The 70,834-nt window shown below is 34.1% G+C and overlaps 4 protein-coding genes and 2 pseudogenes across 6 annotated transcripts; 2 read left to right on the top strand and 4 right to left on the bottom strand.

Moving 5' to 3' along the window:
• Positions 1 to 34,741: 34,741 nt before the first annotated feature.
• On the top strand, positions 34,742 to 44,603 carry LOC114934297 (juvenile hormone acid O-methyltransferase-like; annotated as a pseudogene). Its single transcript, XR_014926008.1, has 6 exons — positions 34,742 to 35,374; positions 35,674 to 35,887; positions 36,009 to 36,180; positions 43,486 to 43,621; positions 44,050 to 44,194; positions 44,336 to 44,603. The product of XR_014926008.1 is annotated as a juvenile hormone acid O-methyltransferase-like (transcript).
• On the bottom strand, positions 41,697 to 43,340 carry LOC146720588 (dynein light chain roadblock-type 2-like). 2 transcript variants are annotated; one of them, XM_085488229.1, is made up of 4 exons: positions 42,896 to 43,340; positions 42,519 to 42,674; positions 42,057 to 42,391; positions 41,697 to 41,983 (listed from the first exon to the last, which is right to left on the bottom strand). In XM_085488229.1, the coding sequence occupies exons 3-4, from the start codon at positions 42,112 to 42,114 to the stop codon at positions 41,772 to 41,774; spliced, it is 270 nt and encodes an 89-aa protein (XP_085344355.1). In that variant the 5' UTR covers positions 42,115 to 42,391; positions 42,519 to 42,674; positions 42,896 to 43,340; the 3' UTR covers positions 41,697 to 41,771. The 2 variants fall into 2 exon arrangements, with proteins under 2 accessions (XP_085344355.1, XP_085344356.1); XM_085488230.1 differs by having other exon boundaries at positions 43,154 to 43,340.
• A 3,433-nt stretch (positions 44,604 to 48,036) lies between the features above and the next one.
• LOC114934286 (uncharacterized) lies at positions 48,037 to 52,425 on the bottom strand. The gene is made up of 3 exons (XM_085488242.1): positions 52,359 to 52,425; positions 51,704 to 52,138; positions 48,037 to 51,476 (listed from the first exon to the last, which is right to left on the bottom strand). Exons 1-3 carry the CDS (start codon positions 52,423 to 52,425, stop codon positions 48,037 to 48,039), a joined length of 3,942 nt encoding a protein of 1,313 aa, XP_085344368.1.
• A 3,318-nt stretch (positions 52,426 to 55,743) lies between these two features.
• On the bottom strand, positions 55,744 to 56,745 carry LOC114934269 (uncharacterized). Its single transcript, XM_029306940.1, has one exon. It carries the CDS (start codon positions 56,743 to 56,745, stop codon positions 55,744 to 55,746), a length of 1,002 nt encoding a protein of 333 aa, XP_029162773.1.
• Positions 56,746 to 62,942: 6,197 nt separating this feature from the next.
• Positions 62,943 to 64,487, bottom strand: LOC114934306 (juvenile hormone acid O-methyltransferase-like). Its single transcript, XM_029306987.2, has 4 exons — positions 64,321 to 64,487; positions 64,012 to 64,144; positions 63,514 to 63,658; positions 62,943 to 63,374 (listed from the first exon to the last, which is right to left on the bottom strand). The coding sequence occupies exons 1-4, from the start codon at positions 64,449 to 64,451 to the stop codon at positions 63,172 to 63,174; spliced, it is 612 nt and encodes a 203-aa protein (XP_029162820.2). The 5' UTR covers positions 64,452 to 64,487; the 3' UTR covers positions 62,943 to 63,171.
• Positions 64,488 to 65,497: 1,010 nt separating this feature from the next.
• LOC146720587 (uncharacterized) lies at positions 65,498 to 67,173 on the top strand (annotated as a pseudogene).
• The last annotated feature ends 3,661 nt before the right edge of the window (positions 67,174 to 70,834 follow it).

The following is a 70,834-nucleotide window of genomic DNA, read 5'->3' as shown; positions in this document are numbered from 1 at the left end:
GTGTATCCAGGTTGAGTTAGTGACGGGCGGGCTGTCGCCAGTATGTGCCAGCTGTTTCACTACTAGCCGTCCTCTCTCTTTCTCTCTCTCTCTCTCCGCGTCGTCTTCTATTCCCGGTCGCCGCCTCCGCCTTCGACTGGTCTGAGCTTTAACAATCTTGTATGACGTTGGGAGAGCGGGAACCTTTACTCGTGCGTCGCAGCTGTGACGCCGTTCGGCATATCATCGAAATATTATCTCGACGAATTTTAAGTTTCCACCAAAGCCACCTCTCTTCTTCTTCCTCCCACGTCACCTTTTTGACATTTCACTTTTTAAACCATCGTCTATTCTTCACCTTTTAACCCCGCACGTGTCCATATAGGAATATCATTATAGGATTTATTTTTGATTATTCGAACTCTAAAGACGAAAGTGCTATTACGGAACGTTAATTCGCAAGACATGCGAGGTTTTCATATGATAAAATTTTGATTGTTTAAAAGTGTATATTTTTTTAAATTTTATTTGAATTAGATTTCAGTAGTTATAGTCTACTTTTAGTAGCTACGTTTCATTCAGTTGTATATTATTCAGTATATTATAAATTTGACATAACAAAAGTAGAATTGCATTATTGCTTTTATATATATATACTATAATTGACTCAAGTGACGAATGTTAACAGTCAAAGTATTTAAGACAAAAATAAACAAAATGATCTATTTTGCACACATTATAAATTGATTTTATATTTAAATAAAGCTTTAAATAGATATCGATTTGGTTTGTGAATGCTCCGGATTTCTTATATAAAATTGCAAACAATTATTATTCAATATGAAACAAACTGTTACTATATTTGATGCAAGTAAATAAAATAGCATTTGATGGCTTATTTTAAATAAACTTTTTTAAAAGTAGAATTTTATTAAAAAAAAAAAAATAATTTTTGATTTATATGTGGCCATTATGTTGAAAAATGACCAAAATTACGAAGAGAGATGATATTTATATAAACTTTTTTAAATTTAATTTTGACTTAATATAAGGTCTGACACTACTCGGTATATGGAATTTTCATATGAATTTTTGTAAAGTACATTACGCTTCTTTCCTATATAAACACGAAGGGGACACCAAGGAACACCAGGTGTTCTCTGATGAAAAACTTTACTCTCTTTATCGCTTTGTATTATAAAACTTTGGAAATATGTCCTCTCGGTCTTTGCTCAAAACAATGGCGCACGAATAATACCTGTACAAGTCGCACAAATTAATATTTTATTATTTCGATATTTCGAAATAAGAAAAAAAATATTGATTGTCTTGATAGAGTTCGTCAAAGTTTCCTGAAACGATGCTCGTGCAGTATAGTTCTCCCTTCATACTTTCCTCGTTAAACAGAGTATAGATGTAACAAGATTCAGGAAATAATACTTAATAGTCGTAATTAATTGTTAAACGGCTCCTTTGAAAGGGGCAACGCGTAATTATAACAGCCGATATTACACAACCGGGACGATATAAAAACTTCATCTTACCGGTACAACTTTTTCCTTGAAACTTTACCTTTATTACACGGTGGATGCGACCGATTGTGCAATCAAGTTTCCTTTTTTCTGCTCTCATAATTTACTTGCAATATAACATTTTTTCTCACGGATAAACGGCGAAATTTTGGAAATTTTATTCACAGGCGAATGTTTTTCTCGCTTACTATATTTCGTAGACGGAGATATAAAATTATGCATTCAACAAACTGTGCGTAATTACTTTTTAATTGAATCTTCTCTTGTCTTTCAGAACTTTCAAAGAAATGCAAAAATAAAATTTTTTATGCAACTCTTCTAAATACCAGAACAAAAAAGCAAATTATAATATGAATGAGTTTTTCAAAAATATTTCTAATGTATTTTTCTTCCATGTAATTTTTCATCTATCGCACGTTTCGGGATAGCAACCCGTTAGACAAATTATAATAAATTTCTTTTTTTAAGTATATATATATATATATATATATATATATATATATAATATTGTAGCTTTCAGATCTCTTGCGCGTTTCACGTCTGCTCACTCTCGTCTATTATTACTGCCGTGTACAATTCGCCGGGGAAACCGGAACTGGCTCTTTGTCGTCTAGCGCGTAATTTCGAGGATTCGTTTTATTACGGACGCAGCATGTTGTGTGCGGACGCGCGAGATTCGAGTCGTCGTTCTCCGGGATGTAGCGACATCGTCATTTCGGGGTTTACGACAATTTTCGGTGCATCCTCTTAAATGGGGAGGCAAATGGCCATAACAAGTTGCCGTCTACTCCCGCGAAGCAGCTTGGACTCTGCGGTTTGCATAAGAGCCTCCGGCTGCGTCAGGGTAAGTTAAGAGACATCCCCGGAGCTCTGAGGATTTGAGCCGATATGTAAGAAGGATTGTTTCGCTTAATTAACAAACTACCAAGTACATGCGACCAGTCGAGTTAGGCTCTAATTGATGCGCAATGCGACTTGCTGAGAACTATTTGAATCTTGTATGAATTGCGTATTACCTGCTTTAACCACTGTTATGAACCGATACAAGATATGCGAGATGGTTGAAGACAAATTGATTGTAAAACTCGCGAAATTCCATCTGTTGTCATATTCGTATTGCGAGAGAAGACGAAATTAGAATATTTTTCTGCAAAAGACATTTCTTTTAATATAGACAAGAAACGAAGAGTCGATATTATATTAACGCGATTAAAGAGTATAACGTTTATTTTTCACAATTTGAACATTTTGACAATTACAGTGCCTTCTTGAATGCACATACTTAATTATTAAGTGAGATTTATGTATACATTCGAACATAAGCACCGCTTAAGAAGGTTTATTCGCGGATTAACGGCAGACGAAAATATCGGATTACGACGAATGTTTACATGCAGCACGCTCCACCAGCGAGTATGTAAATCCCGTGTTACTGACTATACAGCACGGCGCAACCGCCGGCAATATTACGATCTCAATCTCGACGAGATCTTCCGGTTTTATAGCGCGTTACTCCCGTATCCACACGCGGACGGAATATCGATTGTAATGGTGCATATAGCAAGGGAACATGAGAAATTTCGAGCGCAATTACACTATATATTTATCGTTTTGTCGTGATTATATTGCTCAATAATTGAATCCGGGTTTATCACTCTTTTAACGATTATACGAAACTAGAGAAATCGAGAGAAATAAAAATTCTGGAAATTTACATTTTCGTTAACAAAAATATTCTGTTTTGCGCATGCATCTATACGCTAATTAAATACGATCTGCTGCCAGAGATGTGAGGCGGAAAATAAATTGGAGTATTCCCGACAGAGAAAGAATGGCAAACCCTGCAAAGGATCAAAGATGCTCCCTGAACAATTGCCGCTTTTTAGAAAATCTCTAATGAGAGGTCAGATTTGAAAAGCACCGTCGCGCCGAAACAAATCTAAATCGTCCATTCATACATATTTCACGAAGTCCATTACCAGCGTTTCACGCTTTATTTGCCAGCCACGTCCGGTGCTTTTAATTGAAGTATCGCGTGTCAATCAATTAATAATGTCGTAATTTTCCGTTTTCACCGTCGATTTATTCGACGCGAATTTCTATACGGCTACGATTTTTTTTTCATCTATCGCCTACAAAAATATCTTCGCATTTTTAACGCCATTTTATGAATTTAAATATGCATACTTCTTTGTCGCTAAACAAATTTAAAAATAACTAATTATTGCTATATAAACATTTTATTATATATATAATTAAACTTTATCATTAATTTTAAAAGTTCTCTCTCCTCTCTTGCCGAAATATCGAAAAATTTGGCATTTACATTTTTTTAAGGATTCTTTTAAATACATATAATAATATTTAATAATATTTATTATTTTTGCAAAAGATTGTTATATTAATGTTTATAGTATATTACTGTATGTTCCTAAGTGAACATTATCCTTATATCAGAAAAAATAGATATCAAAAATGCAATAAGATTACTGATGAATGTTCTGTTTATAAGATTCTCTTTGCATATTATTTCAACAGCAGTTTCTTGTCATCGATATGTCACATCACTGTCATGCAAGAAACTGCATTTGAAAGCATTGTTCATGATGTGTATTTTTAGCAAAGTTTTATTCTACTTTTAATAATATTTATACGTCAGCGCGAGAAATAAATTATAGAGAAGCAAATATAAATTAAATTAAATTACTATATCGTATACTCCAAAAACTTCTTTTATAATTAATTTAGAATGTACTTAAAATACTTATAATTAAAATTTAACTCAAAAAAAGTTTTTGTCTCTTATCACTCTATATTTATTCTAGTCATAAAATTGCAGAGTAGAATAAAAAATTCTTAATTTATTGTGAAAGGGGTGTAATTTTTAATTTTACTTTTCTTTCAAAATATTTTTAATTTTCTCACATGCGTACTTTATAAAATTGTATGTAAAAATGTTATAAAAATAATATATTTGGAAAGTTGAAATAATCTAATTTAAAAATTAAAATAATATGAGAAGAGACAAATAGAGATATCCCGAATCATGTTTGTGTGTGTGTGGGAGAGGTATTTACCGTCGGAAAATATACGCAGAGACTTGTGATCTCGTCTGATAGAAGCGGGATGACTGGGTCCACACTTTTTATTCGTCCCGCGTCACAAACCATGTCGAGAGGGTCCTCGTCGCGTATTGCGGTCATCGCGATCACCGCAAAAAAATCTAAACAATAGCCTCGACGTTCTCTAGGACGAAGAGAGGGCGGAAACAATGGTTACGGTCATGGAATACCTCGGTATTACACCCTGCGGCGATAAGCTGCCATAATCGTCCGTGTACGTTTCGCGCTATACATGTATATATAATGTATGCATATGTATATACGCGTTTTTACCTGTGTACATTGAGTGCATATATGTATATGTATATATATATATATGTGTGTGTGTGTGTGTGTGTATGTATTACATTTTATATAAATTATAAATATGATGTTTTTTAAATCGGCCAACAGAGCCAAAGCAGAAAAATTAATTATTCGGAACTGTATCTCTTGGTTTGAGATCACTAAGTTCCATATATAAATTAATCTCGAAACTTACATATTTTTCGCGCCTATGTCTCCATACGTAAGTTTCGAGATTAATTTATATATGGAACTTAGTGATCTCAAACCAAGAGCTACAGTTCCGAATAATTAATTTTTCGTGCTTTGTCGGCCGATTTAAAAAAAAACATCATATTTATATTCTTAATATTGAGAGCCGATAAAAATCTTTTCTTTCTGATTTTATATAAAATATAAATGCCACGCGTGACCGGCCACTCGCGCCCGTCGAAATAATACTTCGCGAGACACTGTAAATGTTCCCGGTTGAAATACGACCGACTGTTGCAGCACCCAGACACGGCACACTTTTCAAGCTGTGCGCCTTTTTTTTGAGAATGAGAGAAAGCGAGAGAGCGCGTTCTCGTTTAGTTTTACGTCCGAATCGTTTTAATGCCTTGAAAAAGTTAGGAACTGTAGAGAGAGAATCCCTCAGGAGAAGAGAAGTTCCCGGAAACGCGAGGGTTGGTAGTGCATTCTTTCTTCTCTCCGGGAATATGAGGAAGAAATGTTGGAAGGACTATCAATGAGGGAATCGACGCGAAATAATACACAATGCCGTCAAGTGGTGAAAAGCTCGCGTCTCTTAAGAGACGCATCATTACGGTCAAGTGGTCGCCAAATATTTTAAGTTCTATCCTTAGTCTTTGGAAAAATAAGCGCTTAACGCAATGACGTTCAATTATCCCTTACGTAGGCAGAAATCTTTGCGTTCTTCCGCGTTTTCATGCCGACTTCTTTCTCAGGACAGAATTTTCGTTGGGTTAGGTCGAGTATAGCGGGTTCCATTAGAGCGGATATACTTTTAATACCGCCATTGAGAGATCTGTTTGCCAATGACAATGCGGACCGGCGGTCTGGGGGCGACTGTGAAGAGGCGCTGGGATGTGTCGGTGAGGGATGGAACGGGGTCGTGGGAAGAGAAAGAGGGGGAGAAAAGAGCGAGAAGGTGAATGAGGGTGGAGGAAGCTTGGCTGGCGAGAGACGCGCCACGGCACAATGGGGAAAATTAATCGCTGAAATCTGGGTACAATGTAAAAGAGTCGCGAGGTTGGGGTTGACTGGGGGTTTATGAAAAAAGGTATGACTCTCTGGCGCAGCCATAAGTCAGCGATTTCCTCTGGTACATTGAGCCGGCGCCCGCGGCCGAGCGAGCGAGCGAACGCGGCCAACTATCTTGCGAGTTCTTATAACGTGGAAGGCGGCTGCCGGCGCAAGCCGCAGGACGTGTCGCGTATGTCATATTTCGACCGATCCTGGCTGGCCTTATCTCCGGGGACCGTTCTTCCGCTTGCGTTCAAAAAATTAGGGGAAACATTACCGGTTATCGGAGCCGGGTTCGACTCCGCTCGTGAGGAAGAACTGATTCCGGCTCTCGCCGTGATTTCTCACCCTAGACCCACTCCGCATGCGATATCCCTCTTACGGATAAATGTCTCGAGGCTCTTCGAACCCCCGTTACGTATAACTAAATCTATAAACACGTAATCCATGAATCGTTTATGTACGTATGTCGGATAATAATTATTATTAACCCTTAGTCCCGATTCGGTTCTTTTCGGCACCTTTAATCCCGACTTATGGGTCGTTTGCGTCTTTGCGTTATTTGGATCGGTAAAAACGCTTTAAAAAATCTGAAGAAATTCATGGAGCTTCTTGCAACCTTCAACTTGAAGTCCCAATCATAATATTTCGATACAAATTATTTTTTTTATATAGTTTGTTATTAAGAAATGGAGATACCTAAGGAAAAATCACTTGTTCACTTAAAATATCATAACTTTAAGCCAAATGAAGATATTGACAAAAATAAAAGAAGAAATTAATGGTGAGGAACACCTTTCGTTTGGGTCGCAAACGACCCATGAGTCGGGACTAAGGGTTAATATTGCGGCGCGTTTATTGTCTTTCTAGTTGTCAAAATATATATTAATAAAAGATAGGGGTAGAGTGAGATTCTAATGAAAAATTCAAACAGAAATTTCTATTAATTTTGTTCGTATAATTTTATATAAGTGATAATGTGTTGTATGTATGTATATTTAATTTTTCTCTGCGACATTTTTGTGTGTGTATGCATGATCCATCAAGAGAAGAATACATCTTGCGGAATTATTAAAGGAAAACGCATTTTATGGATATAACGTAATTCGGTGTATTAAAAAATGCATCAGGTAAATGTAACGGCAGCAAATCGGAATCCTTTCGTTGCAGCTTGCGCGCCGTGCACTTTGAGAAGCTTTTTCCCCGGGAAGTTGTTAAATATTCACTTGACTGTGATAAACCTTAAGCTACCTTAAGAAGTCCTCCGGGGCCCATTACTTCTGCTTTACCGCGCCTCACAGAAACGAAAGTTCGTTGTTATTGGAAGCATGTAAGCTATCCGATACACTCGACCCCGCGGCTTCGTTGTAAGTAACTTCATTACAGTAATAGTTAAAAATTTTCAAGACCTGCCTCGTTACGGAACTTTTCGTTGGGAGAATTTAAGTAATCGCCACTATCCGCTTCTCCTTCTCTTTCTCTTGTAGCGCTTTAAATATATTCTAATTTACACGGAAGCTGCGCGATAATACGATAATAAACAGATCAGTTATTCCCTGAAGAATGCAAATGTGATGTAGTCTAAAATTTATAAAAGGGATATTTTACTTTCCTAATACCTTCCCGAAGTACATCCCTCTGTTCTTTCGCTGATTAATCACAGCACAAGAAATAATTATTGGAGATCCGCTGATCCTCGTCCAGCGAGACAAAATCGTCTTTTTTGGATTACAATATAAATCTCGGCTGCTTGCTCCGTCTTGATGCGAAACAAATCCTATCGAAACACGGAGAGTATTGTGTCAGACGTTAACCCGATTCCTCCCGATGTCGTAAAATTGTGAACGACACGCTCCATTTCCAAAAGGGAAACTACTTTCGTTTTAGGATACGAGAACTATAATATTTTTGTAACATCAAAACTGATTGCTAGCTCTAAATAAAAAAACCTGGGATCTCTGAACAAAGGTCAGTAAAATTCGAAATTTCGTCGTTTTAGTTATTTAGTTGTTCAATTTTATAGAAATAATTTTATTGAACAAATCAAATAACATATTAATTTAATGTTTTATTATGCATAGTATTCCGTTATAATATCAGAAGAATTTTTATTATAAAGAAATGTGTGTGAATAGATGTGCAAAACTTTTTTATTAACTTATATAACTTGGTAAGATCTTTATTGCTTTAAACTGAGAATATCCGAAAATTTAAGATTTAATTAATTGAAGAGTAAATTTAAATTTCTAAAATATTATAAATTTATAAGGAATATTTCTTTGTGTAACCTTTATGCAATTCGATATATCTTACATAGATATACATATCTCGATATATATACGTAAATTCAATAATTAAGAAACTGCCATCTTCGGTACGGCAGTATAATCCGGCTTATTCCTTTCTTCCATCGTCTCAGGTCGACCCTGTTATCCGTGATTAACTCTCTGCATTGCCTCGGCGCCATAGCTTCGCTATGTTTAATTAATAACTTCGCGATATTAATTAAACGAAGAATCTTGTGAACCATAATTATTCGAAATTGAAATAAATATCGTTCGATTACATTTATACATTAAAACAAATCAACGGAGAAATTGTAATATGCACCCAGCATAATTTCAGAGCAAATTCAGGACGCATATGTTTATATTCTTGTCTCTCTCTCTCTCTCTCTCTGTAAGAGAGAAATAATTGTTCGCAAAAAGAAAGAACTGGAAAATAATACGTTGATTAACATTATATTTGATCTATATAATATTTGAACTGTAATTATTGACGCAATAATTTTTATTCTCTCCAAAAAAATTTGAATCCGTGAATAGTCGAATTATACAATTTTTGATTACGGTATTTTATAGTTTGAATAAAATATATAAATTAAAAAAAAGAAATACAGCAGTAATTTCTATCTTCTATTATATGAAAATTTTTTTTGTATTAAGTTTTTTTTTTTAAATAGACGACAATTAACTTCTATACTAATGACGTTACTTGTTTCCGATAGTAGCGCGATAATTCTTTTATAATTGTTAATTGATCGATTTTTCTGATTAGTTCTTTTTCGAAGATATCTTTGGCATTTATCTGATAACTGAGTAATCGGAAATAATGGCATTCTGTTCTCCATGTATCATATATGTGACAATTAAAATAGAGTCAGCGTCACTTAACGAGATCGTCATTTATCGCCGTTTAACAGAATTATAATGATTCTTGCTCATAGGATCGACATGTTGCATTCGTCATTATCAAAATGGGATTATCGCGAATGTTACGGATGCATAGAAATTATCGAAAGGTCATAACTCCATGACTTTAGGATGTATATGTCATTAAAACGGAGAGATAAAAATACCCGGAGAAAATTAATTTTCTTCGAAAAAAGTCAAAATATAAAAATTAATTAAAAATCTACAAAATCGTAAAAAAAAGATCATTTCGTTCCAAGGGTTATTGTTCGCTACATTAACTTCCGGTGTGTTGTCTTTGATCGAGCATTCAAGAAATGTAATACACCGTGTTGCATCGTGATATGCGCATACATTTAGACACCCGTGTGCATTAATGCGTCGATGCATGCGTGCTTGTAATAAGCGGCGCGTCGGTTTTTGCTGCTGACGTCGCTTCATAAATCAACTTGCGGCAAAAACTGGAGAAGGCTGGTCAAGAAAGGCCGCAAAACAGTATTCACGTTGCGACGTAACTCGCATCGATTCGACGTAATACGGGGTAAATAATGCATTGTCATCGACCAAGAAGTGCGGCCGATATCTATGACAGTAACGCAAATACGCGTCATCCGTCTTTTAATTGCTCCTGACGTAACGTTATATGGAATTCTATTTCCTATTTCCTCCTCTCCTTTGTACGCTTTTGATTATTCACCGGCGCATTATGTCACTGTCGAATAAGCTTCTCTCTTGATATCGCACATGAACATATCATCAAACGCAACGTCAAAATTCGGCCGTCAATATGTCATGCTTTTCAAATTTATTAAAGATATGTAGAAACGATACATATAAGCTGTATATGTATTATAAAGAATAATTATACAATGACAAAAGTAATAGATATGGTATATAAGTCGTTTAAAAATCTCGCATTCTTTTACATAGTCTATAAATCTTAACATTTTTTCTTTATAATATATCTTCTAACTTATTATGTCATTATCAGTTAATGTGCATTATTCTCAATGATCGGAATATTTATTCTGACGCACACTGATATTTACACATTCTACTTAAGTGGAAAAATATTTGAAACGTTCTCTCTCAATATTTTCAGCAAAGTAACTCAATTGCCTTTAAAGACTTCAAAAAAGTATTTGAAAATGCAATCAATATCCATACTCTTAATTTAGTCGATATACACTTCAAATATAATATTGATACCTATACGTGTGTCAACGATTGTTTCCTTTTTTCAACAAATTATATATGTATTTTTAATGCTATTCGTTGTCTTCATGACTTCTTTCGAAGATAAAATTAAAGAAGATATCAACGATAATTATATTATTTATTTATTTCGAGTTGTTGCAGATATTATCCGTGTCAAGATTCATTTTCACACATAATTGAGCAAATCTTAATATAAACTGATGTTATTTAAATATTAATGTTTGAAGATTGACGCATTCATTCATTTTGTAATTGTTACTGTCATAAAGTTTTTGCTTGAGTGGATATTCGAGTCACATTATTTAGCAACAGCGATGATAGGGCAATGTTTATCGATGACAAGCAAAATCGGGGATTCGCTGAAGAAGGACCACTATCGCGTTGTCACTTGTCGCGGATAAACTTTTTCTCCCAAGGCGAGAATCGTAAAAGTAAAGTCACGGGAAAGGAGATTTTCCCCTTGACTGGGTTATAATGAGAAAAGTAATTCCAATTTAAATAATATTCCGAACTGCCGGGGAAAATAATATCCGCGATTACGTTGAAACTCGCGGAAGAAGAAACTAATTCCGAAAGATAGCTCAGCTTAGTGATCTTCTCGGGAAATGTCAAAGAACAATCGATTGAACGTACCTGGTAGCTCTCTTTAGTATGACTATTGCGAAAAACACCTGTCACTAGCTCTTCAAAACTTTATTATTTGGTTGCGTTTGAAGAGTTTTTTCCGATAGCTATGATCTGTCTTTCAAAATTTAATTCATTTAATTAATTCATATATCTCTCTCTTTCTCTCTCTCTCTCTCTCTCTGACTTTACTCTCTCGCTACTTTCAGTCATTTTTCTTACAATTAATGTGTAATCTTAACATTTATTGCGACGTCGGATTGGTGTCAATTAAATTTGTCATTTAATCTAATTGAAAGTTGGAAAAACTTTCTGACCGAGCTTTTCGCACTTTGTTTGCAGCTACGAATAGCTCTCTTCGCAAATCCGTAGTCCGTAAGTAAAGTTGTAGCTATCTTATTTCAACGGGACGCTTTTCAGAGCGTCGTGACGCACGTCGGCCCGCCGTTATAACAAACCAATGGCGTATTATCAAGTCACAAATTCTGAGAGTAAACACGCCCGTACTCGCATCCAGCGGCACTTTCATACCTACTGGAAAATTTACCCTTGGAATTCCGCACTCTCCGACTCCGTGATTAACTTATCACAATAGTGACTCGCGGACGTCGTATTACATTCCGCGCGCTCGATATCATTCCCTTTTTCTCAAATAATTAAGTAAATCGAAATTTACCACGTGCTTCTTTGCGAATACTCTGTATCAACCTACTGCCTGTGTCTCGAAACATTTAATTACATTCGTCGATAAAACATTGTATAGTGTAATAGATGTGCATTTCGAGGTATCAATTATTATAGTCCGATATCTTCAGTTATTTTCTAGCACATATTTAGTTTTTGTTTTTATAAAAAAATTATATACTTTATTTTTTATAAGATTATAAAGTTTTATAAGATTATATAAGTTTTTTTAGATTAGTTTTACAAGAAGTTTTATAAAAGATTATTAAGTTTAATATTTCTTATTTCAGGTGTAACCTTTTTTATTTAAAGTTTTTTTCTTATTTTTCGGTGATAGAGTGTTTAATATAAAAATATATGTATTTATTTTTTCTCGATTATTACAACATCACATTTCTGTGAACCTAATATTGATGAGCTTATATTATGACTGGAAATTTGAGATCTCTCATTTGATTTCTTTACTTTAGACTTTAGACTATTTAATTTCGACGGCACTCTTGCGAAGCAACTTCTCGGTTCCAGTTATAAAAAATTGTATACTTCTATTTTATTTAAATATTGAAAAAGTATAAAACTTCTTTTCCATATTTCTAATATTACATAATTAAAGAAAAGATAGAAAATGATATTGATGGCACTCTATTAAATATTACTGATCGTGTTCAAATAAAGTAAAGAACATTTTTGCACATACACATGTAAAATAAGCAATATTATAAAAAATTATCCGAACTGAAAAAAGTTGTGTCGAGTTCGATAAGAACTTAATAAAAGGAAATGAAAAAAATATTTATGTTTATCAAATAAATCACGTTAAACGTGAAAGTCCCAGATTTTTATTCAAGTAAAGAATGGATATTCAAAGGAAAGAGAGAGAGAGAGAGAGAGAGAAGACTGCTCGTCCCGATCCTCTTGCAAAAATTGAATGTTCCGGCAGAGCCAATAGCGCCTGATCTGCATCTTTGCAGAATGAATATCGGAAACTACTATATGTGTGCATGTTGAGGAGCGCGCATATGCTCGCGGAATATCAACCAACCGATTAAATCGATTTTATCATACGTTTTCATAAGCAAATATCGAGAAACCAGTCAGTCTTTATTAACTACAGCAAACTCAATCATCTCTACAGAAAACAAACATTGAATAATTGCCTAAGACAAAATCTATTTTTTCTTCTGAAAAACGGGGAGCATTTCTTTCCAGAAAAAAATATATTATTGCTAAAATTGTATATCATACTCGGTTCTGATATTATTGAGCATATTTTAGGAAGTCGTGCACGTGCGGTTATTTTTTCGGTAAGATACCAAATCCATGTCGTCCAATTTTCTCACGAAATCACGGTGATAGAACGGAAGTGAAAATATCCGTCGCGACCCTTTTTGGGGGTAAAAGGAAAGCCACCGAGACAGGGATACGACACGTCTCTGGTTGGAGAAAAGGAAATTAAATAGATAACATTTGCCGTAGAACGAGAAAGTGACCTAATCGGCTCATGACCGTGCAAGACAATTTCATCCGCTGCTAACGGTCGACGATACGTTTGAAGTTTACTCGTTGACTCCCATCCGAGGGTGGGAAAAGCACGACGTATATCCTGCTTGATATCTTGTTCCTCTCGCATGTTTGTACAAGCTCTCAGGGACGCGAGTTTAACGCGGTCGTCGCCGACGCGAAAGATAAACGCGATCTTCTGCGTTTCGTAACGATGGTCCGGCGTAAAAACAGAGAAACAAGGAGAGAGAGCGAGAGAGAAAAGCGGAAAGAGCGAGAAATTTATTGTGCTGCAGGAAAAATATTCCTAAGTACAAAAAGCAAGTTGCAATGTTGTAAATGAACGAAGGATTTAAACTAACAATTTAACGAAATGTAAATAAAATAGACAAGATGTCTCGTATTTTTCTCGCTTTTTCTTTTTTTACACGAAATTTTTATATAATTAAATCAACCTTTTTTTAACAAAAACAAATAATTTTCCTTCAATTTTTACTATAATATTTTATTTAATAACAATTTAACAAAATGTAAATAAAATAGACAAGATGTCTCGTATTTTTCTCGCTTTTTCTTTTTTTACACGGAATTTTTATATAATTAAATCAACCATTTTTTTAACAAAAACAAATAATTTTCCTTCAATTTTTATTATGATATTTTATTCAATAATAATACATTTTTAAACAGGTTTGATATATTCGAGAATTTCTATTTCTATTCAAAAGTATTTTTTGTTTGGAAAAAGTAAACTCGTCGCATTGCTGAGACGAGGAATTTTCCGTAAAAAATAGGAGAAATTTAAATGCAGGTGCCTGTACATATGTATATGCAAACAGAAAATAAAAATCGTCAATGTGCGATTCACGCTGAAATAATATGTCATCGTTAACGCTCGCACTAATTTTTTACGTAACAATATAATATAAATTTTATAGCAATATAACGTGCGAATGAGAAACACCTCTTCTCGACACGAGAAGATACTGTTTTTATCATAGTGATACATTTTTCAATACATAATTTCAATCTCGATACAATCAATTAATGTTAACAACAAGTTTCTTTTTTATTATAACGTGACATAATTATATGTGAAAAATTACCAACAAATTTTAATTAATTTTCTAGATATATATATATTTAGTAAGAATTCTATTAGTATCAATAACTTTTGTAATCTGTTAAGACTAAAAATTTACCCTAAATTTATTATCACTTATTTTACTAATATTAATTTAATTATTTAATAAAGTTCATGACTTTAAGAATTTGAAGTGTAACATTATGCAAAATGTACGCCGATTTTCATCCGCAGAAATAGTACCACAGTAATACGGCAATTCTATTCTCAACTAAAACTCGTGTCGACGAAAAGAGAAAAACGTATATTTCCAGAGAACGGATAGTAATAGTTATACGAAGACCATAAAACCGCGTACGGTTATATTCTGCACCGCCTCGAAAACTTGTGAAAAGGTTGATTGTAATATTACAATCCGGCTATTTTTGTGTGATACTTCGATCACGACAATGCGCCAGGAGGTAAAAATGAACTTTTTAAAGACACCTTTTTATGGTGATACTACAAAAATGTAAGAAAAAAAGGACTGAAATTAAAAAGAGAAAAATTCAAACTTTAAAATTTTTATTCAAATATGTCGCGACATACTAACTAACCAAATATGCATTCAATTAAAAAACTTGATCAATTAAGTAAGGAATGATTATTTATTTAAATATTAACTAAAATGCAGCATTTTTTTTTAAATATAAATAAGAAAATAATATATCATTGCTTATATATAAAAAACAATATCAACAATATCATAAAACAATATTATAAAACAATATCGTAAAACAATATTGTGAAACTATTTTTATGTCTCGTCTCTACCGCGATGGTTCTGATTTTCGATATTGACATTTTATTATTTATTTTTATGCTGACAATATATTATTATTGTTACATATTGATAAGTAAAAGCAATTTATATTTTTATACTCATAATCTTTTAGAGAGAGATTTTATTTTTATTAAATATTATTTCTTCTATTTTTATTCAAATTATTCAATGAAAGGGAATAACATAAATGCACTGCAACTTTGTTTCTTGCAGAAAGTATCGGATATTTCACGCGCATCCGCGTTAAACTGTTTAGGTCGGAATTACAAGGATGTATCTCGAGAAAGTAATCGATAAGGAAGTTTAAAGTGTCTTCGCTTTAATTTTACAAATTCCAAATATTTTAAGTATCTTCGATATTTCAAAAATGTCTTGATTTGTCGTCGTAAAACTTTAAGACATAGACTAGGCTCGTAAACTAGCGCACAGCAAATATTTTAAGAAGTTTGACAAATAAAATTATTCATGAAATGTATTGCACGGCGTCAGTTTGGATACTCAAAGCTCTGACGAAATGCAATCTTGACGCATTACCGTGTCAAGATTCATTCTCACACATAATTGAGCAAATCTTAATATAAACTGATATGTTATTTAAATATTAATTTTTCATTGAATGAATAAAGAAAAACAATCTTCATCTATAAAAGGCTTTTAAATTATTTCCTCTCTATTTTTACTTATATATGAGGTTTCCAAAATTCACGATTAATTATCATCAACTTTCAATGAGAAATAATTAAACGATAATCGAAAGAAAAATGATACTGAAGACAGTTTAAAATTTAATGCTAAATGGATTTGGGATTTAGAGCAGTTAAAGATAATATCACAATTTTTTACCACATTTTACGAAACGTGAAACCACCTTAAAGCCGGAGATTGCGAAGGAAGTGCGATGACACCAAAGAAGAAAGAAGGTAAGTGAGTGTCGCGGGAGGAGTCAATAAGCAGATTTATTTATCACACGCGCGCGTTGAGACAACCCTGGAGATCCCTCGAGAAGGATATACGTTGTCGACGTTGTGGCATATCAAGCCGTCTATTTTTGTCTTTGCGCAAGAGTTTAGGGAGAACCTTCTAAAGGAATTGTTGTAATAATTCGAAGAAAATGAGAGATGGGGGAAGTACAATGTATACTTGAATCATTGCATACGTATATATATGTATACGGGAGGTCAAATATTCTTGAGCTACCTAAATATCATCAAACAAATATCAAGCAGGATTCTACTCTATTAGTCCGCCGAAATAAGAATTGTATTCCGAAGCGCTTTGGCGCGTCGAATCAAACCACGTGGGATTTAAAATATTAAATAAAGAAAGATCCGTGCGTCGGACGATTTTGCACGGATTCTAGAGAAAATAAAAATAATTCAAACCCGCATACTTGAAGACAAACAGTATGTATTCTACATGAATGTAGTTTTGTTTATTGTTTCTTTCTCGAAATGGAAATTCACTCCTCTTGTATATAAGTAAATACGAGAATTTGATATGCAATATATACATAGTATATATAGAATATATTGTATATATAAATTCCGATACGGAAAAAAAATATGTAAGGATTGATTCATATAAGGATTCTGGTGACTCATACGATACGATATGAAACGTGCACATATTTGTTCGTTCGTCTTTCGTGCTGGAAATCGTTCGTCCAAATTGCCACATCTAGTGTGGCTTGGTCAGAAAGTCTTGAATAAATAAATATCCGAGCACGAGACGCGCGCAACGATATAGAACTACATATATATTAAGAAACGACTCGTGTGCACTCATGTTACTCTAACATGGACTGCATTTATTGATCGTATTTAATTTTCACAATAAACAGTTGGTCGACAGCTATGTTTGGAAAAAATATGAATATTATTTTCACACGGAGAAATTTAATGTCAATAATATATATCACTTTTTGATATATGACATAGCATGTTTTTTATTCGCATAGATATGTCGTAAGTTTTTTTATACTTTGTTTTGTACCATCAAAATTTGTTTTAAATAAGACATGTTTAATTTGGCATTAGACATTTGTTTTAAGATATATTTAACTTGACAAAAAATTTCTAAAAGCATTTGCATTTTTTTTATAGAAAAATGCATATGCTTTTCTGGTAAACCAATTTCCTGCGAATGTCGGAAATGTTGATAAATAGGCGACGCACATAATTCGTCGATCGAAAGCGGAGACGCGAAATTTTATTTAACCGATTTCACCAAAAATAGGAGAACGCTGAAGGGTTCTTTACTCTTTACACTACATACACGAATATATTGTGCCGACATCGTACGACATATCCATGTCCCTGAGCGCTCCGAGATGGTACGTATTGTATTGTATTTGTATCTCGGATCGCTACAGTCATCGACCTGGAGCATACTGTATAAGATGCATTTCGAACCACGCGGGAGTGCTATAGTCATTGCCTTAGAACCTACAGTTTATGGTAGATTCCGAATCGCACGGGAATTATGATATACATATCATTATGAAAACTCGAAAGATATCGGCTTCGAACCCGGCTCGAAATTACTTTCTCTATCAGACTATATAGCCACCAGAAAATAACACTTGTTTTTTCTCATTGTGTGATACTTTATATAATTTTAATATTTTATATAAATTTTTGCGTCTAAAAGACACGTATATACGTACGTAGTTTATCGGATTTTTATTACACGCGAATCTTGCACAATGCGAAGAATACTTTACATTTAAATAATTCGATCCAAAGAAATCATGTTTTTCAATGTTCGCTCACGAAAGGAGGCGCGAATGATAGAATTTACGAATCCCAAAACACATGTTTCCCTATTCACTCTCGTAAAGTACGAATTGCACGCGCGAGTTGACTGTTATTTCGAAGCACCCTGTATATCCCGTGAATTAGGATACACACCTTACACCTTCAGGGAAAATCCCAACGGAACGTCGCGCGTCAGAAGGGTGGACTCGAGGTCTTTCGTGTTTCTGCGTGCACGTATCGTCCTTATGTGTATATATGCGTTTTTGTGTGCGCACGTGTTGCGTGCGTCTGTGTAAGTTTTCCCATCGTGTTCGACGTAGGTACTAGGGCGGTGGCTTATCTTTACGAGCTCTCCTAGAGGAGAGACCAAAGTGGAGTGAGCCATATTCTCCATCCACCTACGTCCTTACGACGCGACGTTGACGTTTTCCCGTTGTCTCTCTATCCACCCGTGGTTACCCGCGACGAATTATCGCGGTCTAGTGCGGTTTCGCCGAATCATTCGACGGCGCTCGATAGCGGATTCTTGCTCTATGATTGAATGATTTCGCGAATTAGACGGATGAGAGGGAGAGAGATACGTTCTTTTTTTCTTATTTCAGCAGGGTGCGTCCGACTTTCGTCGTATCGGAAGGTGGGCTTAATTTCGATTTACGACGCGATGCGTGAAGGAGGGTAAAATGATATTCTCGTTGCGAGATATAGGTGATATGTCAACTAGGTGTAGTTTTTCTTCACCATCTGTATTCGATTTTTTCAGAATGATATATATCATATTTTTTTTAATAATTAATTCGAAATATATTTTTATCTGGGATGGATGAATTATTCAGTGTGCCATAAATCACACCAAGTTGTTTCAAAAATTATAGAAAAATATTCTTAATAATGCAATTTTTAATTAAGAGTGTAGTATAAATTTATGTGATTTAGCACACGAGAGAACACATTGGATCAATCATCTAATTATTTGCGTTACTTTTAAGAAATTGCCTACGATTTTAATCAAAAATTACATTATTAAGAATATTTTTATACAATTTTTTAAACAACGTGGCGTGGTGATTTATGTCACACTGAATAATTCACATCTATCCTAGATCAAACTATATTTTATTATTAAAAAAATATAATATATAAGCAAAATTAAACAATCATATATAGTAGGCCAACTAAACGAGCAAATAAATAAGATGTAAAAATTTTTTTTATTAATAGTTAAATCATTAAATTAACATTCCGTTACAGAATCGATATAAATTGTAAACGTTTCGACTGCACTACAGTCTTTATCAATACATAAAAATTAAATATTAAAATATAAAGTTAGATGTTAAAAATACAAAGTTAGTTAAATATTAAAATATAAAATTGAAACGATTCTTCGCTGTTGACCAATAGATATGCAAGGCGATTGGTCTGAGATGCCAAGTTATGCGACATTTGAGCATGCTACGGATATAATACGCGAATTAAATCAATGTCAGAAAATATTAAAAAATCTTTCAACTTACATTATCGTTTTAACAAGTCCTTTTCCCCGATATTTCAAGTGTGTGTTGCGAAGTCTGAATACCAAATGTCAAAATAGAGAGCGTGATGTATTTATTTATTACCAATGTTTTTTCTAAATTATGATTCAGCAAATTTTTTAAGTATGTCAAAATAACTACTGTCTAACAATTCGGTGTCTGTATTTAAATTAATTCCATTTTTCTGTTCTTTAATGTGGATCATTTCAGATATTAGTCTTTTTTGGTAATTCTTTTCATGATCCATAATTTTAATATTGTCCCAGTCAAATGTATGTTGTTCGTTTAAAATGTGTTCCGTGATAACCGAATGTCTAGCAGAGTCTAATTTAATATTATTTTTATGTTCTTTAAGTCTCGTTCCTAACTGTCTTTTTGTCTGTCCGACATATGTGGCGTCACAATCGTTGCAATTCAATTTGTAAATAACGTTAGAATTCGTGGGGCAATTATTTTTGTCCTTTTGAACTCTTATGAAGTCATTTAATTGTTTAATGCAACGATATCCTACCACTACGTCAGGTCTTCTTATTGCTGAAGCAACTTTCTCAGATATTGGTTCTATATATGGTATGACAAAATATTTAATGTTAGTATTAGTATTATTAGTATCTGTTATATTGTTATTATTAGGCTTGTTAAATTTCTTAGTTGAGAGATTTTTTAATCTGCGTTTTATTTCTGTGAAAATTAGATCAAGAGGATAACCGTTAGATAGCAAAATGTTAATAGCTTTCTCTATATTTTTTTTGTGAAATTGCGGATGTGATAGTAATAAAGCTCTATCTACCAAGTTATAAATTACAGTCGCACTAGAAAAAGAATTTTATATAAAAAAAGTTGAGAGTCTCCTAGAAGACGATTCTACGTATACCATAGTTAAAAACAATCCAACAACAAAAATAGAAAAAGACCTCAATATTTGTTTAAAAAAATGGTTGAAAAAAGACTTCATCAACAAAAAAGAATATTATTATTTATTTTCAAGCGACTCTCTTCTTCCTAAAGCTTATGGGCTCCCCAAGATCCACAAGGAAAATATTCCTTTTAGATTAATAGTTTCCTCAATAAATACTTCTCTATATAATATTGCTTCTTTCTTTCAAAAAATTTTAAAAGATAGCCTTCCTAGAGCGGACAGTTTTGTAAATAACAGTTTTGATATATGCAACATTCTATCAGGGAAAACAATACAAGATACCGACATAATAGCTTCATTGGACGTTGTTTCATTATTTACTAATGTTTCCGTAGATCTTGCATTAAACGGCATCAATAATAGATGGCATTTTATAGAGTCACACACAAAGATTCCCAAAAATGAATTCATAGGTATGATAAAATTTATATTAACTTCTACATTTTTCACTTTTAATAACATAACTTACAAACAAATTTATGGGACTCCTATGGGTTCCCCACTTTCTCCGATCATTGCCGATATAGTCATGCAGGACTTGGAAACATTGGTAATTAGTAATTTAAATTGCGAAATGACTTTCTATTTCCGTTATGTAGACGACATTATTTTATGCACTTCCGCTGACAATATTACATATGTTTTGAACGAATTCAACAATTATAACGATAGACTACAATTTACATTGGAAAAGGAGGATAATCGTTGTATAAGCTTTTTAGACATAATGATCAAAGTAATAGATAACAAAATTTATTTAGATTGGTATCACAAAAAGACATTCTCAGGTAGATTACTTTCATTTTTTTCAAATCATCCGACTTGTCATAAAATAGGAACAATTTATAACTTGGTAGATAGAGCTTTATTACTATCACATCCGCAATTTCACAAAAAAAATATAGAGAAAGCTATTAACATTTTGCTATCTAACGGTTATCCTCTTGATCTAATTTTCACAGAAATAAAACGCAGATTAAAAAATCTCTCAACTAAGAAATTTAACAAGCCTAATAATAACAATATAACAGATACTAATAATACTAATACTAACATTAAATATTTTGTCATACCATATATAGAACCAATATCTGAGAAAGTTGCTTCAGCAATAAGAAGACCTGACGTAGTGGTAGGATATCGTTGCATTAAACAATTAAATGACTTCATAAGAGTTCAAAAGGACAAAAATAATTGCCCCACGAATTCTAACGTTATTTACAAATTGAATTGCAACGATTGTGACGCCACATATGTCGGACAGACAAAAAGACAGTTAGGAACGAGACTTAAAGAACATAAAAATAATATTAAATTAGACTCTGCTAGACATTCGGTTATCACGGAACACATTTTAAACGAACAACATACATTTGACTGGGACAATATTAAAATTATGGATCATGAAAAGAATTACCAAAAAAGACTAATATCTGAAATGATCCACATTAAAGAACAGAAAAATGGAATTAATTTAAATACAGACACCGAATTGTTAGACAGTAGTTATTTTGACATACTTAAAAAATTTGCTGAATCATAATTTAGAAAAAACATTGGTAATAAATAAATACATCACGCTCTCTATTTTGACATTTGGTATTCAGACTTCGCAACACACACTTGAAATATCGGGGAAAAGGACTTGTTAAAACGATAATGTAAGTTGAAAGATTTTTTAATATTTTCTGACATTGATTTAATTCGCGTATTATATCCGTAGCATGCTCAAATGTCGCATAACTTGGCATCTCAGACCAATCGCCTTGCATATCTATTGGTCAACAGCGAAGAATCGTTTCAATTTTATATTTTAATATTTAACTAACTTTGTATTTTTAACATCTAACTTTATATTTTAATATTTAATTTTTATGTATTGATAAAGACTGTAGTGCAGTCGAAACGTTTACAATTTATATCGATTCTGTAACGGAATGTTAATTTAATGATTTAACTATTAATAAAAAAAATTTTTACATCTTATTTATTTGCTCGTTTAGTTGGCCTACTATATATGATTGTTTAATTTTGTTTAATTCATACGAGCCTTTCATTAATTAATTATAATATATAAGATTATTTATCTTCACCCACGTGCGCTTCAACATACTAAACTACTTTTATCCAAAACTTTTCTTGCAATATTATTATAAAATAATTTTTTTTTAATTAGTTTTAAAAATTATTGCATATATATATTGCAAATAAAAATTATTTGTATGTAATTCTGTTTTAAATAAAGTTTTCTTTAATAGACAAATAAAAAAGAAAACAGCGCATGATAATAAATTAATATTCGGTCGTGAATTATATACCTACGTTATAAACTGAGACTAAATTAATTTAATTACTTTTGTCCGAAAGCTAATTCATAGTTTTCCCGTGGATTTTCTTTTGTGTGAGTCTCTTCCCATTCTCTGTTTATTATCTTGGTACATTGAACTCTCGTACCGACCATAGCGTATATCACAGAGCTATTCTTAACGGGCGATATCTTCGTTCAGGATCCTTACTTCTGGAAACGCTAAAACGATAAACGGATCACTTTCATACCGCGTTTCTTCCGGCATCGAAAATTCATTGTCGCGCGCGGTTTCCGTTAAAAATTTCATGCAACAGCGATATGTCGACTACATAAAGTCGACTCGAATCGTTTCCCGAATCCTCTCTTCGATGCTCGAATATACATGCGCTTGTGTATATCGGCACGATTCTCGCTTAAACCGGCCACTCACGCGCTCAGCATTTCGGCAAAATTCGCCTGCTTTTCAAAACTTTTTGGCGGATTCTCGACACCGGATTTCGAATTTCGCTCAATATCAAAATAAATAGTTAATATGTAGCTACGAGATATTAACAATAAAACAGCGTCAAACGTTTTTAAGAGATAAAATATATGTGTTGTTTATTAGTGTAAAATAAATTGATATTGTAAAAGAATTAATGGAGATTTTAATATAAAAGGATTGATAAAACAATAGTGTTATAAATTCGAGAAACTCATATATTACAAAAATTTATATCACCTATTCAATTTTTTCCAGAACGACCACGAAACAATTATTTAATTTTTTGAATTATACGTTTTATTCTTCTACACATTCTTTTAAAACTTATCAAATTATCATCTCATTATATTGTTGCAAGTCTAAAAGCACATCTTTGCGAAAATAAAAGTGCAATAAAATTGCATAACGCAAAGAAGTGAAACTAATTTTAGATTATAATTTAAATAAAATAAAATAAATATAGCAAATAATAAAAATCCTGCGGAATAAAAGAGACGTCCGTCTTAAGATAATCGACCTAGCAGTCGCGGGAAATAAGACGGAACAATATATTTCGAACAAGATGGAACTGGTGCATTGGGATGCACGGCGAAACGCTGCCTCCAAAACAGCATAAAAATGGCGCAAATAAAACTAGGTTTCAAAAAAGGTGCTCGGTTCAGCGTTTCCACCTGGAATTATCCGCGGGACATCGCGCTTCGAAATACGTTCCATTACCCAATGGAGCAGAATAAAACGCGAAGGAGGTGAAAATATTGTCGCGACGCGAGATAGCACGGGGACATAAATACCATTTCGACTTGTCTGCCTGCGAGATGATGGCCTGCGCAAGTCCACCCGTGGTGCAAGCTTTGAATATTAAGCCGCGATATTAAAGCGAAGCAATCGCGACGTGATGGGCAGCGTGTATTCAGTAATAAAACAATAGCGAGCATATGTGACTCTATCGTCGCGACGAAGACGAAAGTTTAGCAAATTCGCGACGGTCTAATCTTCGTCTCTTTTCGTTCCGCTTTTAGATCCTCAATTTCGCAAAATTTCGGCAAAGTCTGTATCACGATCATGCCCTTAAAATATTCATGAGACGAAGCTTCAAAGAATATTTTCAACAAGAAATACATAATATAAAATAAATATATAGACTTTTATTCAAAAAGAACTACAGAAATCTGATGTTCGAGATTAGGCTCTTTAACGACTAATTCGAACGATCAGCCGTAATTCAAGCTAACAAGTATGATGTGTTATACTGCGTTTTTTCATATTATAAGCCTATATAATTTACACGTATAATAAGTTCTGTCTTTCCAAATTATTTAATTTTTTGATATGTTAGCAAAGCGATAATGGTATTGAAAAAAACTGTCGTACAGTCGAAACGTTTATCATTTGTAATATTATTTTCATGACGTATAATAAAAAATTTATTTAACACCTAATTAATTAGCTCGTTAAGTTGGCCTTTTAATTTATTACTTATTTTAATTTTACACGAGCCGAAATTTATTTTTCATTATATATATAAAATAGATCATTTTAAGCTTATTATGATTCACTTGATATTTGATGAAAACTCCAATTTAGGATGTTCTTTTTTTAGAAAAATTAAATTTGTGTTTACATGTGAAATATTTAAAATTTTTTTTGCTCGAAGATTCGATTGCATCTATATTTTTATAGTGAAAATTTTACTAATAGAGATGGTCAATTTAGATGCTCGTTTAAAATACACTTACTATAAACGTGTTGCAATTTATGAGAAACGCCTAATTTACGCGAGTATACAAATGTAAGTACGTATATAGGTCACCTATCAACAGGTTCTGTGTGATCGAATTGTGCTTTTAATAATTCTGGTTCTTCTCGCGCAATGTGATACTATAAACACTTAACATAACGATGTGAAAATATACTATTTGTTGATTCATATCATCCTTTATCTAATTGATTTATATATACGAGTATAATCTAATTTATAAACTTCTAGTGCGGATTTCACCGATTTTTTTCCAAATATTTATAAAATTGTTCGAGATAAATATCTCGAACAATTTTATAAAAATTTGGAAAAAAATCGGTGAAATCCGCACTAGAAGTTTATAAATTAGATTATACTCGTATTCAGTAATAAAACACAACATATATAAAACACAACATATATAAAAGCGCGATTTTGAATGCCTTGCAAAAATTCATAATTTTGAAAGATATTAATATTGGAAATATATTTTAGAAGATTTGGAAGCATATATGAAAATAATAACTATCAAAATTACATTTAGAATTACATGTATGACTTTGCGCAATAATTTCTCGTATTGTCTTACTCAAATATTTCTTTTTAATCATATGACAAAATACTTGAATACTATTTTGTTGAGTAATGTCCAATATATCTCTACGAAGAAGAAAGAATAAAATACACAAATAAAATAGAAAACTGTTAAAACAGAATAATCACAAAATTCTCGAATAACTTTAATATCTCTAATTAAAAAAAAAAAAAAAACGAATTAATCAACGCATTCAACATTTCATTAAAAATTATTGTTCACGTCATATAGTTTTGCCAAGTTGTATAAATTAAAACTTCGGAAGTAATTTAATTATCGAGCCCAAGTGCGATCGTAATCATCAGATTCCAAACACCTAGAAATGCGTCGAATGCGCGAGGCGCTAAGTCGTTCCTCATCTCCAACGAAATATATCAACCGCTTATCGTTTCGCGTCCGACGACGTAACTGTAATAATTTCTTTTTTCCAAGATAAATAGTCCGACAGGCGTGGCCTGACCTCTCGAAACGGGATATCAGTTATATCGGGCGTTATCAGCTTCGTGGTGATTGATAGGAACCATCAGGCTTTTATAATAATTACTTGATCACCGGACGTATATTAGACCCGTAATTGTTTACTGTAATTTGGCGGCTAGATATAAAGTGTGCGTCGCGATGCTCAAGTTTCGCGGCCGGGAGAGACGTCGATTAATATGATTGCAGCTCACCAGGGGACCTGTCCCGGATTAATTAGGAGCATACGTGTATTAGTGACGCGGCAGCGCCTAATGCGGGAGCTTTAAGCTTGCGGAGGCCCGTTGGCAGGAAGCTCCAGTACTAGCAATAAACTGTCTCTTTAAGATCAAGTGTTCTAAAACTTTTTACATCTTCTCTCGACTTTGATAGCGTTCGCGTCTTTGTCGAGTTTGATACTTTGAACGCGGTTAAAACGTATTAAACACTGGTCATTTTAAATTGATGCGCTGTAAACTTTATACGGCTTACACAGTATCTTCTTAATAACTACCGAGTGTGTCGTCGGGAATATCATTTGCTTTCGCTGAGATCGTTATGTGGTAATTGTACGTCGTCGAAGTATTAAATAAAGTGTTACGTTAACGCAATTTGACGTGTATCGCGTAACGAAGGTGGAGATGGGGGATAAAATTATTCGTCAAATTTATGTGCCATTTTATCTTAATACGGTTACATTTTACAGTAATAAAGCTACCATACGCATTTCAATTTCTCACTTAATCTTCTTTGTTGGGAATTAAACCAGGAGATTCGTAATATGAAACATTCCTTATATAAAGACGTTCTATTTCGGTCAAAATTACTCAGAGATAAATTCAATTCAGTTCAATTCAATTAACTAAAGAGGTTGCGAGTGCGTATATGTTCGCGCAGTGAATTATAACTGTAAGCTTCAAAATCATCGCCATTATATATATCTATATATATTTAATTATATAAATAAAGATTCCAAAATGAAAGCAGTCTAAAAAACTTATACTATGTTTTCCTTGTATTAATAAATTGAACTTAATTTGTAAAGAGCTTTTTATTCACGGTTACACAAGCCTTTGAGACTACTTTGAGATTAAATAAAAATTGACTTTGAATTACTTGCAAAGGGTAAGGATTATTCTCGTGAAAAAAAAGAAAAAAGAAGTTATTTCCGCCGATTAACTCCCCGGTTATCGCGATCCTTTGCTGTCTATCACACCATATCAGAGATCACACAGCGTATCCGTGGTGTAACCATGTCGAGCAATCGATATCGTATAATATAATCCTATTTACCTCGTTAGGCATAGGCGAAACGTTAATTCCTCCCTCCCATTCTCCCTCAATGCCATTCTCCTATTTCCCGTTTCAAATCCTTCGCTCACCTGTCCGACACGTGACTGCCACGTACACCGGCGCGCTATAATGAATTCACCACGATTGCCGCACGGTAAATTAGACTCGGAATGAACGCGCGACTTTCTTGCGTAACGCTGCGCGGCCCAGGGGCTCGTGTACGTGCCTCGGCGTGCCCCACGAGAAAACGATGGACGTTCGAACGGAGAATTTCCGGGCATCTCGCGCTTTAATGAGGTGAGACGCGCCGGAGGAGGTATTATTCGGGCAGGAGATTTAAAGTTTAGCCGACTAGCTCTGTTCTCGGACTCTCGCCCCCTGTGTGACTGAGGGATGTCGCGCGTAAATAATATGCTAATCCGTACTGTCCTTCTCCGTTCCCGGGTTCTTTTTCTCCCGCTCTGCGCTCGTGTCTGTTTTTCTTTCCGTCCTTTTATTTCTTTTTTTTTTATTTTTTTTATTTTCTCCCTTTCCGCTTCTCTCATCCTCTCTAGATTCTCTCTCTTGAACTTTTCTCTAATCTCGCAAAAGGCTAATGCATGTTATTCAGGTTGGGAGAGACAGAAGGAACTCGATATCGACTTTGAATTTGTCCCCTTTTATAGCCTCGTCTTCTTTTCGTTTCTATGCTTCGAATCGTTATAACAATATGATCGTTTGATTTTTAAGGCTCAGCTTTATGATGTGATGTGATGAGTGATATTGAGAAATTAAACCTTCTGGAGACTGAAGAAAATATTTTGTGAGATATATAAACTTCTCTCATATACATATACATATATTGCAAAATATTTTTATTGGTATATAATATAGAAAAATGTACATGTTTTTTAAATTGCATCGACAGAGAGATGAAATCATCAAATATTTAATTTGTTGTGTACATTATAATAATGAATTTTATGATATGGTATCTTATATACATATACATATTTAAATATTTATTGGCATTGGACATCGGAATTTAGTTTGCTCGTGTTTATTTAACGGTACGTCAATATTGATGGTGACTAAGTTCGCAAATGCATAGGGTTTGGCTATATTAGGACATGTCTGGCTACTATCGTAACTTAGAATACCTACAGTATTGATAATAACATATATGTATATATGAACAAATTGGTAATATTCAAATTCACTGACTAGCAATATTTACGAAACGTAATTATCTATAAAATTATATGCCTCACGGATGTTGATTTAAAGAGCTTATTTATTTATTTAATATACCAATATGTATAACAAATCGTGTAAATTAGATATTAAACATTAGATATTTAGATATTATACAGGTGTTGTAAAATAGTAAATATTACAAATAATGTGTATATAGGAGTAATATTCTCCTATCAAGTATTTTACATCATTATGTATTCTTACAATGTAGGTCATTAATTGAAAATTTATTATAGACTGATTGATTTTATTTATAACAATTAATGCATTGTTTTAATTACATTTTGCCCGTACAATAGATTTACAAGTTTATAATGAAAAGCAAACATAACGAAAGAAAATCGATAACGGTCCTTTCGCATTAGTCGGTTCATATAAATGATAACGTGATAATTTATCAGTGAGAGTAAAATAAGAGCGGGAAAGTGTCTGCTGTATATAATGCGTCCGTGAATATTTTAACGCAGCAATCTTTTCGCACGAAAAAGTGCAGGAGCATGTATTTTCGCGGCGGTCTTTTTGCGTTTATCCGGTGACGACTCGCCAACTTTTCCCGCGGAAAAATTCTTAAAGGTTTCTGAATGCATACGTTTAGGTGTATGCGCATGTCCGTATGTGCATATATACAGAGTGACCCAGATTCACTGCATTTCCTTTCGTCTACAAATTCTTCGATCAATTCGCTATCAATTTTTTTTTCGAGACAGCGGTGAGTTTTTGGCGATACAGAATTTAAAGGGCTTTTTACGAATTTTTTATAAATATATTTTTCAATTTATTTTGATACATAAATTTAATTGTAAATTCTGAATACACACAGTTTTATTGTTGTGCATATTAATCAAGTTGCCAAGAGAGAAATTCCATTCAGTGAGATTATTTATTAAAGAATTTTTTTTATGAGTTAATCAACAAAGCTGAATTGTGAAAGGAAGTGCAGTGTACTTCAGACACCCTATATATCAGAGAAAAATTACGAGTTCACCAGAAGATTTATTGAACATTGCCGCGGGTCGTAAGAAAAGTTTCGATATGAACGACCGTTAACACGAAACTTTGCGGAAGTATAATTTTGCCGTAGAATCAAAGAAAGTATATACGTCTGAATATCGAGCAACTGGATATCTTGTAGACTTGTAGACTTTGTACTAGTATCGGATGTCTCGTAAATGCAAGATCGGAAAAATTGAAAAATAGAGATAACGTGTACAAAAATTACGCGTCAAGTAGAAAAGTGTCTAATATGGTCAGACAAATCGTGGGAACGAAATTGCGATAGAAATTCAATAAATCTTCATTAATTTATTACTGTTATCGCATTTTTATAGTATTTTTGATTATATATTGATTTAAATATATCATCTTAAATATATACAATTCGTTCCATTTACACTTTATTTGTTATATCGCGCGAATTATGATATACATATCAGTTATATAATTTATTAATAAAAATAAAGATAATGTGTACAAAAATTGCGCGTCAAGTAGAAAAGTGTCTAATATGGTCAGACAAATCGTGGGAACGAAATTGCAATAGAAATTCAATAAATCTTCATTAATTTATTACTGTTATCGCATTTCTATAGTATTTTTGATTATATATTGATTTAAATATATCATCTTAAATATATACAATTCGTTCCATTAACATTTTATTTGTTATATCGCGCGAATTATGATATACATATTATAATCTACGCGACAGATGAGAGAGTTGAGTAATGTATGAGGGAGTTAAATCACTGACATACACGTTTCTCCCGAGAGAGGGTGTCATCTGCATTTACTTCTATTTGCAAGAAGACAAGACTGCGAAGGGACGTAAGAGCGGGATTGAGCAGTCAAGGGAAGGAAGTCTCGTCGCGGATTGAAAGCAACTCGGGCTGCAGTATATTCTTATGTAGGCCTATACCCCCGTGTAGAGTTTCGGCGGTTCTCCGAGAAAATTTACGAGCACCGGGGCTGATGGGGTTTCCGTGCTCGCCCGAACCCGCCACCTAACATCTTTACAAGGACTTAGCCGTTTCTCCCCTATCGTACGGAATGTCTCTGTCGAGCACATCGCAAGCATGTCCGCGTAATGGAGCGATCTCCCTCGTCATTTCGCTCTATCATTACCCTGTATGTTCGCAACACGCGGATAATATGGTTGTCGTTCTCAAGTCGTGGGATGCAAAATCGTCGTGAGAACACGCGCAGTGTGTAATTTTCAACAAAAAGACGTTTGATTTTTATACTATCTGGAATAAAACCTGGCTACTTTGACGATAAACCGAAAACTTTGAACGATTAATGTTGTATTAAATAAAAAAATATATCAGAAAGAAATATTTTTATCGGCTCTCAATATTAAGAATATAAATATGATGTTTTTTAAATCGGCCAACAGAGCCAAAAGCACGAAAAATTAATTATTCGGAACTGTATCTCTTGGTTTGAGATCACTAAGTTCCATATATAAATTAATCTCGAAACTTACATATATTTTTATGAAAAATATATATCTTTATTAAAATTTAATTCTCAAGTTTAAGTATGTACGAGAAAAAGAGATGCTATATGTGCACTTTAAATTATTATGTATAACAATATTTTTTTAATTATTTTAATATTAAGAAAATTGTAATGTATGTATTTATACACTCTCTATATGCTATATATATATATATATTTTTTTTATAGACTTCTTTTAATTAAAATTCGGATACAGTGATATGATTATTACATTATCATTAATTTATAATTAAATGAATTTTTCTCTTTCTCTTTATTACTGCTAAAATGAACATTGCGGTCAGTTAACTATAGATAAACGGTGTAATCTAAGGTGTATTCATTAATCCTTTCAGTTCTATACATCGTATCGCAACACGGTCTTCCATTCCATTACACATTTAATTATCGTACGTGAAAGTACATATTTGTATTAGTAACAGATGAATCTATAATTGTGATAAAATTAATTCGCAGATTGTGCAAAATGCAGCGAACATATTCGTTGGGCGATTAAAAACACCATTAGCGTGGAAAAAGTTGAGAATAAAAAGAAAAGTTGTTGGCTTTCTCTTATATATATCTTCATCTTCCCTCGTCGCTTAACATTGTCGCTTCTTTGTGTCTCAAAAATAAACAATTCTTCTTCCGCGCGCTTTCCTCTCCACCTCCACTTTCACGAACTTTGCTTCAGCTTTATCATTTTCCTCTCGATCTCTGCTCGTGTAATTTTCCTGATTTCCCTTCTACTTTCCGCCACTGTGTCGCTTTTACAGTATCCCGTAGCATGTCGCTCCCTTTCTCTCATTATATATCCACGACTCTTTTGTTATCCTTTGTAGAGACACCTGCACACACATATGTATGCGCCGATTTATTTGCGCTACTCATTTTTCTCGCTTTATCCCCTTATCGTTCTTCCCACTGTCCTCTCTCTTGTGAATATGATATTTCTTAATTCCTATCTGCTTTTTCGCCGCGCGCCTTCGCTTTGTTATATCGTTATTTTCCTCTCTTATTTCGTCAAATCTCATTCCGGTCTCACATCTAGCACCGTTGTCACCTGTCTCTCTCTCTCTCTCTCCTCTCTGCTACATTTGTGCCTCTCTCAATCTAATTCTCATTATTTTTTATTCTTATTTTTTGTTCCTCTTCTCTTTGAAACTCTTCTCTTCCTCATTTAGTTTTACTGCTTTATTGCCTCGTCTTCGTGCTTTATTCTCCGTTATCATTTTTTTGACAGCTTTTTTCACTCTTTGTTTTCTCTCTCTCTCTCTCTCTCTCTCTCTCTCACGTGGTGTTCATTACATACACCTCCTCAACTCCTTCAATCTCCTCAATACACACTGCAACTCGCGTACCGAGATAGATTTTCATTCCCTACGTGTCGTACGATGGGCTTATGACTTAAATTTAAGTGAAGTACGTATATTCTGTTTCTCGAAAGATTGATTAAAAAATAAAAAAAAATCACGTGTACCAAAAAATGTATAAAAAGATGAAAAATTATTAAGCATATGCGTACTTTATTCGAATTTAACAAACCAATTAGGTAGTTAAAATAAAACGAGCATATATAATTTTATATTTAAATTTTTCATACATTATGTATACGTGCAAATTTAATTCTGTAAAGAGAAAAATTAGTGCTCAAATCCTTCAATGATTAAGTCCAATCATCCGCAATAATGATACGTGTGGTTTATTAGTAGTAGATAACCATCGCATGACTACTTTTTACTCTTTTTCGTCCTAATTCCTCGCGGATGTCGTGGAAACGGCCATTGTCCGAAGGAAAAAAGCTTTGCCGCGCGCATTTAATTCATTTTGCCGATTTCGTATTGTTCCGCGGCTCATTTTTCATCCGGCGCGCGAATCCATTCGCGGTTTCCTTTTCGTTTTTAGTAACCGAACTGCTGCAAACTCGTCCCGAATTACAAAAAGTCGTCCGCGCACTTCACCCACGAAAATGTTTCTCTCCTTGATGACCATATTTTCGGAATAAGTAATTACTACAGTCTTGGAATAATCATAATATCATAATCATATAATTTTGAAAGAAAACCAAAATGTCAAATTGTCCAGAGATGAAAGTAGGTATAAATAAAAATTGATTGCAGATAATGTTGTCAGAGGAAAATATTTTAAAATGAAGATATATATATATATATATATATATATATATATATATACACACAAAAAGACATTACAGATGTAAAAAAAAAGCGCTAAGTTATATCTTTCGTCAGCAAAAATAGTTCTTTATAATAATAAAAAATATAATCTTCTCAAAAATTATGTTTATAGCCAAAATAATTCTTTGCAAAAATTAATCATTATCAAAAATATTTTCTCAAAAATTATATTTTATTTTTGTTAATAATACTAGAAAAAAAATTAAAATATTAGCATCAAAAAGTAGTGAAATCAAAAAATTGCGCTAAATAATTATATTGATAATACGAGAAAAAAGGTTAAAATATTAGCATCAAAAAGTAGTCAAATCAAAAAGTTGCACTAAGTAAGTGACAACATAATATATAATATTTAGATAAATTTCCTATAATGATACAAATGTATAATTATTGCTTTATTTTAAAACGTTTATAATATATACAATAACAAAATAAATTCAGTAAAATATATATATATATATATATATATATATATATATATTCATCTTTACATTTAAATAACATGAATAATTATGTAATTAATTTAAACTGGAATGTATATACATTGTAAAGTTATTATATATTTTTATAAAATATTTAGATAAATAGATATATATAAAAAATAAATTATTTATCTCTAAATAATTATTTAATTCAAATATATTTAAACGTATATTCAAAAAAGGTAATATAAGGCACAAAGAATTAAATTTAGGAAATTAAAAAAATTTAAAGTTAAATAAAAATTTTTAATTTAAATTAAAAAATAAAAGTAAAAATAAAAGTAAAAAAATGTAATGTACAAAAAATACTTAGCGCTGTTTTTAAAAATTTGCGATGTAATTTCGACACACAATAAAAATATGTAACAAAGAAATTCAATAAGACACATAAAAAATATGTTTCAATAATACTGTTATATCCCTAAATGATATAACCACTTAGGTTACATTTGTTTGATGACGGATGCCGATTGCGCCAAAAACGCAAACACTGCAAGACACGCGCGAAACCGAAATTGCTTAAAGTGCAAGCAAAGCAGAACTTTGAATTTACCTCGCTTGCACCTAGGTTCTTAACCAAAAGGGCCCGTTGAGCTCCGTGAAATTAGCACCCCCAAATGCGATTTTTTAAAAAATTCTGATAACATTCGTTTGTCCACGATTTGTCCACATTTGTTCAACAACAAATTTTGTTTGTTTACCTTCCAAAACAAAGTTATGGAAAAAAATTCATTACTAGCATCCTCATGAAAGATTTCTTTAATTTTAAAGCACCAAACGCGCGCGCGATTGTCTACAATTTGTCCACATTTGTCCAACAAAAAATTTTGTTTCTTCACCTTCCAAAACAAAGTCATGACACGCTTCGCGCGCGCTTGTGTTGCTAGAACTATAAAAACCGAGCAGGAGACACGCTCGGCAGTCGCAATACAGTTGTCAATATAAAGGTAATCACGTTCGCGCGCGCACTTCGCAAAGTCATACATAATTGCTACCGCTCATAGACAGAAATATGTCAATGTCTATGCTACCGCTACACTAGTTTACGTAACATACAGGTGTAATATTGTGAAAATAAAGATAAAGTCAAGTGTTTACTTAAAAAAAAAAAAGCTCTTTAATAATGAAAATGTGAAGTGAATTAATACAATAACCCCGATCCAAGCCCTGACGTCCCGGATTTATATCCTAATTTGGCGCAACCCCTTATGCCCGACCCAAGGCACACAACACCTCAAATTACACATTATCCATCTTTTTATAATATAATTTTCTTTTTAAATTTTTTATTTAAGAAATGTCTCTTTAAAAAGTTCGCGACACTGTTATATTAACGCAACCATTTTTTTAATGCTAATATCTTGTATTATTTCTTATTCTGTATATATACATTTTACATACACATACACACACACACACACACACACCCACACTTCAGTACACTTGTATAAAAATGCTTTTTTTTCGAAAACAATGATTTTACACAATATATATCTGCTCTCTATGTAATTTTTCGCAGGAACCATAAATAGTTCGATAAATTCTTAGATTTCATCGACAATTTCACCAGCAACATCTAACAATTCACATATTTCCGGTAATTTAGTTATTTTAAAACTGTGTGTAATTAATTGCTCATTTTTATTTATTCAAAATGTTTATTCCTTTTTTTAAACCATCTCAGCTTATTGTATTGAGTGTTGTTTTGTCTATCATTCCGAATATTTTATTGTATTATATTATATGATAAGCTGAAAAAAATAGTCCAAAAAAAGAATCAAAACCGTTCTAAATAAATAAAGAATAATAATACGCAGAGTATATTTGCATATATTGAAATTTCGACACACCGACTCTTATTATAGCTCATTTTCTTCAAGTTTTTATAAATTCTAGTTGTATATTGAACATTATCATAAAATCATGATGCAAGCAGCGCGATACGCTTTATTTACTAAAGCGAACAAAGAAAGTGTATCACTTATTGTCAACGAGTTTGCCAAAGAACTTAAATAGATTACTGGAAAATGTATGGATGTTGGTTGTGGACCTGGAGATATAACGAAGGATATTCTTCTTACGGCTCTTAATCCAAAAGCAACAATGATCGGTAAGAAAAAATAATGAATCGTAAAAGATTTTGACAGCTCACGCACGCACAAAAACAACACATAATGTAAAGAAAATTAATATTAATTAATGTTAAAACTATATATGTATATTATATAAAGGCACAGATATTAATGCAAGTACGACCGAATACGCAAATAAAATGTACGGTGACAAGGAACGACTCAAATTCGAAGTGTTGGATATTCAAACAAAAAATTTGCCGGAGAAATATATTTCGAAATTTGATCACATATTCTCATTTCACACTTTGCATTGGTGCCATGACATTCGGTAAGAAAATTTATTTAATAATGGTAAATTACAATATTATTTTTGTAAGAAAGAATTTTTGTAATACACGATTTTACTAATATATACTTTTGCTTAACTGTGTTTCGAAAAATAATTCTAATAAATTTATATATTTTTAAAAATACAATCATTAACATTTATCTTCGTTATTCAACAGCCAAACGTTTGAAAATATGTATTGCATTCTTCGACCTGGCAAAACTATGCTGATATTATATATAGTTCGTCAAAACTTTTTTTAAGTTATAAATATTATGGCGCAAGATGAGCGATATGCATCGTATATGGGGGTGAATATTATTGCAAATTGAAATATAATATAAGATTATATTGTAGCATAATTTCTGTGTGATTGTGAAATTTTTATTTTAAAATCCTCCGAATGTATGCTTATATAGATTTGGCTAACATAAGATATGAGATTCAATTTTGTTTTATGTGTACTTGTATTATTCGACATTTCTATAGATAGCAAAATTTGTCATTTTAATCTCAAATTACGTCAAGATGATTAATTTTGATGCTTGGGTTAATTTTAGATACATCTTTTTTGTATAACAAATATTTTATATGTATAATATAATATATATTGCACATTTAATTTTTTAACTGTATATATTGTCAATTACCTTTTATATAGGACAAAGCAAAGTATGTTGGGTCACTTCATTATTCACTCCAATCTCGTCAACAGATAAAAGAAATGCTTGAAGATATTGGATTTCAAGTTAATCATTGCAGTCATTGGATTATGACCTACAAGGATAATGCAGAAAAGTTTCTATGTAAGTCTTTTTCTTGATATATATACAAGCAAAAATTAAATTCTAGACTACGTGATTAACATAATGTTTTTATATTTTTTCTCATTTATTTGATTTACAAATTCTAAATTAATCGTATATATTTTATTCAATTCGATAGCCGTGGTCACTTCACAATATACTTTTAAATTTTTGGACGACATGCCGAATAATCTAAGAGATGAATTCAAGAATGAATTAGCACGTAAATTTGCGGAAATAAGAGCTAAAGAATACGTAGATATTATTCAAGATAATTTGAAGATATATAATGTAGAGAAGAAGAAAAATAAAGATGATATGTCTGTTGGATATACTGCATTGATAATTTATGCACAAAAAGTTTCCATCCACACTGTCACGCTGGCGTCATCTCCAATTGATGCGAGACCATTTTTGGCAGCGTTGGTCAGCGGAGTACGTGCACGGCCTCAACCCCCGCACCAAATGGATATACTGCACTGATAATTTCTGCACAAAAAGTTTCATAATTGTATAAATAATCTTCATGATTAATACGACAAAAATGAGCAATTCTTTTTCTTTTTCACGTAGTCTTTCGTTATAAATCACTTGACAAATATTTACTTGTATTTCTTTTATGAACTAATAAAAAAATTAATATTTGCAAATTTACATTACAAAGTATACAATTGCTATTTGAGATATAGCTACAATATAATATATGTCATATTATTTTATTTAATTATATTATATTTAGTTTCATATTTATAAAAAAAAATTATAATTAACGGATACTGCATTTTATGCACATATTCATTGAAAAATATTTAATTTTATCATATTTTTAAATGACAAGAAATTGTAGATTAATTATTCCTGCTCAATTTCTGCCGCCAATCTGCTATCAGATTGTGTTTTAGACTAGGTTTCTACCGCCAATTTGCCATTAACTATATTGTACAGATTTTTTTGGTTTTTGCCGCTAATCTGCTGTCAGATTTTACTTTCTACTTATGGTAGCATAATGTCATCAATTGCAAATACAACAATTAATTTTAGAATAGGAATCTGCTGTAAAATCGTGATTATTGCCTAACATTTTGCTATCTAGGATATTGACTATATATTTTATACTCTAATAATTTATGTAAAGTTCTAATATTTTATGTTCTCGCATTTGCACGGTCGCCATTAAAACCGTTCGTATTCTTTTATTGAGATCCTTCACTTCAACTGGAAAACCCGTGCCTTTCATAACTTTATCGGAGGAAGCGTAACTGTTGATTAACGATAACGATTTTTGAAATCGCGAGTTGTTCAAACCAATTACGTTTCCCAACATTTGGGAAACTGAAATTATCACCTGTAAAAGAAGAGACAGAATCGATTATTGAGCATTATTTCATTAAATCATGATTGAACAGTTTTTAAATATATCGTGGGATAAAACGAGAGAAAAATTAGTTATTATAGTCACTCCTTTAATATATATATATATATATATATATATATATATATATATATATTAAAGGAGTGACTATAATGACTAATTTTTCTATAATGACTAATATTTTCTATAATGACTATAATGACTAATTTATATATTATATATATATATATATATATATTAAGATAAATTAAAAGTTAATATACAATAACATGTACAATAACAGTCACATTATAGTTATATTACAATAGTGCAACAAGTTATATTGCTGCTATAGCTTTTATATAACATTTAAGTTATCTTATATTCACATTATAAAACTGTAAAAATCCATGCGTATGAAATTACAATTTACATTTACATTACTTGTACCGTATATTATTTAAAAAAAGGTAAAAAAAGGCGACCAGTTAAGGGCACACCATTAACTAAAATTATCCATTGCAAACCCATGTACAATAGAATTGTATGAAAAATTATCGATTATAAACCAATGTACAATCGTAACAAAAGTAATGAAACAAAAAAAAATTGCGCCAAGTGAAAGTAGAAACTTGTACCAGTGGAAAATTAAAGTTGCAGACATATATAGAGTCGTATAATGAATCAATAAAAATTTAAATTTGCAAATGTAGAATTGTACCATAAAAAAACTTATCTTTTAAAAAAAAAGATAAACAAGATGCCAAGTCTATGCGCCATGTGAAAAAGTGTTAAACAAAAAAGTATTTTTAAGTAAAAAAATCTATCAATTGACAAAAATTTATGTTCTAAAATTAATATCTCTACAAAAAGTAATGTCCAATTGTTGCGCGAATAAATAAACATTTTTATAAAAAATTAAAATTTAAAAACTTATGCAAATTTAAAATTAATATAAAATAAAAAGAAATAAAAAAATTTTAGTTAAAAAAACTGGGCGCGCTGCTAAATAATATTCTAATGATATTAAAATTAAATTGTTACTTTTAAACTCATTGCAGCGCGCCCAGTTTTTTTAACTAAAATTTTTTTATTTCTTTTTATTTTATATTAATTTTAAATTTGCATAAGTTTTTAAATTTTAATTTTTTATAAAAATGTTTATTTATTCGCGCAATAATTGGACATTACTTTTTGTAGAGATATTAATTTTAGAACATAAATTTTTGTCAATTGATAGATTTTTTACTTAAAAATACTTTTTTGTTTAACACTTTTTCACATGGCGCATGGACTTGGCATCTTGTTTATCTTTTTTTTAAAAGATAAGTTTTTTTATGGTACAATTCTACATTTGCAAATTTAAATTTTTATTGATTCATTATACGACTCTATATATGTCTGCAACTTTAATTTTCCACTGGTACAAGTTTCTACTTTCACTTGGCGCAATTTTTTTTTATTTCATTACTTTTGTTACGATTGTACATGGGTTTATAATCGATAATTTTTCATACAATTCTATTGTACATGGGTTTGCAATGGATAATTTTTGTTAATGGTGTGCCCTTAACTGGTCGCCTTTTTTTACCTTTTTTTAAAGGTGAGCTTTTAGAGATTATATCATTCATTTTTGTATATGATAAGCATCTTTAAATAAATAAGCAAATTCAATTTTTCTGGCATTTTCTTATTTTAGGTACATATATATCCAATAATTAATATACAAAATTAAATATTATTCATCACACAATTTGTATCAAAATAATATATTTTTAAAAATTTATTTTAAATTTATTTAATCATTTTTATCATTGTGATTGTAGTGGCAAGGATTTTATTGCTCAGTGTCATTGCAAGCATCTGGCCTGTATATACCATAATATATTGTGTAATACATTGGCTAAGTATGACAATATGGATTTTGATAGATTCCCATGGAATATTGGAATTTTGTCGGACTTGCAGTCATCCACCACATATGCAGCCTACAATTAAAGAACGCATTTATTCCATATTATTTGCTTCCGTTATTGGCATAGTGCACATTTTTATATATCTCAATGCTGTAGATAGCAAAACATTTTGAAAACATCTATCTTTCTATGTTATCTGCTTTTTTGAAAATATTGCAGCAAATTTATTATGGCAATATGCTTGTTCTCCTGCAGTTAAAGAGGCTTAGTACTTTAATATAATCTTTATTATTTGTATCATTTCCTTTTTCTTGGGAATTACAGCAATGCTTTTGTACTATATTGTCTTGCATCCCTCAAAAGGACAACATACTTCAAACGCACCAGTTCAAGCAATGTAACTTTGATATTTATTTACTTTAAAAAAATGAGAGATAAACTATACAATATGCAATTAACCTTATCTTATGACTTCTATAAATCTTATGATAAAATCTAACTTTCTCTTAATCTTTATTATGAAAAGAATCTCGGTATTATATGAAATAATTTTATTGTATAGTTTAACTTTCAAAAATTTTGCAAAATAAAATAATTCATACATTGTATTTCTACCATATATATAAAAAAAAGATAGGTAAATATAAATAAATAAATATATATTTATGATATAAATAAATATATATTTATATATATATATATATATATATATATATATAAAATGTTGGATTTTTATTATATATATAATATATAATTTTATAAAAAATTTTTTTTATATGCTATTGAATTTTAATACATACAATTTTGATTATATGTATTTTATAATTGATTATACTTATAAGTATTTTTATATTATCTTAAAAGACTGCATAGAATTATTTGTGCGACACTCTTATATGTATGTATAATTAATAGGGACCAACTACACATTTATTTTTCCACTGATATAATTTTAAAAAATTTTTTTTATATGCTATTAAATTTTAATACATACAATTTTGATTATATGTATTTTAATTGATTATACTTATAAGTATTTTTATATTATCTTAAAAAGACTGCATAGAATTATTTGTGCGACACTCTTATATGTATGTATAATTAATAGGGACCAACTACACATTTTTTTTTCCACTGAATAAAAACAATCTCAATATTAAAATTAAATTATAAAAAAGATACTGTGATATTTTATTGATGAGAAATGTACATTTATAATTGTATTAAATACAAAAATAAACATGCCATGAATTACTATATATACATATTTTCATAATTATCAAACTTAAAAATATAATATTGTTACCAAAGAAGAAAGCACTATTTAAAAACTCTAAAAGTTCATAATTTGTTAAATTAGTAATTAAATACTGCATCTTGTATAATTTTTAAGCTTTATTCTTTTATTTTTCTTTATTTAATTGAATAGATATTAACATCCAATGTAGCATACAGATTAAATTAACAACCAAAAAAATAAATCTTAACTTTGAAATATATTTTTGTTTCTTTTAAATATCAATCAACTGGATTTTGTACTACTATTAATATGAATTCTTTATCTGGTGCCATCATAATTTTATGTTTTTTGCTACGTATGCGCAAGAAAGTTAAATCATTTGTTGGATTCAAGTCACGTACGACAGAACGAGCTTTATCTGACAATTGACTTATCAAACCTGCGTATTGAACTGTTGTCGTATTATCTAATGTTGACTTTATAGGAATACCTAAAACAAATATAATTTTATAAATTTTTGTTTACAACTACAAGTAAATCATGTCAATGATCTCATGTAATACCTTCTGCATTCACCACTATTGTTCCAACTACCCTTTTATGAGACTGAATTTGTTTCATAGTTTCTTCAACCTCTTATAAATTATTTCATCGAAATTTATTAATAAAATTTGTATTTTAAATATTCCAATAACGGAAGCAAATCATATGGAATAAATGCGTTCTTTAATTGTAGGCTGCATATGTGGTGGATGACTGTAAGTCCGACAAAATTCCTATATTCCATGGGAATCTATCAAAATCTATATTGTCATACTTAGCCAATGTATTACACAATATATTATGGTATATACAGGCCAGATGCTTGCAATGACACTGAGCAATAAGATCCTTGCCACTACAATCACAATGATAAAAATGATTAAATAAATTTAAAATAAATTTTAAAAAATATATTATTTTGATACAAAGTGTGTGATGAATAATATTTAATTTTGTATATTAATTATTGGATATATATGTACCTGCAATAAGAAAATGCCAGAAAAATTGTAAAATAGTTCCTATAGCACTGATATTAGATTTATCTTGTTAAGCTAATCGAATGCTGCGATGATAACTAGCCATTGCCCAACCCATGCTCACAAGTGAGCTGATAATGCTACCTGCTTGATGTACAACTGAAAAAAATATAGAAGCTAATTAAGAAAATTATTAAAAATATATGCATACTCATACATAGGCATTTATATAATTGAAATATTATTGAAATAATAGCAAAATATCTGATTTTGTATCACAGACTGTAAACTTGCACATAAATTATTATGACAATAAATTTGCAAATAATAACATTAAAATTGAATGTAAAAATTGAAATTGAAAATTGAAAATATCTAACCCCGCACGCTGTCAATATAGCGGAGGGCAACTATCGCCGTCTGTTGTAAAACGTGCGAGATGGACATTTCCAATACATGCATCTATTCATGTGTTGTGTACGTGTAATATATGTGTGCGCATGTGTTGTATACGTGTGAATACGTGTAGCACGATACTACTATGTTTGCGTGGTCGATGATGATAATAATGATGACGGGGACGTTTCTTAAAAGAAATTTTTCATATTTTGACTTTGCAATTATATATCTCTGCTTACAAATCACGTAGAGCAAAAATAAAGACACTTTTATTATATAATTCAAACTCAATCTATCGATTAAGTCTAGTATAAACTCGATTGCTTCAGCCGTTATTGAGAATTCGAAATATTATAAAGACTCAAATGTCCGACTCGCGTTAAGATACACGGTGTCTCGGCTACGCCCTTAACTGGTCGCGAGACACTACCGTGTCTCTTGATAAATTTCTACAAGGGTTTAAAATATCAATCTTTTTAATATAAAATCGAGAAATCACGCGCGTTATGTGCGAGCGTTTGTGTTGTTTTAATATGTTTTAAATTATAATTAACATCTTGTTGTTTAACAGCCAAGCATGTGAGAATATTTATCGTATGCTTCAACCTGGTAAATCTATGCTTATATCAACCGTAACGCATTGCCCAGGCTTGTTTGAAGCTGTGGAGATTATGGCACAAGATGCGCGATTTTCACCGTATATGGAGGTAAGTACAAAATATAATATAAGATTAGATTGCAGAATAATTTCCGCATGATTATGAAAGTTTAATTTTTATCATAGTTAAAATCCACTGAGTGCACACTCATAAATTAATTAATATATGATTATGATTAATATAATAACGATTAACATAATAATGATTAACATATATAAAATTTAGTTATTTTACATACTTACATACTTGTTTTACATACTTACATATATTATTCAACATTTAATTTTGAATGCAACTTTCTGTTTTATTTGCGAGACTATATATCGATATCAAATATAACAGACTGCAGTATTTATGAAATTTTCTTTATTATATAAATATAAATAAATCTTTATATAAAAATAAAATATTATATGTGTATACACATTGCATATTGCATTTTTTACTATAAATTATTATCAATTATCTTTATACAGGATAAACAGAAGTATGTTGGGTCACTTCATTATTCGATCCGACCTCACGAAGAGTTAAAGGAAATACTTGAAGATATCGGATTTCAAGTTCTCTATAGCAGTCATCAAGAGATGGACAACTGTAGGAATACAGAAAAGTTTCTATGTAAGTATATTTTCTTGAATATGTGCATGCAAAAATTAAATTCTAGATTAATTGATTAATTAGCATATTTTTCAATATTATTATTTTTTCTCATTTACTTGAATTATAATTTTAAGTTAATTATATTTTTTATTTCGATAGCCATGGTTACTTCACAGCATACTTATGAATTTTTGAACAAAATGCCGCATAATATAAGAGAGGAATTTAAGAATGAGTTAAGACATAGATTTACGGAAAGAAAAATCAAAGACTATAAAAAAAGTCAAGGTAATTTTAAGTTATATAATGAAAAGAAAGAGGCGGATATTCCTGCTCTATATTCTGTACTGATAGTTTATGCACGAAAGAATGTTTCATAGTTGTATAGATGTAATGTTTCATAGTTGTATATATAACTCTTTTCTATTTTTTTCTCCTTTTACTCCTTTAATTCTTATTAAACGATTAAATAATGTTAAAAAAGTAATATTAAAATTAATATTAACACAAAATTGCAAAGTACATTAACTACATATATTTTGTATTTTTATACACACATATATATATATATATATATATATATATATATGATACAATATATATATAAATAGTGATAGATATAAGATACACTTAAAATGTATTTCGGTATAGGCACAGACATTCAAATACTTTAAAAGTATATCAAAGATACATATAAAATACTTTTAAATTATATTATATCATAATAACAAATGGTAATATGTACAAATTATATTAAATAAATCTTGTATTTATTCATATTTTTACAACTTTTTATTCGTCTTAACATATCATGAATAGTCTTAAAGTTATGGTCACTTAAACTATTTCTGCGTGATACTAAAATTTAATCACAATGATAATATAAATACAAATAATATAAATATAAATAACTATGTGGTTTTTTCAAAGTTTCGACCTACCCACGCACTTACACATTTATTGACCAATTTGTACGAAATATGTACTAAAATTTTGCAAATTTATTGGAGATGGCTACTAGGTGGTTTTTTTCAAGTTTTACACTCCCACTCGTCCAGCACGCACCCATCGGTGGTCAGAGTCACCATCGGATGTCTCCTTCAAAATCTAATCACTTTTATCTGAAACTTTTATAACTATATAATTATTATATATTCAATGAAATATTCTTAATGTAAAATCATATATTAAATATTGGAAGGCGTATACTTGTACTTGAACAAAATGCCATTGTTCGCAACGACTGCAAAATTCGAAAACGAGGCATTAAGAAATTTCCAAAAATACATGTGAACGTTTCGTTAATCTCTTTCGCGTGCACTAATCCCTATACCTATAGATCTATAGACCTATACCTATAGACCTCGCAACCTAATTAAGTGATATAAAAAGGACCCATCAGAAACACTCGGAGGTTTAATTGAGAAACCGACAGTAAACGTAACCAAACGTGTGATCGTATCCACGTAATAGTCATAAGTGTAACTTATCTCGAAAAAGCCAAGTGTAGCTACAATTGTACATCAGCGAAGCATCGAAGACATTTGTAAGAAACTCTTTCTGAGGAGAAGTTTTATATAAAATACATTACTCAAACTAAACGAGTGTTAATTTTTTGAACGAATCCTGGACTTCTCAGTCTCTATTCGGCACCCTTATAGAAATTTATCACTATATAGTAACGTTAATTTATCACTTATTTCGGGTACTTAAATTACTGTATATCAGTATTTTAAGTACTCGAAATAAGTGATTAATTGGCGTTACTATAGTGATAAATTTCTATAAGTGCAACAATCCCGTAACAACTTCCGTGTCTCACGAAGACACAACACCATATTTAATTTTGCCGCAAATTTACTGAGGTATCTCGTAACAACTCTTTTCCATTAATTATTAAGAATAAGCTTATATGTGTAACACAATTGAAGTAAAATAATAGGTTCTTATCAAGCAAAAATTAATAAGAATTTTATATTTTTAAAGATAAAAGATTCATAGAGCAATACCGTATATTAAAAAGATTTCGGAACAAGTTAGCATTTCATTTAGAGATACGGAAATTCACACACAGGATTCAGATGCATGAATAAGTTAAATAAAATCATTAAACTTAGCAAACTTGATTTCGACGTAACTAGCAATTTTATTCAATACTTTCACTTGTGAAAGTATTGAATAAAATTGCTCGTTACGTCGAAATCAAGTTTGCCAAGTTTATTTTCACCACTAGCTTTAATATTAATTTTGATTGATCTTAAAATCATTAAAGTAAACAAAGTTATCACACCAGCACTTTCGAATAATAACGTAGTATATAACATAGCATGTAAAAATTGTGATGCATTATACGTGGGTCAGACGAACAGGTAGTTAAATACGAGAATCAGGAAACATTTAGCGAATATGAAATTACAAATCTCGAAACAATCTGTAGTTTCTAGGCATATTACTGAATTTCAATACAACATAGATTAGGATAATATTAAAATATTGGATCGGGAAAAAAATTTCCATAAAAGATTAATATCGGGAACCATTTTTATTAAACAACAACATAACGGTTTAAATTCAGTAGAAGAAAACAAATCGTTAAATAGTGCCTATGATCCGTTATTGGACGTAATAAAAAAAGGAATACAATATGTGCGAGCCAAAGGATGTGTGTGTGCCTTCAACTTGGGCTTGTTGCCTCGCGCGTATGTGGACGCGTATTCTTCGTCGCTTGTGCTGACGCCTCGTTACCTTATATTCGTGTAAATATAAGGTATTCCTTGATCATGGTGACTCAATGAAGGAATTGTTGATACTCGTTGTGTAACCAAATGTTTATTGTAGTAAGCGGACTGTATAATAAGAAAACTGCGTGTCGCCGCGTGGACGACAGCCGGAGAACGTACAGGAAAAGGCGAACAACAACCGGAAGACGCACGAGAGAGAGGCGTGGTATAGGCGATCGCAGCGCCCTGCGCGCAGCAGTCGGTATTGCTCGCAGTGTTGTTAGACGGGCCCGCTTTTCTCGCGCATGCGCGGCGAACGTAGTATCAGTGAAGTAACTCCATATGTAAAAAGGTGTACCGTTAATCACCCGTATAACGTTCTAAGTTTATAATTTTATAATTTTGTAAATTTTTATAAATAAAAGATAAACAAGACGGAGGGATATAAAAATAACTTTAAACAAGATATATAACAAACTAAAAAATTTTATTTGGCAGGAAAATTATGGAATACCAACATTTGTTGCAAGGGTAAGGGAAACTGACAAAAACCTTACCAGTATTCAAAAAACAAAGGTACATTTATTAAAATACAAAGTAAAATTATTTTATAAATATGAAAATTAAATTTTTATATTAATATTTAAATTTAAAAGAAAATAAATATTGCGTCGTAGATAATAAACAATAAAAAATAAAAGTTGTAATCCTCCGTTGTACGTTGAGCCAAAACTTTCGCGCCCATATCACTCCTCTGCAGACAGTCGTCTAGATACGTGCCTGTTAATACTAGCCTAGCAGACGACATGGCCGCGCATGCGCGAGAAAAGCGGGCCCGTCTAACAACACTGATTGCTCGTGCGATAATTTATAGAGGCGATGACATTAAATCTAATTGGACACGAGTAGCGTGTACATACTGCCCCCCTTGAAAGGGTGACCTTTCAACGTAGGAAAATAATACAAGTTAAGACACTTGTTATACTTATAACTAATTTGAATAATCTAAATAGGATAATTATAAATGAACATATTATAATGGTAAGTTTTAAAATGTTAGGATATAAACAAATAATTATAACTTGTTGTATATATAAAAAAAATAATAATAATAATGGAAAAATAAGAATAATTTGACAGTCATGACTGAGGCTCATTATCGAAAGGAAGTAAACATAAACGTGTGATAGGGCGCTTATAAGAACCTTTAGTTGTCTTGATGGTAGCCGTGCGAACGATTCCATCGTGTCCCGGATGGATCTCTGATATTCTTCCTAGGGGCCAAGATAAAGGTGGCATGTTGTCCTCCTTTAGAATTACCATTTGCCCTTTATATATTGATGAATCAATAGATTGCCATTTATTGCGTTGCTGGAGATGATGAAGGTATTCCTTCGTCCAACGTCGCCAGAAATGTTGCCTCAATTGCTCCAGATGCTGCCAGCGTGATAAACGATTAATTGCAAGATTCTCCAATGATGGTTCGGGATAAGACGTTAGAGGTCCCCCTATTAAAAAGTGTCCTGCTGTTAAAGGTGCAAGGTCATCAGGATCAGAAGACATAGGCGTGAGTGGTCTAGAATTAAGGATTGCTTCGACTTGAATAAGCAACGTTTGTAGCTCCTCATATCTTAGGTGAGCGTCTTTGGTTATTCGAGATATATGCACTTTAGCCATTTTGACTGCAGCTTCCCAAAGCCCTCCATGGTGAGGTGCTCTGGGTGGGATAAAGTGCCATTGTACATTTTTATCGCTCATGTATCCAGCGATTTCATGTTGGAATTTTTGATTCTTGAATAATACAACTAACTCGTTCAATTCACGTTCTGCACCTACAAAGTTTAGGCCATTGTCGGAGTATATGTTGGCTGGATATCCTCGCCTGGAGATAAATCGCTTGAAAACATTTAAAAATGCTTCTGAAGTCATATCCGTGGCTAACTCAATGTGGACGGCCTTCGTTGCAAAACAGACAAATATTGTCATATAGCACTTTATTAACTTGGTATTTTTTCTCAATCCTTGCTTGTAGTAGTATGGACCGGCGTAGTCTACTCCGCAATTTTCGAAGACCCTTGAGGGCACTGTAATTCGTGGCTTGGGCAGATTACCCATGATTGTTGATGCTGGTTTCGGTGCACTGCGAAAACAAATGGTACATTTTCGAGTGATCTGACGAACAATATCTCGCGCTGATACGAGCCAATAGTTCTGTCGAACGGCAGCGAGTGTAGCTTGAGGTCCAGCATGTAAGTGTTTTTCATGTTCGTGCATTATGATAAAGTGTGATAATGAATGTCGTCCAGGCAATAATATGGGATGCTTTGCTGAGCGCGGCAACGATGAAGATTGTAGACGGCTCCCGACTCTCAAGATTCCAGTTTCATCGATGAATGGGCTTAACCTTGATGCAGGACTGTTTGGAGATATGATGCCTTGATTAGATAATGAATGCAACTCCTTTGAAAAACAATCTTTCTGTACAAGTTTTACCAATATCTGAATGGCGTGATTTATTTCGTCAGTGGTTATAGGTTGAATTATTCGTGCAGGCGTAATAGATTCTTGAGATCTTCTAATAGATCCTCCAATATTTCTTGCGTTTTTGAAGAATCGAAAGATATACGCAACGATTCGAATCAATCTTGTAAATCTTGAGTATCGATTGAAGATGTTAAAATCTTGATTATTAGTTGCTAGCGTGGTGATGCATTTAGATCTCCTTTCTGGTGCGTCTTGATTAGAGGTGACAAGTAGACCTTGAGGCCATTTTTTCTTATCAAGCGTTAGCCACGGAGTACCTGTCCACCAAATTTGTAGATGAGATAAAGATGCTGGCATGATGCCTCTTGACAATGGGTCTGCGGGATTGTCCTCACTTCGTATGTGTTTCCAGTTTTGTATTGCGGTCAATTGTTGTATCTCTCCAACGCGATTGGCTACGAAGGGTGTCCAGGTACGGTTGCATGATTGCAACCAGGCTAGGACAATGGTCGAGTCAGTCCATAAGTAAATAGAATCTATTTTGCATGATAGACAATTTGAAATTTTGTTGACGAGCTGTGCTAGCAATAGTGCGCCGCATAATTCGAGGCGCGGAATCGAGAGAGTCTTCAAAGGAGCTACTCGATTCTTGGAGCAAAGTAGACGAACTGAATGGCTTCCATCGGGCGATGTGGCACGTAAATAAATGCATGCTCCATATCCAGATTCACTGGCGTCGGAAAATCCGTGAATTTCCAGTCGTGTGTGTTGCTTAAACGGAATAACCCTGCGAGGTACGTTGATTTGCCTTAGTGTAAGCAATTCTGCTTCATAACGTTTCCATTTAGTGTGTAATTCTAAAGGGATTGATTCGTCCCAATCCAGTCCAAGACGCCAAAGATCTTGCATTATAATTTTGGCTGTTAGTGTGACAGGACCGAGTAGACCGAGTGGATCAAATATTAATGAGATCCTTGACAATATACTTCGTTTTGTGATTGTTTTAAGTGGTTCGAAAGGCGTGACGCTGAGAAATTGGAATTGATCCATGTTACAATTCCATATAATGCCTAATGTGCGTGTTTCACATTGTTTGTCAGCTGACGACATAAATTCCTTGTGATTTGAATTATATGGCTGGCCTTGCAGAGAGGGAACATTCGATGCCCATTTTGCTAATTCAAATTTGGCTCCTTGCAATAATTGAATAGTTTCCTTCTTAATAGTGTATATCTCTTGAATGGTGTTTGCACCAGTGACTAGGTCATCCACATAAAAGTCGTTTAATACTACTTTGGACGCAATTGGAAACTTGGTTGAATTTTCTTCGGCTTGTTTTCGCAAGGCTGCAATAGCCAAGAATGATGCTGAGGAAGTCCCATATGTAAGTGTAAGAAGTTCGTATGTTTTAATTGATTCATTTGGCGAATCGCGCCAGAGGATGCGCTGAAGACATGTTTGTGTAGGGTCTACTAGTACCTGCCTGTACATTTTAGTAATGTCGGCGGTTAGAGCGTACGTGAAGGTTCGAAATCTTGACAAAATGGAGAAAAGATCGTCCTGCAGTGTCGGGCCAACCATTAGCACGTCGTTAAGAGAAGTACCATTTGATGTTTTGCACGATCCATCGAAAACCACTCTCAGTTTGATAGTACTACTTGTTTCCTTGTATATCGCATGATGCGGTAGATAGTAAGCTGGAATGTTTGTGTTGGAAATATTGAACTCCACATCACTGGGCACCTCATACATGTGACCCAGCTCCTTGTATTCGCGAATAAATTCTTTATATTTAGCGTACATTTGCGGCTGCTTCAAGAGACGTTTTTCCAAAGATTTGAAGCGTTTCAGAGCGATATCCCTTGAATCTCCAATGGCAATCAATTTATCCGCTTTTATTGGGAGCTGAACTATGAATCGTCCTTCATCATTTCGTCTGGTGCTGTTTTGAAAAATAGATTGACATTTGCTTTCCTCCAGCGAAGGACTAGGCGATGATATGTTATGCTCTACTTCCCAGAATCGATTAAGCGTCCGATTTAAGTCATCCGTTACTGCTAAATGACAACTAGTTGTGATAGAGTTTACATTATTACCTATAATATGACCAGAAATTATCCAACCAAAATGAGTCTTTTGTTTGAATGCTTGATCTGGCCAGCACAAATGAGCCTCCAAAATAATTCGGCGCCAATTAACATATCGATATTAGACGGAATGTTAAAGTTTGGATCAGCCAATTTAATGTGCTTGGGAATCATTAGCTTTGATTTAGTTATGAAATTTTGAGGTAATGGCTGAGTAATTTTTGGTAGTACAATACAATCTATGACCTCACTAACATTGTTTAGACGAGATTTAATACGCAAGCTAATCGATCTTTTAGCATGAAAGCCTTTTTGCATGACTCCTATAATAGAGGTTTCTACTGTTTGTTCCTTAAGATGCAGTTGATTGGCTAATTCTTCAGTAATGAAGTTCATTTGTGAACCACTGTCGAGTAGCACGCGACATGAAATTGGCTGTTCCTTAGAATCATATACATATACAATAGCAGTAGACAATAAAATATTCACAGAATGATGAGTTGATAAACATTGTGTAACGATAGCTTGTGGTGCTTCATTTGACTCTGCGAGCGATTCCTTAAACTTCAGACCCTTGTCATTGTTGTTGGAAGTTGATAAGTGTAATAAAGTGTTATGCCTTTTATTGCATTTGCGACAAGATCCTGATTTACATGCACTGGCTTGATGATCTGTTGATCTCAAACAATTCGTACAAATATGAGCTCTTTTAACTATCTGTATTCGTTTGTCTATCGGAAGTTTAAGGAATGCTTCACAATGGTATATTGAATGATTCTCCTTGCATTGAGGGCAAGATACGTTAGTCGTAACATTTAATACTGATTGATTTTTGTGCTTACTGCTATGCCTTTGAGAATTTATTGTTTTGTTGATTATTATGCAACTTACTAGAAAACGATTCTAGCACTTGACAACGTTTTGAAAGGAAGTCTGTGAGAGACTTCAATTTTGGCATGTCTCCTTGGACAATGCTTGTTTCCCATGCCTTATTGGTTGCGGGATCAAGTTTTGATGTAATTACGTGATAATCAAGTCGTCCCATGTGTCCGTGGGCCTTTTCAGAGCCTTAAGAGACCTCAGATGCTTCAGAATGGTATCCAATAATTCGCGCAATGCGACGTGATTTTCCTTGATAAGCGATGGTGCTTCGAACATCCCCTTGATGTGTTTATTTATGATCCATCTTTTGTTGTCGAAACGATCCTTTATTGTCGCCCACGCCTCTTGATAATTGTCTGTTGTAATTTCTATAGAGCTTATCACTTCCGCTGCGGTGCTCCTTAAAGATGAGCGTAAATAGTGGAACTTTTCTATATCATCGAGAATGTCATTTGTGTGAATAAGCTTTTCAAATGTGTCTTGATACGAGTACCAGTCTTCGTAAGAGCCTGAAAAAACTGGAAGTTCTATTTTAGGTAATTTGACGCGAGATTGTCTTGCGATGTTCCCTACATTATTAAGCTCGTTAGATATTGAAGCTGTAGCCTCACGCCGATCGAAATGTTCCAATACAGTGTCGTAACGCGATACCAAATGAAAATAAGGATTTTCAAAGCTATCCCTTTGTTGGATTTGTCGTGCCAGTAGGGCATCTTTGTCTGTATTCGCGGGATCCTCCTTTTCAATTGTTTCTATGTGCGATTGAACGGCTTCAAATTGATCCCACAAATCTGATAGCTTAACCTTACGTTCGGTAATGTCGTGTCGTAATCCTTGATTAGGATCATAACCTTCTATGAAAGTTTTTAGCCGTGTCGCCGATGCTCTTATGTGAGCTCTTTTATTTTTTGCTTCTGATAGCGTGAGATTAGACATATTTGTTGACTTGTTATGCTGGGAACGAATAGCTTGAGCGAGTGTAAAAATGCGTCGCGAACAAGACAATATGGCGTGCCAACGATAAAAGGGTTAAATAAAATGAGTTGCTTACCTCGATTAAAAGAGAACCGTAAAGTCTTACCTCATTAAGATTACTTATTGAACGTAATCAATTAATACGTATAATTGTGAATACGCTTATATCCGGCTCGAAGGACCAATGTGCGAGCCAAAGGATGTGTGTGTGCCTTCAACTTGGGCTTGTTGCCTCGCGCGTATGTGGACGCGTATTCTTCGTCGCTTGTGCTGACGCCTCGTTACCTTATATTCGTGTAAATATAAGGTATTCCTTGATCATGGTGACTCAATGAAGGAATTGTTGATACTCGTTGTGTAACCAAATGTTTATTGTAGTAAGCGGACTGTATAATAAGAAAACTGCGTGTCGCCGCGTGGACGACAGCCGGAGAACGTACAGGAAAAGGCGAACAACAACCGGAAGACGCACGAGAGAGAGGCGTGGTATAGGCGATCGCAGCGCCCTGCGCGCAGCAGTCGGTATTGCTCGTGCGATAATTTATAGAGGCGATGACATTAAATCTAATTGGACACGAGTAGCGTGTACACAATATAATTTGACTGCCTTTTTTATTGACTCATATATTCATATAAATATTAGAACAGAAGATTATTACCGATGTAAGTTGATTGTTTTACAACACGACAATACCATTATATTAGGGACGAATATTTGGTGGAAAATCATGGTAAATATTCAGTAAAAGAAGGTTTTAGTAATAAAGTGACTTATCCAGGAGATAATATTTGTTGTATTACAAATTGCAACAATTACGAGATTCGATTGTAGATTAGAAATAAGCTTTAACAAGAAATGTTAAAATATACGAAATGACAGAGAAAAGTTTGCTTTGAGTATGTATCACAAATTAAGTTTCAAATCTTTTTTTTTATTATCTGAACATGTAACGAAGATGTGTGTACGCATACTAAAGTACACATATTAAAGACTGTGATGCCTGATAATTGGAGTACATTTTCTATATTTAATTTTTAAAACTTTTATTTCAGTCTTTATTTTAAATGTTTTTAATGTGTATAAACAATAGATTTAGAAAATGCAATTACATTAATGTATAAACTATTTCATTATGTCGATTATATAATAAATAAAGATAAACATTTCTCTTTCGAGTGTTTCGAAATTTTGATTGAAATAAGGAGTCAAAGATACAATTATGAAACAATCTTTTGGGTCTTAGCATGTAATGAAAGAGATTTCTCTCTTATCATGTAGCTTATAATTGTTATCTAATCCTACAAGTCGCTTGCTGGATCAGTTTTTAAATTTCAATTAATCTCATGTTTCCAAATCGAATATTTAAGACATTTATTTCCTATATATCATGACCTGATACAATTATGAAACAATCTTTTGTGTTTAAGCATGTAATAAAAAAGATTTCTTTTTTTCTTATCATGTAGCTTATAATTTTTATCTAATCTTACAAGTCATTTGCTGGTTTTTAAATTTCAATTAATTTCATATTTCCAATTCGAATATTTAAGACATTCGCGACTAGATAATCAATTTATAACAAGTCACGTTTTTTTCATAGAAAAATATGATAATGTAGATTTTATTATTAATTTTTTAATCGGAACTTTTTATGTTTGCAGATACAGTAGTTTATCAATTATATTTTTGATAAAACAAAATTTATCATAACTTATTAATATGCAATCTTATATTTCTTCTTCTTTTTTAATTACAAAATAGTATATTATTATAGCAATTCTAATAGAATTTAAATAGGACTAATATATAGTAACAAATAGAATTTAATAAAACATTTAAATTTATTATAAAATAATTGTTTTGTTTCTCGTTGGTAAAACCTTGTATAGAAGGTTCGCACACCAAGGCGGTAGTTTTTGTTAATGGTCACTCGCGGATTCGTTTTAATATACTTTTATTCAAATCACAAATTATAATAAGAGTGTTAGAAACGAGGCGGACGATATTTCAACAAAAGGTGTATCGATCTATCTCGTCTCGTGGCTGGACGCTCAATAATGATCCGAGACACGTAGCCAAGGCGCGAAGCGAGAATTTTGGGGATTTGCGCAGGCGATTCGCGTCGAGCAAAGGAAAAGACAGGCGAGTAACACGTGGATCACATGTGTTTTTGACGTGTTGTCCCGCGTTGGCGCGAATAATTACTGAGATGTCGAACGATAATATAAACGGAGAATTGAACGACCTATACTTTAGGATTAGGCTTATTCCTGAACATACCGCCCGCCTCGAATGTAGGCATTTGAAAAAGTACAAATGGTTTAACAATAAGAAAAGACATAATGGAATAAACGCTGTACAAAGAATATCAGTATCTCGTAGATACTTCAATAACAAAGAACGGGGTGTTAGCGCATATTAAGACGAGATTCCGCCCGCCATAACGGAATCTTTTACTTCTTCGGTATTAATCGCAACAGGCAAGAAGCATAGTTTCACGATCGGTCGTTTATATTCAGAACGGGAGGTTTTGACCGTGACAACGCGCGTCAGGCCATCTTCTCCTGGATGACAGGCGACAATTCGTCCAAGGTCCCAATGGCTGGGCGGAGCCAAGGGATTACGCACTAGGACTATTTGGCCAACTTTGGCAAGTCGCTGGATAACGCGCCATTTTGGGCGTTGTTGAAGAGAATGCAAGTAATCGCTTGACCAGGACCGCCAAAACTCTTCCGTCAGACGTTGAATCATTTGCCAACGCGACAATCGATTCTCGTTAAATTCAAGCACGCTTGGTTCGGCGGGAGCGAGAAGAGAGGTACCGATCAAGAAATGACCAGGCGTTAACGCGTGATAATCGTCAGGATTATCGGAGACGGGAGCGATCGGACGAGAGTTTAAGCAAGCTTCAATGCGACAAAGAAACGTGGTCATTTCTTCAAAAGTTAATGTATGGAGGCCGATGCAACGCTTTATGTGGTATTTGACGCTCTTGACACCGGCTTCCCACAGTCCGCCGAAATGTGGTGCGGCCGGGGGTAGGAACTGCCACGCGGTTCCATCGCTAGCGAGACGATTACGAAAGCTTGGATCGCGAATTGCTTTCGCGTGAGCTTCGGATAATTCTCGATTAGCGCCATGAAATGTTGTACCGTTGTCTGAGTACATGGACTGCGGTAGTCCTCGGCGGGAGACAAATCGCTGGTACGCTGCAATAAAGGTCGGCGAGCTGTAATCGGAAACAAGTTCTAAATGCATAGCCTTGGTCGTTAAACATATGAACAGCGCAATGTAAGCCTTTTGCGATTTGTGTCCTCGGCCGGGCGCGGTTCGGACAGTGATTGGTCCAGCGTAATCAACGCCAGTATGTATAAATGCGCGAGCGGCACGGTTAACTCTTGCCTCCGGTAGATCGCCCATGAGTTCGACAGGTTTTTTAGCGCGCTCACGAGTGCATTGTACGCACTGATACAGAACAGCACGAACGGTAGCGCGAGATCGGAGGATCCAAAATTCATTACGTAATGAAGCGAGTGTTAATTGGGGACCAGCATGTAACGTTCTGAGATGATGATGCTGAATAATAAGAACTAGCAATGGATGTGCTCGTAATACGAGCGGATTCTTCGTCGTTTCTGAAAGGCAAGCATGACGGAGCCGTCCTCTGATGCGAAGAAGTCCGTCAGCGTCCAAATAAGGATTGAGTGTGGATAAGGAACTAGTTTTTTGTAACGGAAGTTGCCGTTGTAAAGTCGAGATTTCAACGGAAAACATCTCGGATTGCATAACTCGGAGCCAGTAATGTTTGGCTTTCTGGATCTCTTCGGGATGGAGGATGGCTTGTGAAGAGTATGAGATCCGTGCGTCGTCCAACGCGGAATACTGAGCGTCTCGAGATGCGGTAATTGGTGATGATAAGTTGCCCAGTGGTCAAAATGTTCACCCGGAATGTCGTCGTCCCACTGACATTGGATTGACCACAATCGTTGCATAAAGATCTTTGCACCGATGATGACGGGAGCGGCCCATCCCATCGGATCGAAAAACCCAGCGATTGTCGAGAGAATAGCTCTTTTCGTTTTTCCCGGCGAAGACGGGAGAGATACGCGAAGTTGAAACGCATCGAGCTTTGGATTCCAACTAACTCCTAACACTTTAAGGTGTTCATCGTCTTGGAGGACTTTGTGAGTGGCTAGTCCATGATCGGCAGGATCGAGGTCTGACAAAAGATCTGGAGAATTACTTGCCCACTTTCGTAGGCGAAAGCCTCCTTTAGCGAGAAGCGCGATTAATTGGTCTCGTGTTTGCCGTGCAAGGATATGATCGTCGGCTCCGAACGCGCAATCATCAACGTATGTTTGATGACGTAGAACAGGGACGGCCAACGGAAATTGAGCACCGTCATCTTCAGCGAGTTGGTCTAGCACTCGAAGAGCGAGATACGGAGCGGCGGCAGTGCCGTACGTCACGGTAAGAAGACGGTAGTCGCGAACAGGTTCGCTGGGAGAAGAGCGCCATAGAATGCGCTGGTAATCAGTATCGCGGAAGTCAACTAAAATTTGACGATACATTTTAGCGATATCGGCGGTAAATACGTAACGATATTGGCGCCACTGCATTATGACAGCGGCCAAATCCTTTTGAAGTTTAGGTCCGATAAACATATTGTCGTTTAACGAGGTTCCGTTAGTGGTACGGCAGGATGCATTAAAAACAACCCGCAGTCGAGTAGTTGCACTACTGTCACGTAAGACAGCATGATGCGGTATGTAATAACTTTGATCCGGTTGTACAATTTCTGTCGGTGGAATTTTGATCATATGACCAAGGTTTTCGTATTCCGTGAGAAAGTCGTGGTATTCTGAAGCGATAGATGGATTGCGTTTGAAACGTCGCTCTAAGCGATAGAGGCTCGATTCGGCAATGAAGCGAGATTCTCCTAACGAGAGTGGTGGTCCGGTTTTAAACGGTAATCTAACAATATAGCGTCCTTGAGGAGTGCGGGAATGGGTAGCGAGAAAGTGCTCTTCACACTTGCGCTCGTCAGGGCTATGGTGTTGGGTCTGAGGGACCTCTTCAGTCTCCCAGAAATGACGAAGGTCGAAATCTAACGCTTCAAGGACGACTCCGTGATGCGCGGTCTCAAAAATCGAAAGATTGGTCGGGGACGAAGCGATTGGCCCGGACAAAATCCAACCGAGAGTAGTATTTTGCGCGGTGGGCTCCGTTTCGGAACCTTGTCGAACACCATCAAGTACGAGCATGCCGTATAAATCCGCTCCGATTATCATATCAATCGGGTCGGTACTCATGGGGTCACTATCCGCTAATTGGAGTCCGTCGACATGGTTCCACGTACCCGTCGTGCTTATTCGATTCGGTACATATTTTTTCAACGATCGAAGAATGAGTGCGGTCGTTGAATAAGCGGGTTCGTCGCGATTCGCCGGCGTAATTGTAAGATGAGCGGCGTGACGGACAACAGATTGCATCTCGCTGATGCCGGTGACGAAAATCGAACGATTTATTTTAGAGAGTCGTAAACGTTGCGCGAGCGATTCGGTAATAAACGTCGAAACGGAACCTTGATCCAGCAGTGCGTGTGCAGTTATAAAACGTCCAACAGGCGAATAGGCTCTCACCCGGGCAGTCGCAAGCAAAATATTAGAATTAGGCGCGACGGTTTTCGATAGTAAATGCGACATGACTTCGTTTACATTTGCGCTTGTTGCTGGCGGTGACTCCGTTTGCACCGGCGGAGTCAAGCTATCGAAATGTAATAACGTGTGATGACGTTTATTACACTGGCGGCATACGCGCGAATTCGAACAATCTTTGACGGAATGCTTACTACTAAAACAGTTTAAACATCGTTTTCGCTGCTTAATAAAATCGAAACGTTAAGAGGGTGTTTGCTTTAAAAATGTCGAACATTGGTATAATAAGTGATTGGCCTTGCACAACGGACATGCGAACGAAACGGTGGACGCGGTATGCGACACAAGAATTTTTCCTTTAGAGGTAGAGGATGGCTTTTCTTTAGAAAGTGGTACGATCGCCTCGAGAGCGCGAATTCGAGACTCAAGAAATTGATCGAGCTCATTATAACGCGGATATTCCACCGTATCGCCGAGCTTGAGTTCCCAAGCTTTACGCGAGTATTTATCGAGTTTTTGTGCGACGAGCAAAACAAGCAAATCATCCCAATGTTCGACAGGACGGTTGAGATTTCTAAGCGCTTGGATTGCTTTGTTTGTTTGGTCGCGAAGCTGACGAAGGTCATGAGCGGTTTCTGTGGTCAGTAACGGCAAATTTAACAGCGATTGTAAATGCGTTGTAACAAGACGACGTTTGTTGTCGTACCGAGAGATTAGAATTCTCCACGCGACGTCGAAATTATTATTGGTTACCGCGAGGTGGTCAAGCGCGTTACTTGCATCCTCTTTTACACATGAGCATAAATAATGTAAGCAATCGACATTTGACAAACTAGGATCATTATGAATCATCGATTGGAATTTATCGCGAAAGCTTTCCCACTTGTCGATGCTCCCGTCGAAGGTCGGTAGGTTGATCCTCGGAAGATGCGACGCGGGTCGGAAAACATCATGCAAGCCACTTACGTTTTGTGATGATGTAGCGGGAGGGATGCGGGATTCGTAGCTCTCTAATACCTCAGCCATGTAGTCGGCAGCCTCGTTGTTGCAGTCCTCACATTCCAGAAACGAATTCTTTGTGAAGTAGGTATGCAATGCTTTGTCGTCATCGTCCGCATGAAGCCCGATTCGACTGTCGAGCTCCTGGCAAGTGGCAAAGGCTTCCTTCAAGGTGACGAGACGTTGACGTGTCACCGCAGGTGTCATTTTGGCTTGCCCCAGCTTCTTGTAATTGATGAGCGCCCGTGATACGAAACTCATCTTCTGTGTTTGCAGAGCCAAAAGCTCTTCGAAAGATGTCGAGGTGTTCATATCGACGATCGTGATTCGGAATGCCAATAATTGTCCTTGGCGACGATCCGGCTCGAAGGACCAAAATGTTTTGTTTCTCGTTGGTAAAACCTTGTATAGAAGGTTCGCACACCAAGGCGGTAGTTTTTGTTAATGGTCACTCGCGGATTCGTTTTAATATACTTTTATTCAAATCACAAATTATAATAAGAGTGTTAGAAACGAGGCGGACGATATTTCAACAAAAGGTGTATCGATCTATCTCGTCTCGTGGCTGGACGCTCAATAATGATCCGAGACACGTAGCCAAGGCGCGAAGCGAGAATTTTGGGGATGTGCGCAGGCGATTCGCGTCGAGAAAAGGAAAAGACAGGCGAGTAACACGTGGATCACATGTGTTTTTGACGTGTTGTCCCGCGTTGGCGCGAATAATTACTGAGATGTCGAACGATAATATAAACGGAGAATTGAACGACCTATACTTTAGGATTAGGCTTATTCCTGAACAATAATGATAAATATTCATTTGATTAATCGTAATTATGACATCTTTAATTTTAATCAATATTAATTGTGCATAATTTTATATAAAAAAGAAATTGCAATTTATAAGTTTAATAATTATCTAAAATCTAAAAAAATAAAAAATAATTTACAAATACATTGCTTAAATAATATAAAAATAAGTGATGTTATTTAAAATTGTGTAACCACAGTGGAGAGTACAAATTAATTTTTTTATTTACAAATTTATATATTACAAAGTACATATTTGCTATAAAATCGACCGATCTATAGAAAATGTTTGTTTTTAATTTCCTATACGTTCTATAATTTTACATAAATTATTAATATATAAAATATATACCCAGATAGCCACAGTAATTATTATGACATCATTTTGATGACAAATGATGCATTTTGACATCAAAATGATGTTATAATAATTGCTATGACTATCTGTGTAGTCAATATCTCAGATAGCAAAATGTTAGCACAATAATCATGACTTTACAGCATATTCCTAAGATTAATTGCTGTGTCCGCAATTGATGACATTATGCTAGCATAAGTAGTAAGTAAAATCCGACAGCAGATTAGCGGCAAAAACCAAGAAAATCTGCACAATATAGTTAATGGCAAATTGGCAGTAAAAACCTAGTCTGTCAAACACAATCTGATAGCAGATTGGCGGCAGAAATTGAGCAGGAATAATTAATCTACAATTTCTTGTCATTTAAAAATATGATAAAATTGAATATTTTTCAATGAATATGTGCATAAAATGCAGTATCCATTAATTATAATTTATTTTATAAATATGAAATTTAATATAATATAATTAAATTGTAACGGTTCACCTTTCCCGACGCCGCGAATCGGCTCGCCGGTTCCAGGATTCGGGAGGAAGGGGGAGATTCAGACTCGCTTATTCCTTATTAACAATGCTTTGGTTTATTCAAAAAGAAACAAGTAAACAAAATGATTGTTAGCATAAAGCCTAAATAGAGAAACTTATTGACTACTCGGTATAAATGAAATGTTTGTTGGCATAAAGCCCTAAATAGAGAAACTTATTGACTACTCGGTATAATCGAAATGTTTGTTGGCATAAAGCCCTAAATAGAGAAACTTATTGACTACTCGGTACAAACAAAATAAGGAGGCGTATAGCCTGTAGCGGTGTCCGGAAAAGATTTACAAATTACCCGGTATAACTTAGAGATACGGTGTACGGAGGCGTATAGCCTATAGCAGGAAGAAACCGGAAACCGGGAAACCCGGCGTAATGACGAGAAACCCGTCACCCGGTGTATAGCAGGAAGAGACCGGAAACCGGGAAACCCGGCGTAACAACGAGAAACCCGTTGCCCGGCGTGTAGCAGGAAGAGACCGGAAACCGGGAAACCCGGCGTAACAACGAGAAACCCGTTGCCCGGCGTGTAGCAGGAAGAGACCGGAAACCGGGAAACCCGGCGTAACAACGAGAAACCCGTTGCCCGGCGTGTAGCAGGAAGAGACCGGAAACCGGAAAACCCGGCGTAACAACGAGAAACCCGTTGCCCGGCGTGTAGCAGGAAGAGACCGGAAACCAGGAAACCCGGCGTAACAACGAGAAACCCGTTGCCCGGCGTGTAGCAGGAAGAGACCGGAAACCGGGAAACCCGGCGTAATGACGAGAAACCCGTCACCCGGTGTATAGCAGGAAGGGACCGGAAACCGGGAAACCCGGCGTAACAACGAGAAACCCGTTGCCCGGCGTGTAGCAGGAAGAGACCGGAAACCGGGAAACCCGGCGTAACAACGAGAAACCCGTTGCCCGATACTAAAGGTAGGAGGCCAGAAACCGGGAAACCCGGCGTAACAACGAGAAGCCCGTTGCCTGGCTAGGAGGTCCGGAACAGGACTGGTGCCGGCTCATCCGTCGAGCCGGCTTATATACCCTGCCGGCGGTTCCCCCACTCTACATCGAGGCTGTGGTGGGGGTAATGCCGGCGTCGTAGTGGGGCGCCTCTGGGGGTTGTAGTGGGGCGCCCCTGGGGTAGGGTGACCCGTGTATCGCTTATGTTTTTGTGTTTAGGGGCGCCTTAGGCGCCATAGCCTCAAGTGGCGGGCGGGTGATCGGCCCGCGAGGCGTTAGTAACGGCCACGCCGTTACAAAATAAAATAATATGACATATATTATATTGTAGCTATATCTCAAATAGCAATTGTATACTTTGTAATGTAAATTTGCAAATATTAATTTTTTGATTAGTCCATAAAAGAAATACAAGTAAATATTTTTCAAGCATTTTATAACGAGAGACTACGTGAAAAAGAAACAAATTTGCCCATTTTTGTCGTATTAATCATGAAGATCATTCATACAATTATGAAACTTTTTGTGCATAAATTATCAGTGCAGTAATCCAATAGGCATATCATCTCTATTTTTCTCCTTCTCTACGTTATGTATCTTAAAATTATTTTGAATAATATCTGCGTATTCTTTAGCTCTTATTTCCGCAAATTTACGTGCTAATTCATTCTTGAATTCAACTCTTAGATTATTCGGCATGTCGTCCAAAAAGTTAAAAGTACATTGTGAAGTGACCATGGCTATCGAATTGAATAAAATATATACGATTAATTTAGAATTTGTAAATCAAATAAATGAGAAAAAATATTAAAACATTATATTAATTACGTAGCCTAGAATTTAATTTTTGCTTGTATATATATCAAGGAAAAGACTTACATAGAAATGTTTCTGCATTATCCTTGTAGTTCAATATCCGATGACTGCAATGATTAACTTGAAATCCAATATTTTCAAGTATTTCTATTATCTCTTCACGAGGTTGGATTGAATATTGAAGTGACCCAACATACTTTGCTTTGTCCTATATAAAAGATAATTGACAATATATACAGTTAAAAAATTAAATGTGCAATATATATATTATATATTACATATAAAATATTTGTTATACAAAAAAGATGTATCCAAAATTAACTCAGGCATCAAAATTAATTATCTTGACGTAATTTGAGATTAAAATGACAAATTTTGCTATCTATAGAAATGTCGAATAATACAAGTACACATAAAACAAAATTGAATCTCATATCTTATGTTAGCCAAATCTATATAAGCATACATTCGGAGGATTTTAAAATAAAAATTTCACAGTTACACAAAAATTTATTCTACAATATAATCTTATATTATATTTCAATTTGCAATAATATTCACCCCCATATACGATGCATATCGCTCATCTTGCGCCATAAGTTTCGAAACTTCAAAAAAACTATGATGAACTATATATAATATCAGCATAGTTTTGCCAGGTCGAAGCATACAATACATATTTTCAAACGTCTGGCTGTTGAATAACGAAGATAAATGTTAATGATTGTAATTTTAAAAATATATAAATTATTAGAATTATTTGAAACACATAGTTATGCAAAAGTATATATTAGTAAAATCATATATTACGAAAATTCTTTCTTACAAAAATAATATTGTAATTTACCATTATTAAATAAATTTTCTTACCGAATGTCATGACACCATTGCAAAGTGTAAAATGAGAATATATGATCAAATTTCGAAATATACTTCTCCGGCAAATTTTTTGTTTGAATATCCAACACTTCGAATTTGAGTCGTTCCTTGTCACCGTACATTTTATTTGCGTATTCGGTCGTACTTGCATTAATATCTGTGCCTTTATATAATCAGGAGACGCGGTAGCGTCTCGCTAAGTTATATCTTTTATTCGTCAAATTAAAATACAATCTACAAAAAAACAAAAAAAAATATTGAAAGATATCGAAAAGATAGCGAAAATATCGAAACAATAGCGAAAATTATCCGTAGGACGCTACTGTGTATCCTTTACCGGACGTAACACGATTTTCGTAAGCTTGAAAACAAAAATTTGAAATATTTCATGAACGGAAACATATTTTTCAAAAGATGACCATATCAATCGAAAGCGCGATTTTTTCCGAGTAAAATGAGACTTTAAGGAACTGGATAGCTCTATTGGTTGCGGAGATATGAATTTTTCAAGTTATTTTTTGGTCGAAAAGGTGTCACTTTTTTTTAAGATACGGCGTCGTACTTGTCCCGATCACCCATCCCGACAAAGTGATTCTGTCCGAAGCTGCTTTACCTTATCCGCGGTCACCCATCCTAGTATAGTGACATTTTCCTCAGCTGCTTAACCTTTTAAGCAACCAAACAAAAAATAAATTCTTGCTCTCTCTCACTCTCTCTCTCTCTCCTCCTCTCTCTCCCCTCACTCTCCCCCCTCTTTCACCCTTTCTCTCTTGCTTTCCCACGTCTTTTTTCGCTCTCTCTCTCGCCCTCTCTCGCTTTCTCTCGCTGTCTCTCGCTCTCTCTTGCTCTCTACCGCTCTCTCGCGTTCTCTCGCTCTCTGCCGCTCTCTCTCGCGTTCTCTCGCTCTCTCCCACTCTCTCTCGCGTTCTCTCGCTCTCTCTCGTCGTCTCTCGCTCTCTCTCGGTTTTTTTCGCTCTTTCTCGCTTTCTCTCGCTGTTTCTCGCCTTCTCTCGTTCTCTCTCGCTCTCTCGCTTTCTTCCGGTCTCTCTCGCTCTCTCCCGCTCTCTCTCGCGTTCTCTCGGCCTCTCTCGCTCTCTCTCGCTCCCTCTCGTCTTCTCTCACTCTCTCTCGCTTTCTCACGCTGTTTCTCGCCTTCTCTCGTTCTCTCCCTCTCTCTCTCTCTCTCTGAAGTGGAGAAGACGTGTGTCACATCGCTCCGTCAAAATACTGAGTTTTCACCGGTAAACAGTGGAAAAGAAGTATAATAAGTTATTCAAGTTACGCTGCCATAAAAAGGGGATAGCTATGAAAGTTATCTAGCCGGGATATGGCGATCTGTGACTGTGAGCAGTGAATTTATTCTTCGGGGCATTGAAGTCTCGTAAGACAAGTAGACATTATACGTGGAAAGTGGATCACAGGTGAGTGATCGATTAGGCTGATATTAGCGGTTTCGGCCGGTAATTATCGGCATGGACGATGAATATGCAGAGTATCGATGCTCGGCATGTAGGAAGGCAATAAAGAATAAAGTCGTCAAATGCAAAACTTGTATAAATAAGCTTTTTTACCATCCAGGATGTGTAATTAAGCATAAAATTCTGGACAGTAGACAAGAATTAGTGCAGTGTAAAGGCCCATTTGAGGAGTTTTTGATTGATAGTAAAGAAACAAACATGAAGACGGCAGGAAGAGATAGGACATCGTCTACAGGATCCGTGGGATCTGCAGGATCGTTCACAAGTAAAGGATCAGGCATTGATGTAAAAGTAGACTGAATCATAAAAACTGTAAAGGAAATAAAAAATGAAACAGCCTGTAAAAATGAAATTAAACTAATGATTAAAGAAGTAGTTCAAGAAGAATTAGTAAATGTTAAGCAAGAACTGGAAAACTTGAAGAAAATGATACAGGGAGTAACATGTGTATCAAAGGAAGAATCGCAGATAAGCTACAGTGAAGCGGTTAAAGGGAAGAAGAAAGAAAACGTTATAATTGTTAAGCCGAAAATGCAACAAGAGAGTGAAGCCACTAAAAAATTGATAAAAGAAAAGGTGGATATTAAGAGTATGGCTATGGGAATAACGAAATTAAGGAAAGGTAGCAAGGGAACAGTGATCGTGGGTTGTGAAACCGGCGAGGAGGTGAAAAAATTGAAGGAGACAGTTCAAGCTAAGCTGGGAGAAAATTATAAAGTGATAGAGTCGCCTCAATCAAAACCAAAGATAAAAATTATTTATATAGGTGTAGAAGAGATGAAATTAAATGATAATGAACTTATAAATACGATAAAGATGCAGAATAAAATAGATACAGCAAATATGCGAATTGTGAAGAGAATGATCAAAGAAAGGAGAAATAATCAATCTGAAAGAAAAGGAAATGAAGAAGGGTCAATAATAATAGAAGCAGATGAAGAGACACATGAGCTGATATTGAAGAAAGGAAAGCTAAGTGTAGGATGGAAGAAGTGTCCGGTATTTAATCGCATTAATGTTAAAAGATGTTTCAAATGCTGGGGATATTATCATATTGCAAAAAATTGTACGCGAGAGGAAGCATGCTATAAATGTGCAGGAAGTCATAACTCGCGTGATTGTACAGCGACAAAGAAGAAATGTGTGAATTGTATGTTCAAAAATCGAACATACAATCTGAATATAAGCGATGACCATGACGCCTTTAGTCCGGAATGTCCGACCTTTAAGAGGGCGCTACGGGAGGAGAAGAGGAGAGCAGGCTGGGAGGACGCTAAATAGCAACCACAGGAAGAAGCGGAGATAATACTATATACAAATGCGCAAAGTTTAATTGCGCACAGAGATGAGATACAACATCAGATCATGAAGAAAACAAATCCTGCGTTCTTAGCATTATCGGAGACCAGAGTGACTGAGGATATCAAAGACAGTGAAGTGAACGTTCCGGATTATAGTATAGTTAGATGTAATGCTGAGAATAGGAATACGGGAGGAGTTATTTTATACGTTAGAAGCGATATTAAATATGAAATAGTATTAGAGGGAAAAAAAAATTAGAATCGAATTGTTGGTGTGTTGCGGTAGAAGTAAAAGATAAATTATATAAAGGAGTGATAATGCTAATATATTACTCACCGAGCGCATCGCACGGAGATTTCTTGAGATTTTTCAAGGATATAGTAGAAGAGTTTATAATAAAGGGAGAATGCATGGTAATAGGAGATTTTAATATAGATCTTATGAGAGATTCGTTTTATGCGAATAAACTGCAAACGACAATGCTAAGCGTAGGTATGAAACAATATGTTAACGAACCGACGAGAATTACGAAAGACAGTCAGACAATTATAGATTTGATCTTCGCTAATAATAATAAAATAGTACAGGTAATTCATGAACCTAAAATTACGGATCACGCGTGGCTGAAAGTTGAGCTGAGTGTTAGTAAAACTGAAAGTAAATATAGAGAATTTAGTGCTAGGAATTATAAAGAGTTTGATGAATATAAATTTGCTATATTAGTGAAAAATAAATTACAAGAAAGCCAGGAATGTCAGTGTGAATGTATGGGTGTCAGTGAGAGGGCGAAAAAACTTGTCGATAGTATAGTGGGTGCGTTAGATGTAATGGCGCCGAGGAAAAAATTTAGAATTCCGAAAGTTTGGGAAGGGAAGAAATGGTTTTCAGACGAAATAAAAGAGGCTGCGGATAGAAGGGATAAGGCATATAGAAGAGCATTGTATGACGATACCGAACAAAATTGGTCGCAGTATAAAATTGAAAGAAATACAGTAGTAAAATTAATTAGGGAGAAGAAAAAAGAATATTATGAAAATATGATAGATCTTAATAAAGAAAATCCTACGTCTATGTGGAAAACCTTGAAAGAAATAATTAGAGGCGAGCCAGTAGGCATAAAAGAGGTAGGAAATATAGATTTTGAAATTTTAGGCAATATCGAAGAGTGCAATATAGCTGATAAATTTAATTTATATTATATACAAAGTATTAATAGCATAATAAACTCTATAAAGGTCGTTAGATCCGGTGATATAATCGATCATTGGATGAATATAAATAAGAAAATTATTTATATTATCGAAAATAAAGGATTTATGGAAAATTTCGTGACTATTAAACTAGAGCAGTTAGAAAAAATTGTTATGGGATTGCCGAAAAAGAAAGGTACGGAAGAGGGAATAACTAGCGATATATTGAGGACAACTTTTTCTGTAATAAAAGAGGAATTTGCGAATATAATAAACAATTCTTTAAGAGAAGGTTTCTGTCCGGAAGGTTGGAAAACCTCTACGATAATACCGATTCCAAAGATAGATAAAGCGAAAAAAGCGAGCGATTATAGGCCTATAAATATGTTACCAATATTTGAAAAAGTGTTAGAATTAGTAGTAAAAGAACAACTTGAAATGTATTTGGAAACTAACGATATTATAACAGAACATCAGTCGGGGTTTAGAAAATATTACTCGTGTGAAACAGCGATTCAAACTGTCATTGACGAATGGAAATTAATAGTAAGCGAAGGAAAAATGGTAGGTGTAATTTTCATGGATCTTAAGAGAGCGTTTGAAACAATAGACAGGGAAAGATTATTAGGAAAAATGTATTATTATGGAATTAGAGGAATGGCCTTAGAATGGTTCAAATCATATTTAAATAATAGGAAACAGCAAGTGCGTTTCAATCATACATGGTCTAAATTATTGACAACAGAATACGGAGTGCCACAAGGCTCGGTACTAGGACCTTTACTATTTATAATATATATAAATGATATAATCGAAGGCTGTCCAGAAGGGTGCAATATAAAAATGTTTGCAGACGACACGCTTATATATGTAAGTGGAGAAAGTAGCACGGATATAGAGATAAAATTGAACACGGCTTTTAATATAATCGAACGTTGGATGAATATAAATAAGTTAAAAATGAATGCAAGTAAAACGAAGTATATGATAGTTAGAAGTATTCGAAAAGAATTGAGAGGTAATACTATTTTGAAATGTCTGGACGGAATTGAAATAGAGCGTGTAGAGACTATGAAATATCTAGGTATAATTATCGATGACAGACTTCGATTTCAAGATCACTGTGATTATATGTTAAAGAAAATAGGTAAAAAAACGAGTTTCTTAAATAGAGTAGGTAATTACATATCAATGTATACTAGATGCATTATATATAAGACAATCATAGCTCCTCATTTTGAGTATTGCGCGACGATATTAATAGGCATGGGGGAGACGCAGATAACCCAACTGCAGAAGGTACAAAACAGAGCTATGAGGATAATACTTCAATGTGATAGATACACCAAAGTGGAAGACATGCTAGAGGCGTTGCAATTTATGTCAGTAAGACAAAGATTACAATATAATATATGTATATTTATTTTCAAGATATTGAATAACCTGTTACCAATTCAGTTAAGAGATAAGTTACAAATAGTAGGGAACAAATGCGATAGGGAAACAAGACAAGCGGGTAATATCGAAATTCAATTTCGAAAAACAAGAAGTGCACAGAAAAGTTTGTTTTATGAAGGAAGTATATTGTATAACGTCCTGCCAGTAGAAATTAAAACTTGCGATAGGCTCGAATTATTTAAAAGAAGATTAAAAGCGCATATCTTACATATGTAAATGTTAAAACTGTATAAGAAAATAGCTGAGAAAGCTAAATAAAAGCTCATCAATCAATCAATCCCGTTCTCTCGCTCTCTCTCGCCCTCTCTCGCCCTCTCTCGCTCTCTCTCGCTCTCTCGCTCTCTCCCGCTCTCTCTCGCGTTCTCTCGCTCTCTCCCGCTCTCTCTCGCGTTTTCTCGCTCTCTCCCGCTCTCTCTCGCGTTTTCTTGCTCTCTCTCGTCTTCTCTCGCTCTTTCTCGGTTTTTTTCGCTCTTTCTCGCTTTCTCTCGCCTTCTTTTGTTCTCTCCCGCTCTCTCTCGTTCTCTTTCGCGCTCTCTCGTTTTTTTCCGCTCTCTCCCGCTTTCTATCGCTCTCTATCGCTCTATCTCGCTCTCTCTCGCTCCCTCTTACTCTCTGCCGCTTTCTCGCGCTCTCTCTTGCTCCCTCTTGCTCCCTCTTGCTCTTTCCCGCTCTCTCTCTTGGGTCCTCTCGCTCTCTCTCGTCTTCTCTCATTATAAATATAAAAAAATATACATTTATTTAATGCATTTTGTTTAATGATCTTTGCAAAAATATGTGAAATCCCACAAAAAAAGACATTACAGATGTAAGAAAAATGCGCTAAGTTATATCTTTCGTCAGCAAAAATAGTTCTTTATAATAATAAAAAATATAATCTTCTCAAAAATTATGTTTATAGCCAAAATAATTCTTTGCAAAAATTAATCATTATCAAAAATATTTTCTCAAAAATTATATTTATAAATTATATTTTATTTTTGTTAATAATACTAGAAAAAAATTAAAATTTTAGCATCAAAAAGTAGTGAAATCAAAAAATTGCGCTAAATAATTATATTGATAATACGAGAAAAAAGG

Source organism: Nylanderia fulva, unplaced genomic scaffold (genome assembly GCF_048542155.1).
Source record: "Nylanderia fulva isolate GAGA-0341 unplaced genomic scaffold, ASM4854215v1 Scaffold66, whole genome shotgun sequence".
NCBI lineage: Eukaryota > Metazoa > Arthropoda > Insecta > Hymenoptera > Formicidae > Nylanderia > Nylanderia fulva.
The sequence above is the reverse complement of the archived record's forward strand: the minus strand, read 5'-3'. Positions and strand labels throughout refer to the sequence as shown.

Excerpts from the sequence above, each read along its gene's own strand:
- LOC146720588 (XM_085488229.1), bottom strand. The coding sequence starts at position 42,114 with ATGAAACAAATTCAGTCTCATAAAAGGGTAGTTGGAACAATAGTGGTG. Across the intron at positions 41,984-42,056 it reads AATAGTGGTGAATGCAGAAG|GTATTCCTATAAAGTCAACA; the intron begins GTATTACATGAG and ends TATTTGTTTTAG.
- LOC114934286 (XM_085488242.1), bottom strand. The coding sequence starts at position 52,425 with ATGCCAAAATTGAAGTCTCTCACAGACTTCCTTTCAAAACGTTGTCAA. Across the intron at positions 52,139-52,358 it reads AGTGCTAGAATCGTTTTCTA|ATCATCAAGCCAGTGCATGT; the intron begins GTAAGTTGCATA and ends TGAGATCAACAG. Across the intron at positions 51,477-51,703 it reads TGTTAGTGAGGTCATAGATT|GTAATAATGTAAACTCTATC; the intron begins GTATTGTACTAC and ends GTCATATTATAG.
- LOC114934269 (XM_029306940.1), bottom strand. The coding sequence starts at position 56,745 with ATGGGCGATCTACCGGAGGCAAGAGTTAACCGTGCCGCTCGCGCATTT.
- LOC114934306 (XM_029306987.2), bottom strand. The coding sequence starts at position 64,451 with ATGTACGGTGACAAGGAACGACTCAAATTCGAAGTGTTGGATATTCAA. Across the intron at positions 63,659-64,011 it reads GATATGCATCGTATATGGGG|GACAAAGCAAAGTATGTTGG; the intron begins GTGAATATTATT and ends TCTTTTATATAG. Across the intron at positions 63,375-63,513 it reads TAATGCAGAAACATTTCTAT|CCATGGTCACTTCACAATGT; the intron begins GTAAGTCTTTTC and ends TCAATTCGATAG.